Genomic DNA, 60,948 nt, shown 5'->3' on the forward strand with positions numbered 1-60,948 from the left:
CCAAAGGCTACCTTGCCCCTGGAACCAGAATAGGGCTTGAAGCAATCCTGCTGTCTTGTGGCCAGTTCCCAAAAAAGCAAGTTGAAACATGGAGCTCAGGGGCACTGCAATTCACAATCCTGCAGGATTGTAAAAGATTCCTAACGTCGAAAAATGCCTTGAGGTAAGTCATGAAAAAGGACTTGAAAGCAAGGCAGAAGTGCAGGAATGGGATTTCAACAGGTAGATTGGCCTCACCCTTTAAGCACATGAAAAGCGGCTGAGCTTCGCCAAGGATGCAGTTGGCCAAATAGGGCATATGGTTTTTCCTGAATATATTCAGGAAGAACGCATACGCCCTTTTTGGCAAAACAAAAAAGTGGACAATGCAAATCAACACTACAAAGAGGTATCATTTCACAGCCGTGAGAAGGGCCATCCTCACAAAGGGTAAAACCCACAAATGCAGGACAGGGCGTGGAGAAAAGGGAGCCCTGTTACGCTGACGAGGGGGGAATGTAAATTGCCAACAGCCACTCTGGAGAAGTGTATTGTGTTTCCTAAAACATCTAATAAACAGAGCTACAGAGCATATGGCACTTCCACTCACAGGCGTATATCTTGGAAAAACCAAAAATCCACAGGACACAGGCACCCCAACGTTTACTGCTGCTATGTTTACAAAAGCCTCAACTTGGGTACAACTTAAATGTCCTTGGAAGGAAAAAAAATGGATAAAGAAGATTTGGTACTTATGTACAGGGGAATATTACTCAGCCATGAAAACAGGCCAGTTGAAGCAACTCAGGGGACTTAGGTACGGTCCTTGATGGTGAAATAAGTCAGACACAAAAAGAAACTTATCAAGAGATATCACTTCTAGGGGGAATCTAAAAATCGCTACACATGAACTGAATTACAAAACAGAACACCATCACACATCTAAAAATCACTCTTATGGCTGCTTAAGGGGAAAGGTGTGGTATGGTGATGCATAAACCAGGAGGTTGATATTGGCACAGATACCGTGCCATAAACCAATAATGTAATCGCCAAGACCTACTCACTGCTCAAGGAACTGGACTCAGCACACTTTATTCACAGAAAAAAAATATATCTGACTACTAGAAACTAGAAAAGAATTTATTGATGTCTCTCTGTAAGTGAATCAAGTGGATGTACAGCACCAAGAACACAGCATTGAAAATCAGCTACACCCCATTATACAAATAAATTTTAAAAAAATACAGTGAGAGCGAGAGGAATTCTTACGAAATCCAAACAGGGGCTATGATACAACTGGACTAACGACACCAACACCCACAGCTGGACGGGACATACGACTGGACACCCTAACACTAAACCCTAAATCATAAACCTAAACATAATCCAACCTGAACCCTAACACAACACTAACCCTAACCGTAACCCTAAACCTAAAGCTAACCCAACCTGAACCCTAACCCAACACTAACCCAAACCATAACACTAAACCCTAAACCTAACCCTAACCCAGCCCTAACCCTAACCCTAAACCTAACCCTAACCCTAACCCAACACTAACCCTAACACTAACCCTAACCCTAACCCTAAACCATAAACCTAACCCTAACCCAACACTAACCCTAACCCTAACCCCTAACCCTAACCCCTCACCCCTAACCCTAACCAAGTTCACAAGTAAACTTCTCGCCAACCTGGAGAGAGTGATTTAATTTTAAAGAGTAAAGACACAATCAGTTCAGTAATTGGCCACGGGGGCTTGAGGCGCCAAGGCTAACCTGAGCTGGAGGAACATGGATGCCTGCCTGGATGCTCAGAGGCCAAGGGCTGTTCTGAGACCTGCTTGTACACCCATGCAGATGGAACAAAGGATCCATCCAGTCCCAGGAGGGCCCCACCAGCCCTCAAGAACACAGCACCGGACTTCCCTGGTGGTGCAGTGGTTAAGAATCTACCTGCCAATGCAGGGGACACAGGTTTGAGCCCGGGTCCAGGAAGATCCCACGTGCCGCAGAGCAACTAAGCCTCTGCGCCACAACTGCTGAGCCTGAGCTCTAGAGCCCATGAGCTACAACTGCTGAAGCCCACGCGCCTAGAGCCTGTGCTCTGCGACAAGAGAAGCCACTGCAGTGAGAAGCCCCCACTCACCACAACTAGAGAAAGCCTACGCGCAGCAATGAAGACCCAACACAGCCAAAAATAAATTAATTAATTAATTTTTTTTAAAAAAGGCAGCACCTGGGGCTGGCAGATTGATGCACCGAGTCTTATATAAACACACACACATCTACTTAGTATCCTGCATGTCAGGGCCATGCTGGACCTGGGGCTGCCCAGACAGAGTAGGGCCTGCATCACCCTTCCCAGGAGGGAGGGTGGAGGGAAACCCTGTATGACCTCCGAGGCCCTAAGAACCCTTGACTAAGGCTGAGCTCAATTTGAAACAGTGAGTGACCAGAGCAGACCTTTCATTCATCCATCAATCAGAATCCAGGGAAGGAGGAGCAGAAAACAACGGCCGAGCTCAACCTTGACGCTAATCCCGCCATGGATCCTCACCCTAAACTCTGATCCTGACCCTAAGCCCTGACCTAACCTTAGCCCTAACCTGTACCCTAAACCTGTACCTTACCCTAATGCATACTCTACCTGTATCCTAACTGTACCCCAATTCTAACCCATACCCTAACACCCACTCTTACACAGAGTGCTAACACCCTGAGACCAAAACCATAAACCTTAACCAATAAGCAAAACTGTAACCATAACCAAACCATAAACCATAAAATATATTCATTAACCATAGCCATAAATAAGTCATAACCATAAACCATAACCATAAAACGTAAACCCTGGGCTTCCCTGGTGGCGCAGTGGTTGAGAGTCCGCCTGCTGATGCAGGGGACACGGGTTCGTGCCCTGATCCGGGAGGATCCCACATGCCGCGGAGCGGCTGGGCCCGTGAGCCATGGCCGCTGGGCCTGCGCGTCCGGAGCCTGTGCTCCGCAACGGGAGAGGCCACAGCGGTGAGAGGCCCGCGTACCGCAAAAAAAAAAAAAAAAAAAAAAAAAAAAAAAAAAACAAAAAAAAAAAAACGTAAACCCTAACAGCAACCATAAACCATACACAGCCCCAGCCCTCACACCAGTCCCAGCCCTAATGCTAACCCTCCAAACCACTTACACCAAGCCAAATCTAATCAGATTATACAAATACATCTTAAAATAGAAAACTAGGGAATTCTCTGGTGGCCCAGTGGTTAGGACTCTGTGCTTTCACTGCCAAGGGCTCCGGTTCGATCCCTGACTGGGGAACTAAGATCCCACAAGCCATGGGATGTGGCCAAAACAAATAAATAAAATGAAATAAAACCACTATTTTAAAAAAAGGATTTAAAAATAAAGAAAAAAAAAGAAAACTACCCCAATATAACTTATAAATATGAATGTAAAAATCTATCACAAAATAATAGCAACATGAAACCAACAGACCTTTAAATGGATGATGCCATAAGCAAGTATCTCTACACCAGAAATTCCAGGTTGCTCAACATATTAAAAGTAAGCAATGTATTGAACCACAATAACGCTCTGAAGTAAAAACACATGATCATGTCAATTAATGCAAACAAATCTACAATGAAAATCCAGTGCTATTTCGTGATAAACACTCAAGAAAGCAGGACTAAAAGGAAATGTGTTCAATATGGAAAAGAGCAGTACAAAAGGCCACAGCAAACTTCATGCTCAATGTTAAAGACTGAAAGATTTACTCCTGAAGTCAGGAGCAAGGCCAGGAAGCTGGCCTTCATCACCGTTACTCAATAGTGTACTGGAAGTTCTACCCAGAATCTTGAGGAAAAAACTAAAGGCATCCGTGGGTGAGTGGAAAAATTAAAACTGTGTCTCTTCGCAGAACATAGGTCACATCATCTTATATATAAAACTACCTATAATCAGCAAAGAAATCATTTGAGCTAATCAACCAATTAAGCAAAGTTATAGAACAAAATATCAATTCATGAAAATCTATCTTATATGTATACGCTAGCAAAAAATAATCTGGAAAAGAATTTATGAAAACAATTCCATTTTTAATAATGTCAACGTCAATATTTAGGAGTATATTTAATCAAGGTACAAGACTTGTTTTATGTGTGTAAAGTTGTATGTTTGAAATTACTGGAAAGTAAATTACTTTTCAAAATATCATGTATGTCAATAGCACGCCAGAAAAGCAGAGAAAACATCAAACTTCCATATAGAAGCCAAGCTTTACCCAGATCCAGTTCACCCAAAGTCCACATGTAATATAGAGGCACTGTGGGAAGGTTATATTAGGGGCCACTGTCCTCCGTGTTGTGGATGACCTGGATATGGTAGAAACAGTGGGATTTTTGAATTCCAATTTTCTACTTCATTCCACAAAAAAAACTATTAGAACTAATAAATGAATTCAGTAAAGTTGCAAAATCAATACACAGAAATCAGTTGCATTTCTAAACACTAATAATGAACCATCAGAAAGAGAAAGAAAGCAACCCTATTTACAATTGCATTGAAGAGAACAAAATATCTGAGAATAAAGTTAACCAAGGATGTGAAAGACCTGCACACTGAAAACTTTAAAGCATTGATGAGGACATTGAAAAACACACCAATAAATGGGAAGACATCCTGTTCTCAGGGAATGGAACAATTGATATTGTTAAAATACCCATTCTACCCAAAGCAATGGACACAGTGAATGCAATCCCTCCCAAAATTCCACAGTATTTTCCCCCAAAATAGAGCAAATCCTCCTAATGTCTGTGTGGAGCCACAAAGGACCCCAAATAGCCAAAGCAACCCTGAGAAAAGAGAACAGGCTGGAGGCATCTCCCTCCCTGACTTCACACTACATTACGAAGCTACAGTCACCAAAACAGTGTGGAATTGGCACAAAAACAGGCACAGGGACCAGAGGAACAGGACAGAGAGCCCAGAAATAAACCCACAGGTGTGTGGTCAGTTAACTCACAAGAAAGGAGCCAAGAACATACGCCAGGGAAAGGACAGTCCCCTCAATAAACGGTGCTGGGAAAGCTGGACGCCACACACCAAAGAATAACTCTGCACTCTGTCTACACCACATACACAAACTGGCTAAAACCCACAATTTTCCACATCAGCTCCTTCCCCTCCTGGGTCCTCTGAAGATGGAGCCCCCCCGTGGTCAGCCACACACAGGAACCTTCTCCCCACCTTCCCTCACCTCTTCTCCAGCAGCACTGCTTCCTGGCAGGTCCTGAGGAGACCCAACTCCTGTCAGTGTCGATGTGACCCCGCACTATCCCAGAGCTGAAGCCCTGGACGGCCCTGATGAGACCCAGATCCCATCAGCTGTGTACAAACCCAACTCTGAGTGTGGAACACGGGTCAGCAACGTGGGCTAAACGCCCCGCATGGGCCATGAGGGAAGTGCAGACCATGCACGCTCACAATTCAGCGAGGCCCCACTCCCTGTGGGCAGATTGGCTACATACACTAGACTTTGGAAATTCAAACTGGAATGCAGTCAAATATCCTGCCGTTGAAAGGATGGAGTTACAATTTAGAGCCATTGTTCTCCAGATCCCAAGGAGTACTGAGACCATGCAGGGTTGCAATAAAATGCTATTTTCTTTTATTCATGGGAGCATAGCTGAAGATTTCCCAGTTTTGCAAAATATAACTTAGGGGACTACAAGATGGAACAGAGCTCTGATCACCCATACTTAATTATTCACTGTCAGTTCGTGAAATATCAAGCAAACAGCAAACCAATGCAGAACAGTCTCTCAGGGTCGCAGTTCCCTAGGCCCAGAAAAGGAGATTCCCAATCAATGGCCCATCAGTCAGAGACGAAACCAAAGGACCAAGCTTGAGTCCAAAGGGGAGAAACCCAACCAATGCCCCATCAGAGATGGGGCCAAATGACCAAGCCTTAGTCCCAACTAATGCTCTGCAGTAAGCCAAGCCAAAGCAATAAGGAAGAATACCCTGGTGTCATCACATGTGAGCTCCATTACCAGAGATGTCTCAACCACCCAGTGCAAGTACTGATACACACATACATACAAACAACAAATACAATCACACAGACGAGAGATCAGTTGAGGCGTAGTCCAAAAATTCCATTCCCACTCCCAGATGGAGGCCTCCAAACAGATTGGCCCAGCTCCTAAAAGACAAACGGGCCCAGAATTGTTCACAACAAGCTCAGGGTGGCTCAATTCTCGCAATGGAATGAAGCCAGATGGAGCGGGTAGAATTCCCAGGCTGTGCAGACTGGAGTGACTCAGCCCCAAATGACACAGAGTGTGGACTGGAGAGCTCAGGACATTCCTCGGCTCCAGACAGCCTTGGGCCGGGATGCTCAGTGTCTGTCAGGGAGAGTCCCCTTCGAGTTCCCTGGAGCAAAATGAGTTCCGGCAGCTGCTGGGGACTCAGGGAAGGGGCTGCCCCGGCTGGGGTCCACCCACCATGGATACAGACTCCTGGCTAGCTCGACAGAATTGTTGTCAAACCCAAGTTCATGGGCCCAACACACAGTGAGGACAAACAAACTGAAACGTCAGAGTTTGGAGCAGAGAAAGGTTTATTGCAAAAGCCAAGCAAGAGAACAGGTGGCTCGTGCTCAAAAAACTGAACTCCCTTATGGTTTGGGGGGAAGAGTTTTGGTTTTTGGGGGGGTTTTTTTTGGCGGTACGCGGTCCTCTCCCGGTGCGGAGCACAGGCTCCGGACGCGCAGGCTCAGCGGCCATGGCTCACGGGCCCAGCCGCTCCGCGGCATGTGGGATCCTCCCGGACCGGGGCACGAACCCGTGTCCCCTGCATCGGTAGGCGGACTCTCAACCACTAGCGCCACCAGGGAAGCCCCAGGGGGGAAGAGTTTTTAAAAGCAAAATTTGGGGTGAGGGCTGCGGTGTGTGATTTTCTTCTGATTGGCTGGTGGTGAGGTAACAGGGTGGTGCTCCAGGATTCTCGTGCTCAGCCAGAATTTACCATCCTCCGCTGGTTGGGGGCCTCAGTTCCTGCAGAAGAACTCAGAGACATATTGTTATGTACATCTCTGAGGAGGAACCAGGACCCTGCCTTATCGCTGCCCTATTATTAGTTGACTGCTCCTCCTTTATTTCTGTATTCCCTCCCCTCCCTAATTAGTAACTGTTTGAATCTGTCCTTTGGAACTCTGCGAATGTCCAGGAGGCTGAAGGCTTTTTCCTACAAACAAGAAACGGGGGACATGGAAAGGCTTTTCTGCCAGGAGGGCCCCTCCTGCTTGGTTTCAATATTTTTCCTCATCACTTGATGAATACAGTTACTGATGAAGATATATGTAATTTGAATACAATGATGATGATGTAAAAGAAGATTTTTTTTAGCTTTATTACGAACAAAAATGTTAGCGCTAAACCTTATAAGGTCTAGACCCTTTTCTGATATGATAGTGACCCAGGGGAGGAGTCCTGCTAAGAGAATTTGACTACCGAATGAACTCTCCATGTTTCTACAAGAAAAGCAGCCGTTTTCAGTCCTGCCTCGTTAACAAGGTGAATCAGACAGTCTGACATACTGATTTGTCTGATATCTTCAGTGTTTAATAACCTTCGTATTTCTGTCCCAGAACGGAATGTCACATATTTTCATGAGGGCACCTAAGGTCATAGGGCACAAATAAATATTCAAAAACTAGAAGAACAGAGCCCTTGCAGGTTGCGGTGATGAGTTCCATAATTTAACAAATGCGATCTTGGTATCTGCACGTCTCTGAAAATTAGAACCAAACACGTTATGAATTGATAGAACCTGGTGGGGGTTTTTCTTAAGAACATTTTGACTGTAATTTTCCATCAGAACAAGATCCATGCCTAGAACGTTAATGAATGCAGAATCTATTTGTCCCTTCCCGTTAGCCAAATGCAGCCTGAATACAAAGGCTGGGAGCCTCCTGGGGCTCAGGGTGAGATAAAGCCGAGGGGACAGTGGTCTGAGGACCAAGGGGAAGCCTGCAGCACTAGTGCTAAGGGGGTGGCTTTTGTTGTGCTGTATCCTGCTTACAGATGGGTGATGTTATAGCATGAGTAAATGCTGATGATGTTACCAAGTCCAAGCTCGCTCTGCTCGCCGCACGACAGGCCGGTAAATCGGAGACGAGGTGTGGAGGCAAGGAGTATGACGTCATCCGGAAAGCCTACAGACGGAGAAGATGGCGGACTAGGGGGCCCCAAAACCATCTTATTAGGGATCTGGATGCCACCTTCTTTTATAGAATCAGAGAGGGAGAGGCGGCGAGGAAGTAAAGTAAAAAGGACTGGTGAGGGGATGTGTTACTTTCTTCTTTCTTGCAGCCATTCACAGGTGGGCAGGGTCAGATTGTCTCCCTGTGAGCTGAACAGAGGCACTTTAGTTTAATATTCAGGCAGAGGGGCGGGGTTCCCTGAGGCAGGCCATTATGGATGATTATGATAACAAAAGCAATGAAAAGCGAAGGTTAACGTCAAAGAAACAGATCCAACAGGGAGTCAAAACTGGCTCTTCCCTGTCACACTGAGAAAGATGCAGTAGAGATAAAAACATAATACTGCAGAAAGAGATGACAAAGCCTTCATGTGGGGAGAAGTAATGGAGGAGGGTTGCCACTGGTATGCGTGAAGACAGGTCCTCTCTTGATACAGGAAGAAACACAAACCTGGAAATGAAGGCAGGTTGATAGATTTGGTGATAAGACTGTGTGTAGTTTTTTTTCTGACCTATTCAGTTTCTCTCGGTGAAATTAAGAGCTGAGGCCCAGAGGGTAAGACAGGAGGGGCAGTGTGACAATAGCCACCTCAGAGTATGGGAGGACACCCATCCTGGGAATCTAGAAGTCATGGGCAGCACTAAGGCCCCACCCAAGGCGAGGTCTTGCCATGAGGTCAGCACACCCTGCTGAGTGGGCAAGTGGAGAGGAAGAGGGGCAGTTATCCAGTGCCGGGGGAGAGCGTGGGACGGGAAGGGGGTTTGGCCGTGAGCGAGGGAACGTTCTTAACCGTGGTGCGGTAGACCCAGGCCCGGTGGACTGGATGTGCAGGACCGTGACGGTTCCCGAGTAACTGCTGTGCACCAGAGGCAGCGAGCTGACGGAAAGGACACGGCCAGAGGCAGGGACACCTGAAATAGAAATTGAGCGGGGAGTGCAGTTATTGGTATTGCAAAGACCAGGGGATAACCTTGGCAGTGACTGACTGAAGCGGGTGGAGGGCAACACCACAGGAGGGGAGGAGGCCAGGGGAACGAAGGTCAAGGTGTGGGATGGGTTAGGTATGTGCACAGCAAAGTCACCAAGAATGGTACCTGGGGCTTCCCTGGCTCCGCAACGGGAGAGGCCACAACAGTGAGAGGCCCGCGTACCGCAAAAAAAAAAAAAAAAAAAGAATGGTACCTGGAGGAGTGGGCAGAGCAAGATAGAATTGAGAGGCTCAAATCCTCAGCAACTGTGAGAGCTTGCTGGGGGTTCCGTAGCTGACAGCGCCTGTGAAGGGCTGCAGGAGCAACGTTCAATAGCATGTGATTCCAGGTGGCTGGCGTTTGGGGAAAAAGAAAAACCGCAAAATCCAAATGGAGTAAAGGAGGGCACCCAGCTCACCTCCAGTCGGGGCAGCTGTTTTGTTGCGGGAGGGGGCGGCGGATCACTCTCAGGGACTGAGACTGCCTTTGCCAATAGTTTATTCAACACAGGTTCACGGCGGGAGTTACAATAATCGCTCAAGCCAATAGCATACAGGATAATGTCTCTGTATAATAAGCCAATAACAAATAACATAATCCAAACAAACGACAGATTAATTACGCTGTTGTCCCACACAAGGGGAGATGACAGGAATAAAGTCCACATTTAGTCGAGGTGTACCTTTTCTGTGAGATTCTCGAGGGAGTCGGCTTGACCAACCAGGAGCGGGCATCCAGTGGCCTGTTGCTAGGGAGTGACCCTGACACAGCTCACTCCATTCTTAAATCAAAACAACTTTTCTTCCCAAAAAAACTGGTTTTGGTCTTTGTCGTAAACAGCTGTATTAAAACAACTTCACTCAAGTCATAAAAAAGCGCATTTGAAATCATATCAAACCAACACACAGCACTCTGGAGACTGGGAGAAAAGTGCAGAGGAAGGGGAATAAATGCTGGGCGGACAGTCTCCACTGGGGCCGGAGGGATTCAGAAGGGCACATATCCAGGCCCTGCCCCCGGAACCCTGCTTCCATGAGTCTGGACTATCTCACAGCCCAGGGACAGCACCTTTAAACATCTCTCCAGGTGACCCAGCAAGCAGCCAGAGGACCCTTAAGTTAAAGAAGATGATGGGACCATCAAAGCACAATCAGAGCAAGGCCTGTCCCGCTGACCAGAACCCCCTGGGCCTTTGGGGATGGGGAGGGGCTCGAATTTGCGGAAAGCAGTCTCACCCATGAAGCCACATTGTCTCGTTACAGGCGACCTCGTTACACGTTATTTCTCCTATATTCTTGGAATTAGGAGTATAAGTAGGTTATATCATCCATGGATTTCATGTCATGTTAGCAAAGGGGACTACAGACTATTTGTGATAAACAGACACCCAAGTGGATGAGAAGCTCTGAGTACTCAGAGGACACAGGACAAGGGTCTGTGGTCTGTGACAGACTCAGGAATGGCTGGAGGCAAGTGAGGGGCAGGGTGGCAAGCAGAGACAGGGTAACCAATCCGGACAAGGTTGATCTGGAGGTGTCAGTACTGAATGAGGAGCCCCCGGGGGCCAGGAAGGGCCTGAAACCCTGGATCCTCACAGGGACCCTGTGGAGAGTGGGCCTGGCCTGCGGGATGCCATTGGCCACCAGGTGGCAGCATGGGACAGGAGAAGAGGGTCCACGGCATAAGGGCCAGGACTGCAGCACTGCTCTAGGGGCGGTCTAGTTATGGGCCCAGCCCCCTGTCTCCATCATAGCACTGGACTGTCTCCCCCAGATCCTAGACTTCCCCAGGCTGGATGACCACAGAAGGAAGCTGAGTCAGACTGCAGCCCCGCCTCACTTCCTGCAAGTGACTGTAATCCCACCAGGTCCCAGAGATGGCCCAGCTCCTCGTCCCTCAGTCACTCTCAGGCCCACCCTCCATCCCCTGGAGGCCGCTGCCCACTTCGGGCCTCCCGTGGCCCTGGGCCCATCTCCTACCGCCCGGGTCTGCGGACCCCAGGAAGTCCCCCACCCCTGCCCCAGTGGAGACCTCCAGGCTGTCTCAGGGATCAGAACCCAGTGCTGGCCCACAAAGCATGCTGAGTGGAGGGGGGATTCCTCCCCCAGAAGAAAGGCCTGGGCCTAGCCCAGAGCCTGCCACTCTCAGCCACAAGCCAAGCGAGGCCAGAGGCCCTCAGCATCCCCAGCCGCACCCCCCCTTCCTTGCTGACCAGGCTCACGTCGCCCCCTCACCTCCGTCCACTCACCCCAAACATTTGCCAAGCACCCCTCACACAGCACCCCAGGCCCCTTGCTCCTTGGCACCCACTGCAGGGCAGGCGGAGAGGACACACCCTCGGCTGCCCCACCGGTGCTCTCACTGGCTGGGTCCTGCTGGGCAGGTCGGACCCGCCCCCAGGACCGGTGCCTGTGTGAGGCGTAAAGCAGGCCAAGGCAGCTCCTGAGGAGCCTGCGTGGTCCGCCATGAAGGGGAGCAGCGCCCTCCTGCTCGTGGCCGGTGGCGCTCACCTTGCTCTGCACCCGTGCCGAGTCTGTGCGTTGACAGGTGCTTCCAGCACATTCGGAGGCCTGGTGTCGGGGGGGGGGGGGGGGGGGGGGAAATGGGCGGGAACGTGGGAAGCTAGAAATCCAGGCACTGGGCCCCGCAGTGATTGGTGCCCCCCTTCCCAGGCACCCCAACCCACCTCCATCACAGAACACAGATGTGGGCAATGACCCTGGTGCCCTTGGCGACCCCAGTCCCCAGGCAACCCTACCCCAACCCCAGCCCAGCTCAACCTCTCTCCCAGCCCCTGTGTCACCACCAAGCCCAATGTCACCAACCCAGCCCAGCCCAGGCTGACCCTGACCCTGATCCAAGCTCCAGGTCAGCCAACCTCACACGGAGGGGAAATCCCCACTGAGTCAGAGGCTTGGCTTTCCTTCCTCAGTGACGCTAAGGAGCCCAGAGCGGAAAGAGGCAGCTGAGGTTAGGGTGACAGGAGGGGTCTGCGGGCAGGTGGAGCTGGGGGATGTTTTGGAGGAAGACCGGGGGCAGGTGAGGTGGACATTGATGGGGAAGGTCTGGAGACCGCTGAGGTTAGAAGTGGGAGGTCTGGGGGTGGAGCTGGAAGGAGTCCTGGCCTGGTCTCATCTCACCCCAACACAGGGCTGGCCACGGGGGAGGACAACGACGAGTTTTTCATCGACTTCCTGCAAACGCTGCTGCTGGGATCCGCAGAGGAGCTCTATGAGGGGCCCCTGGGCAAGTGCGACGTCAGTGCAGATGCTAAGGCGGCGGTGACCAAGCTCAAGTCCTGTGTAGATGGCCTGCGGCCCAGGCACAAGGCGGAGCTGGTCAAGCTGCTGGTACCGTGGCCGGGGGGCACCGCACTCCCTAAAGGCCTGCAGCCCTAGCAGGACCCACAGTCCTACTCCTCAGGCCCTCCACCAAATGCCATAGCCCCTCATCACCCACCCAGTGCAGCAACCCCATACCCCAGCACCCCACAGACACCCTGACCTGCCTCAGCCAGCAGGGGTGGACATCCCAGACCTCACTGCCTGCAGAGCAGCCCTCAGCCTCCCCCTACATGCACGTACGCACATGCTCACACCTGACACACACACAAATGCAAACACACATGCGCACACCCCGCTTCTCCAGCTGCTGGAAGGGCACTGGCTGCAATGTGCCAGAGCCCACCATCCCCCCAGAGGCTGGCCTGGGCCTGTTTGTCTGATGGAGCTGTGGCCCTCTAGTTACTGATCACCAGCCTCTTGGCCCACACGTGTCTGCCTTCCAGGTGCAAGTGCTGGGCAGTCAGGACGATGCCTAGTGGACCCCAGATGTGGCTCCAAGCAGCCGTAGGACCAGCCGCACAAGCAACCATGACGACGACACCCCTACCACTTCCCTATGCGTGGATTTATCCACAAGCCATCCAATCAGTAAAGCCTCCTGCAGCTCAGGCTCTGGCTCCTGTCTCTCCCCACCCTCAGGCACACAACTACAGGCTCACACATAGGATCATGTGAGCGGAGCACACACATATAAGAAACCCCACAGAGAGGGCAGACCCACCAACAGAAATCCAGGCAGACGCCCTTGTAGGCAGGTGGACAAAGCAAGACAGACAGATAGACAAGACATGTGGATGCAGGGAGGCATCAGGACACAAGAAGGCCTACGGAGGCAGAGGTTGGGGGCAGGGGCTCAGAGCGGGGAGGGGCAAAGAGCCCCAGAGAGAGGAAGTGGCCAGGGCTGGGGGAAGAGGCTGGGTGCGGGCGCTCTGCATCTGAAGGTTATCATTTTGAGACAATAAATGTGCACAATATACACATGACACGGGTCCGGGGGATTGAGAAGTCACCCAAGGAAAGAGACGGAGCCCCAGCCGGAGCCCCAAGAAGAACATGCTAATGAGGACACTCGGGGTCCGACGGGTGGGCACAGCCACCACGATGCAGGAGGGAGAGCAGGGTCAGGGAAAGGTCCCTCAGGAGAGCAGCAGCTTCCAATGCCAACTCCTGCCCCCACCCCAAACCAGGGCAGACCCTACTGCACCCTGGATCCCAGGATCCCCAACAGCCAGAGTCTTCTTTTGCCTCAGTTTCCCCAGCTCAGTCCTTCCCCGGGGGTAGGACTGAGGAGGTTCAGCTCTGCCCCTGAGGACCTTACTCCTCGGCCACTCTGGCTCTGGGCCCCCTGGCCTCACTGTCCTAGTCCAGGACCTAGCTGTCCCCTTCCTGTCCTCTGCGCCTCTGGCCTGCACCCTGCAACAAGGAGCAAAGGCCCGGGTCCCGAGCCAGGCATGGGCGGGGCGGGGTGGGTCCCACTGGCTGAGGCCATTGTCTCCATCACACAGACAGTGATCTAGAACCCACCACCCCACAGAGCCACATTCTAGAGCTCAGGGACCGGGAGCCTTCCCCAGTTCTCGAAGCCCCCAGGGGGAGAGGAGAGAGAGGGAGAGGACTTCCTCTCCATGCTCCTTTTCTGGAAGTCCCTGGCACCGAGGCCAGTGCGACGGGGTCGCCTCTGAGAAGGCTCGGTCCATAGGTTGCTCTGAGCACTGCTCCTGGACTAAGGAGGTAAGGGCCCCTCCAGCGCAGACCCCTGCTCAGCCCATGGCACAGCCTCATCCAAGAAGTTCCCCGCCTTTGCCCACTGCTCCTTGCCCAGTCATGCCCAGGGTCCTCTGAGCAGGAAGAGCCTGCGCAGACCCCCTCAGAGCCATTGTGGGGTGGCCCATGAGTGCTGAAGGAGACGGCTCTCACGAGCTTGTCCACGAGGCTCTGATGCTCCTCCTCTTGGGGGGTTGGTGCGGCAGGATCTCCCACTGCTCTGAAGTCTGGGCCTCAACTCGAGACCCCACTGAGGAGGCTGTGGCCTGCAGTTCTGCCCCTCAGTGGGGGCAAAGGCAGTGATGGGGGTGGAGGGCCCAGGCCTCCTAGCACCTGGTCACCCTCCCATCCATGGACAGAGCCAGTCATGGCGCAGGAGGTATGGGTGGGCACCTGGAGGCCCCATCGGCCCCGGGGACCCATCATGGCCCTCTACAGCAGCCCTGGACCCAAGTACCTGATTCCACCCACCACAGGTAAGCGCTTGGGGGCCTGGGAGCGGGCAGGAGCCAGGTCTGGGGGTGGCCCGGGGACGGCCAGGGCTCATCCCTGACTCCCAGCCCATCAACCCCTCTGGGGTCCATGGCGGGGTCGGGGGGAGAAGGGCAGGGTCTGGCTCCAAGCTGCTCAGAGCCCCTGCCCCACAGGCTTTGTGAAGCACACGCCCAACAAGCTGCGTGCACCGGCCTACAGCTTCCATGGGGCCCCCATGCTCCTGGCAGAGAACTGCTCCCCAGGGCCCCGCTACAGCGTGAACCCCAAGATACTGAGGACTGGCAAGGACCTCGGCCCCGCCTACTCCATCCTGGGGCGCTACTGCACTAAGACCACGCTGACTCCCGGCCCTGGTGAGGGACTCTGGCCCAGCCCCAGCCCCGCCCAACCCCCGCTGGTAGCCACTGCAGGCCTGGTGGGGCCAGGGTGTGAGGGGTACAGCCGTCCTCACCCTCCTGACCCACTTTCTCCTCACGAAGGGATACCATCAGGCCTGGAGGCGGAGCTGTGACCCCAGTGCAACCTCTGGGACCCTAGTGCCCAAGTCAGACTCGCCCTCCTTCTCGAAACAGCCCCTGCCTCCCCCCCACCCCTGCAGCCAGCATTGCCATCATGGACACCCCGGCACAATCCCTGTCGCCACTCACTGGGGCCCAGAGGCCCCACTCCCGCAACGTCGGGGGTCTTCCTAGAACTGCCCGAGCAGGGCCGGGCATCTGTGTGGATCTGTTGGATGGTCCTCCCCATCCCAGCACCCACACCATTCCTCCCCCCACCCCCAGGCCACTACTTTCCAGAGAAATCTACCAAGCATGCGTTCAGCTTGGCGCCCAGCCACTCCATTTCTGCCCGAACCAAGGCCTTCCGAGTGGACAGCACCCCAGGTCCGCCGCAGCCCCGATGGCCCGTGGCTGACCGGGTCGAGGATGCCGGGCAGGGCGGGTGACGGGGGCTGGCCTGATGGGGGTGGAGACTCTGGGCACAGGATTCCGTCCAGCCTGAGACTCGGTGCTTGTGCCCTCAACAGGCCCCGCTGCCTACATGCTGCCCGTGGTGATGGGGCCCCACACTGTCGGCAAGGCCTCCCAGCCCGCCTTCTCCATCAAGGGCCGCAGCAAGCTGGGCAGCTTCAGTGACGACCCGTACAAGGCAAGGGTCGCCCGGCTGCGGCAGAGCACTGCTTACCCCCTCGAGAGATGGCCCATGGGGCCCCTTCCCCCAGAACCTAGGACCCACCAGCCTGACCCCCATCCTCCCGAAGCCCCTCAGCTCCTTCCTCCTCTTGGAGCCTGCCACACGTCTGTCCCCACCCCCACTGGTTTACATCCCAGAGGTGAGGGGGAGCAGACGGTGGACGAGGACGAAGAGGCCGAGACTCGGCATGGAGACATGGTGCTGAGGAGAGACGGACAGGGACGGGTGTGTGGGGAGCTGCCTGCAGGGCGAGGAGCAGTCTGAGGCAGGAAGCAGCTGAGAAGAGGAGAAAAATAAGCTGTGACGCATTTGGGGGAGGAGGGTTCTGGCTGCAGAAACAGCCAGTGCAAAGGCCCTGAGGTGCTTGTGTACCCGGGAGCTTGGGGAGCCTGGGGAGACTGGCAAGGTGGCATCACAGCACCGCTGACCTCACCAGCCTAAGGCCCTTGAGGCCCCAACTGGGAAGAGTCCTCTCTCACACTCATGGAAGGGACAAGTCTGGGGCTGGAACAGACTGGGGTGTCATTGCCACGGCGAGGCTGAAGGGAAGGTGACATCCCACACAGAGAAGGGCCCCACAGCACTGGGGCACTGTCACATGGTGTGGCCATCGTTTGGAGACAGAAGAGTCCCCTGACACACAGACACACAGTGACTTGGGGCCTGAAACCCGGTGTCTGATGCCGGCCCCTGCCCTCTGGCGTCACACGCCCTGGCAGGCCGAGCCTGAGTGAGCCTCTTTCACCTCCCAGACCCCAGGTCCGGCAGCCTACCGCCAGACCAATGTCCAGGTGACTAAGTTCAAGGCTCCACAGTATACCATGGCGGCCCGAGTGGAGCCCCCGGGGGACAAGACCCTCAAGCCAGGACCAGGAGCCCACAGCCCTGAGAAGGTCTGGCAAGAGCACGGCCCAGAGGGGTGGGGTGGGGATGGGCGGGGTGACACGGCCACAGGGGTCAGGTGGGGGCGGGCCTGTAAGCCTGCAAGGGTCACGGGGGCCAGGCACCATCAGAACACTGTGCATGCCACCACCAGCCTTCCACAGTCGGCAGGCTCTGTGTCCCCAGTGTCCCCAGACACTGGTGACGGTGAGTGATGCTGACTGTCACCACATACCAGGCTCTGTGGTCAGGCCTGGCAGTGTGGACTTCCTGCTGGTCACCTTGGCCGGGGGTTTAGGGAGTACAGCAGCCCCGGCCCCAGTGAGGGCAGAGCCTGTGGGGTGGGGGCAGGGGTGCTGGCCCCTCACAGCCTCTCCTCTCCCAGGTGACAGTGACCAAGCCCTGCGCCCCCATCGTCACCTTTGGCATCAAACATTCTGACTACATGACACCCCTGGTCGTGGATGTGGAATAGCCCCGGCCCCGCCCCACCCGTCACGCTAAGCCTCTGCACATCATGTCCCCCCAGCAACAGATTCCCTGAGCTGAGGGCTTTGGGCGGCTCCTCTACCAGCTGGGCGGCAGCCGGCCTGGCCCTGCAGGGCAGAGCATGCTTGCTCGAACAATTGTGACCAGGCTACTTTTTCTATGCTTTCCCATCTGCTAAACGTGTTTCCTGCTGTGCCCAGATATACAATAAATCACGGATCTGTTGGCAATGGCTTGCCTTGAGGGAGGATTAAGGTTTTCCAGAAAGGGGCCCCCTAGGCGATCACGCCAGCCCATGTCGGGTCCCACCCTAGCTTCCAGGGCCTGGGGTCTGAGCAGCGAGGAGGGCTCAGGAACATCCGACGCTGCTGTGCCTGCCCTTCTGCTTCTGCCTCGGGCGCTGCCCTCCGCGCGCCTTGTTGTATCCTCCAAAGATGGTCACACCTGCATTCGTCCCCTCCCATGTGGCCCTCTCCCTGTGTGACTGACTCTCCCCTGCCGAGATGGGGTCTGTGTCCCTCCCCTGGTATCTAGAGTAGAGCCTGTGGCCGTCCTGAATAAAGTGATGCTACGTGACACTTCTGAAGCCAGGCCATGCAACATACAAAGAAAACAGCTTCTGCCTGGATGTCCCTCTTCTCTTTGCTCACCTTCACACCAGCCACCATGTTGTAAGGAAGCTCAACACGTGGCGACACAGTGATCCCAGCTGGGCCCTCAGCTCACACCAGCAATGACCTATAGATGTGTGTGAGCCTTCAGCAAGTGGCAGTGCCAGCCTCTTGTCTCCAAAAGGAGCCCTTACATCATAGAGCAGAGACAACTGTCTCCGCTGTGCCTGTCTCAAACTCCAGCAGTAACCATGAGACATAAACCATTACTGCAACTTTGACTACATTCGAAGGTGATCTGTTAAACGTCAAAGATAATACGGGAAGCATGAGATCTGGGAAGGGAAGGGGGTGTCTGAGCTGGGATGAAGAGGGGCATTTCCAGAGGGTGCCCTGGAGTCCAAGGCCAGCCTTGAGGAATGAAGTCTAACCTTCACCGTAGCCCTGGGCAGGCAGCCGTCACCCCTGTGGGGCTGCCGGCTGCAGCTGCACTAAGCACAGTACAGCTGCTGACCCTCGCTCAGCTGTGACCGTGTCAGGCTACTTGTTCTAAATACCTCACAGGTATTCCTTTAATCCTGAAGAGGTAATGCTATCATCTTCCCCATCTGAGTCACAGAAACTTGCGCAAAGGAAGGTCCAGCAGCAGGAAGCGGCAAGCTCACGTCTGCCCGCCTGAGGGGATGAGTGAGGAGGGGACAAGGGACCCAGGAGAAGGAAAGCGGCAGAGTCGAGACCATTGGTGCCCACGGCCAGTTTATGGACCAGAGTCAGTTCCACACAAAGCTATCTAAAGCCCCCAGAGAAATGAAAACACCAAAGGCTATGTGTTTACTTCATCACGAAGCTGTTTATTCCTAATTTTTATTGCTAGATGTCTTGTCCTTGAATTATGGGATAGAGCCTGGCAGTTCATCCTCACCTGGCACAGAGGGAGGCTCCAAGTCCTGCTTTATGGTCTCCGGGATCAAAATCGGCAAACCCCACTTACCCACAGGATTAGGTGCTCAGTGTACAGGGCTGAGCAGGAGGGTGAAGGCCCCACAGGAAACCCTGCTGACACAGCGGCAGCAGGGTTGCCATGCTCCCTTCAGGAATTCACCTAACACAATGAGAGTAAGAAGCAAGAAAGTAAACCAGAAAGAAACTAAAACCCAGACCCCCAAATAGCTGGAAGGGCTGCAAAGAGCCGTGGAGGTGGAGAAGTGGGGAGGCACAGACGGAGACCTGAGGAGAGAACACAGCAGCCAGTGTGCCACCCTGAAGGCAAACTCTAAATTCCTGGTCTGTCTTGGCAAGACGAGGGGGCACACCACATAAAAGCACCTGCGGGGGGGAGGCTGCCATGGCTGAGCCACGTTCTCAGGAAGCAAGGTGAGCAGGCCCAGAAAAGGTGGGGGCCACGGAGCTCAGATCTGGGTGTATCTGCAGGGCCTGCGGCGACCAGATGGAGCCACGGCACGGGCAGCAGCTATTGAGCTTGGTGGCCAGAGGACCAGGCCCCGCAACAAGGTTCAGTGTGAGATGAGAAGCAGGCAAAGTCAGAGCCACGGCGCACAGGGCGCCGGGGGTCAAGGCAGGACCAGAGGCCTGCAAAGGAACGTCCAGGAGGACGGGGAAACAGCCAAGCCCCAGAGACATGGGGACAAGCAAGGCAGTCTCACCGGGGGAGACACAAGCACACACTGGACGAGACAGCGCACTCAGGTCGCAGGTACAGCGGGAGGGAGGGCACCAAGGCAAGCGTGCGAGGAGAAGCCGGCCTGCTGGGCGGAGAACGAGGGGGAGGCGCAGCAGCAACGCCAGAGGCGCGGTGCCCGGGGCCAGAGACCAGCAACGTGGGGTGGCAGCTGACAGGCCCCAGGCCGTGGCTGACGCGTGTGACCGCACGTGGCATGAGCGTGTGGGGAGGCGGACAGTGAGCCAGGAGTCCTCAGGGAGCAAGGGGGGCTGACGAGGAAACCAGAAGGTCGGAACAAGGGCAGGGAAGGACACAGAGCCCATGATTCGTTTCTTACAAGTGTTTTTTGTGAAGACAAGGATACTGGGGTCTCAGTGGGGTAAGAAGCCACTGGTCTGGCTGGGTCTGTGGTTCAGTTCGAGGCTCGAGTGAGCAGGGGACTGACCAAGTGGGTGCTGAGGGCCCAGGGAGACGGGGGCAGACACTGCAGTGGAAGGGCCGGGCTTGGTGGAAACTGCCCGCTGGCCCTCGGAAACTGACCTACAAGTCCCACGAAGAGCCCTTACTTGGAAGCCTGCTGTCTACACCCCCAAAAGTCCCTCCTCACACCCTGCCTGACTCTGAAACGCCAGATGGGCTTGTTTCTAGAGATCTGGTCTCCTGGAAATAGATCTCTGGTGCTCTGGATAGATCTTGAATCGTGAGAAAATATCACTTTCTGCACCTGGATACATGGCTGGGAGATCACCAGAATGTGAGCCCCATGCCTTCAGCGAAGGTTGCAGTTCCCGACTCCATCCACAACCCCTGCCCTTTCCTGAGGGTCGGGCTTCAGCTGCGGGACTGGAAGGCAGGAAGAGGCCTCTCGGCAGGACCCTTGACTCTCACTGGTCCACGGATGCCCAGCAGCTCTGGGCAGGAGCAACTGCCATCTCTGGGTTGAGAACACTCGGCTGAAGGTGACGGCGACGATTCGAGGTTCACCGCCACAACCCCTTCCTATGTCAGCGCCGAGCATCTCAAATACCAGACGTGGCCTCACCCAGACAAGAACAGCGTAGAAGAACCTCGAGATGTTCAGAAACTCGAGGGCCAGGGGAAGAGCTGCTGTTCACAGGTGACCGTGTCCAGGATTCCCAGCTGCTCTGCTTGGACCTGACTCTGCTGGAGCTTCTAGCACCCAAGGTGGCAGAGGGAGGGGCCTTGGCTACCCCATGAAGATGGGCCCCTTGCACACATGGGACCAGCTAACACAAGCTCACTGGGTCAGAGGCTCCCAGCCACACAGGAACAAGATTCCTAAGCCACAATCATCGTTTCAAAGGAGTATTTTGTCGTTAAGTCCTCTGGCCCAGGACGCCAGGCAGAGGCGGACCGTGCTTGCCCGAGGCACCCGCAGAAGCCAGCTCCCACTGGCTCACGTCCTTGCCCTCGACAGGAGGTAGGAGAGGATGAAGAAGACCACGATCAGGCCCACGGCCATACCACACAGAAGCTTCCGGTTGTCTCGCCCAGACCGTGCCATTGTGGAAAAGCGCTTCACACTCCCCGTGAGGAGGCCCGTCACACTCGTGAAATCCGTGTCCTGAGAAAGGAATCCCATCATCATCACACAGGGGCGGCGACTCCACAACACACACACACGTGGGGGCCTGCACAGCAGGTGGTGGGGAGCAGAGGTGACCGTGACACTCGCAAACCACAGACCCTTACCATGCCATCCAGGTACTGGTTCTGGTCTTCCACGTCCCTATCAATGTCCAGGGCCAGCTGGTCAGAACACAGAAGAGGCAGGGTCAGGCCAGGACAAACACAGTGGACAGCACCTGACCCCCAACAAGACCAGCAGAGGTCAGGAGATCCAAATGCCACCTGGGCCGCACACAGGTGAGTGTGCCACAGACGGGACAAGGATGACGGAACTACCTGAAACCCCTCCAGGCCTTCACCCTCCCTCTGACACCCCCTCCAGGACGCTAGGTGGAGGCAAAAGGAGAGGACCACCACTGACCGATTTGAGCCTGGTGACCTTGGAGGCTAAGCTATCAGCCATCCGCTTGTTCTCCCGGTCTAGAATCTCCTCCACAGCGCCGGGGCTCTGAGCTGCAAGAAAAGACAGAGTTTGAGGGCATGCATCCACCCACGAGCATCCCCTGGACGCCTGCACCTCAGCCCTTTGTGGCCTCAGGGCTCTCACTCCAATCCCATCTGGCTCAGTCAGGTGTCCGGAGGTACTGGGCCTTCCTGAGTCTGTTGAGCAGGTCCCGCCCTAACCCAGGATCCAACACGTGGACTCCACACACAAGACAGGCTGTATAAACAAGTGTGCGTGAGCACATGTCCTGTGTACTCATGCAGGCTGGGATGCGTAGGCACCTCCAAAGGGCTCAGTCGAACCAGCACTTTCTGACATTCTGTGACAGAACCCGTACCATCCCTCCAGGGATATCACCAGTGACGTACACAGAACCCGTTGTCAGAGAAAACCAGTGAACTCTGGTAAAGCCTTAGGAAAGCCTTAGTAACAAAGGTTGAGACTGATCCCAAGAGCAGGGCCTAGGTCTGCTCACTTCTGCAACCCACACAGGGCCTTGTATGACACCCAGAGCACGGTGTTTGCTGAGACCTGGCCCACGACAGGGGCTGGGCCTGGTGATTTAAAATTACCGTCCTATCAGGTCGGTGACAACTGCCTCCCCCAAAGTTCAGAGTGCATATTTGCCTTGGCCCAGATGCCTCAATGAGACTTATCTAATAGGAGCACAGCCCTAAGAACCACGAATGTGTACAGACCCCAAAATTAGAGGCGTTGGCGTCCTACCAACCCCTTGTATCCATTAATTCCTTAAAGGGCACAACAGCCCAGCGAAACAAGCATCAGCATTCCACTTGGCAAATGAGAAGAGGGGCTCCCAGGGGGCAAGTAGGGCACCCCGAGCCCGAGTCCGTACGCGGCCTGCTTGGGCCCTCTCATCACGCGCGGCCCCCACTCCGAGGGGGCTAGCCTCCGGGACCCGTCGGCCAGGCGGCCCGGCCGAGGTCCCGGACAGAACCATCTCGCAGGGGTGGGGACTGCGGGCCTCCGGACCCCGCAGCTTCACGGAGCAGCTGGGCAGGAGCGCCCACAGGGCCCCAGGGACTCCTCCACCGCGCTGCTGGCTGCAGCCCGGCCGCCCTGCCCCGTCGCCGCCCGCCCCCAGGGTCTCCCGGACGAGGCCACCCAGCGGGACGGGGGGCAGGCAAAGGCGGCTCCTGCGGGCACCGGCGTCGGTTCCGGCAGGCCCCGCCGCCATCCGCCTCGGCTCTCCCGCACTCACCCCTAGCCCAGTCCGCCATCCCGTCCAGCTCCGACCCGGGGAATCGTCACCGGCTCGGCCACAGCCTCCTCTGACGTGGCACACTCGCGGGAAGTGGCGTCCGGTCCCGCCCCTTCCGCCTCAGGCCTTCCGACTTCCGGCCGAGGTCCAGGCCGCGGGGGTGCGGCAGTGGGAAGGACAGGACCTGACGTTTCTTCCACAGCTTGGCTTGGGGATGGGGCGAGCCCTTTGCTCTTGGGACCCCTGGGTGGTTAGTGTCTTTAGTGGCAATTAGGGTGCCGACAAACACTCCCGCAGCCATTCCCGCCTAAGGCGGCTTCAGGTCCTAACTGTGAAGAGCTCACGGGCCCTTTCCCAGGCGAGAGAGGCTCCTCGCCGCGACCCCGCCCGGGTCCTGAGACCCGACCCGGCCCGCCCGGCTGCGCTGCGGCTAAGAAGCGGACTCGGTGCGAAGGCCGGCTCCAGTTACTGCCGGCGGGACAAAGTGGAGATCAGTGCCTAGAAAGTGCCTGGAACCAGCGAGCAGTGCAGAAGTCGCAGGGGTGAAGCACTCCGAAGAAAACAAGAAACCAGGAAGAGGAGTGGGAGCGTAAAGGGAGTGGGGACGGTAGGAGCCAGTGCTTCTTGACTTTGCACCCGGGCACTGACAAGGGGCCTGACACAAAGTAGATGCTCAACAAAGCCTTCTTGCCCAGTGGATGGACTATAGGTTACCACCCAACGTAATGGAGCATTTGCTGTGTGTCATTTAGTCCTCCTGACAATCCACTGAAATGGGAACTTTTATCATCTCTGCTTTTCAAGTAGTAAACTGAGTCCAGGCCAGACCAGCAGGTGTGCCTGCTTAAACAGCAAGGAAGTCACCGCACATGACCAGGCTTTGCCTTCATCCTGACCTCCCCTCCCCGCTCTCCCCTTTCTCTCAGCCACAACAATGACGTTTCTATCTCCCACCACGGCCATTCCCACCTTTGCACTGGCCACTCCTTCTGCCTTCCATGACCTTCTTTCAGATCCTTTCCTGGTTCACTTCGTACCAACCGGTCTCAGCAAAAATGGCACTTCTTCAGGCCTCCCTTCAGTCCATCAAGCCCCTTTTCTTATCAGATCACAACACTATGCCTAAAGTCGTCTCGTTGGCCCGTTTTTCTTGGTCTTCACCTCTGGCACATAAGCTGCACGAAGGCAGGGACCTTTGGGTCCTGTTCACCCGCATCCCGGCTCCTCGCATGCAGTAGGCATTCAAACGCCTGTTTAGAAAGCAAGTGGTCCCGGGGTTGCAAAATCCTTTCCACCTCGTCTTTCTCCTGGACATCTCATTCGTTCTGTGCATCAAGAAGAGTGTTGGTGTTCGTGTGATGGAGGGGTGGGGGACTGAGGTCCTCTCCTACAGGGAATTCCGGCCCAAGAAGCGAGGATCACGGCTCGGTTCAGGGGCGATTCGGGCCCAGAGGTCGGACGACCACCGAGTCGGATCTTGAAGCCCAAGCTCACTTGGCGGCAAAGCCTTCCGGTTCTAGGGGGGCTGTTCCAGGGCTCGCCACTTTAAGGCGCGCGCAGCCCAGACTACGCCGCGCACACCCTGTCCCGGCCTCCCCCGCGCGCCTCCCAGGCCCCGCCCCGCGGCGCCGCGCACGCCTCGTCCCGGCCTCCCCCGCGCGCCTCCCAGGCCCCGCCCCGCGGCGCCGCGCACGCCTCGTCCCGGCCTCCCCCACGCTCCACCCAGGCCCCGCCCCGCGGCGCCGCGCACGCCTCGTCCCGGCCTCCCCCGCGCGCCTCCCAGGCCCCGCCCCGCGGTGCCGCGCAAGCCCGGTCGCGGCCACCACCGTGCGCCGAGCCTGGGCGGGGCGGGCAGACGCGGGCCGGGAACCGTGAAGCGAGGTGCTTCCGGCTTTCCCGGCGCCGGGTCCCGGGGCCGCCATGGAGCCCCGGGCGGTTGCGGATGCCGTGGAGACGGGGGAGGAGGACGTAGTTATGGAGGCTCTGCGCGCATACAACCGGGAGGTGAGCGGGAGTTGTGGACGCGGGACGTGCAGGGAGGAGGTGGGGCCGGGTGGGGTCCGCACGCGTGGCCGGCGGCGGGGGCGTGAGTGGTGAGCGTGGCGAGGGGCTGAGGGTGGAAGGGAGCGCGGCGGGGAGGAGCGCCGAGTCTCTGAGGAGTTGCTGTGGGGGCTGGTGTGTGGGGCTGGGGCGCCATCTGTTCCGAACGGTGCCTGCGGCCTCAGCTCCCTATCCACGGAGCCCGGGTTCTGCCTCGGTGGGCCTGCGCCTTCTGAGCCTCTGGGTCTCTTTGCAGAACTGTCAGAGCTTCACGTTTGATGATGCCCAACAGGAGGACAGGAAGGTGAGTGCTCAACGAAGGGTAGAGGGGCAGGGACGGGTGGCCCAGGTAGAGGAGCCTGGTGGAACCGCTCTTCTCCCTGCCCACAGAGACTGGCGGAGCTGCTGGTCTCGGTCCTGGAGCAGGGCCTGCCACCTTCCCGCCGCATCATCTGGCTGCAGAGCATCCGCATCTTGTCTAGGGACCGCAGCTGCCTGGATTCATTCACCAGCCGCCGGAGCCTGCAGGCACTTGCCTGCTATGCTGGCATCTCCGCCTCCCAGGGCTCGGTCCCCGAACCCCTGGACATGGATGTTGTGCTTGAGTCCCTTAAGTGCCTGTGCAACCTTGTGTTAAGCAGCCCCGTGGCACAGGTGCTGGGAGCAGAGGCGGGGCTCGTGGTGAGGCTCGCAGAGCGAGTGGGGCTGTACCGCCAGAGCAGCTTCCCGCACGACGTCCAGTTCTTTGACCTGCGCCTCCTCTTCTTGCTAACGGCACTTCGCGCCGATGTGCGCCAGCAGCTGTTTCAGGAGCTGCAGGGAGTGCACCTGCTGACCGAAGCGCTGGAGCTGACGCTGGGAATGACCCCTGGAGAGCGGTCCCCCGAGCTCCTGCCTCCCCAGGAGACTGAGCGAGCCATGGAGATCCTCAAAGTGCTCTTCAACATCACCTTCGACTCCATCAAGAGGGAAGTGGATGAGGTGAGGGCTGATCTGAGCCTGAGGGTGGGGTATAACAACTTGGACGTTTCTTGGACGTGCTGCTCTGCCAGGTACCTTCAAATTTCTCCACGTCAGACCAGGAGGAACTCTTAGCCTGTCAAGAGAAGGCAGGGAGATGGCCATCCGGGACAGCGCCCTCAAGGAAGTTTTCTCGGGGAGTTGGAGAGCATAACTGGCTCTTGCAGCTTGGCAGGAGGGCTGATTGGTGGGGGGAGGCTGTGAGAGATTCATCACCATGCCTCTGTGAGCGTGGGCCTAAAGCGCAGAGCAGCTCCAAGGGGACCCGTCAACGTTCTTAGTCAGGAGAGTCCTCTTAAGGTCGCGTGGGAGAGGACAAGCACCCAGGCGTACAGTAGAGGAGGTGTGTAATTAGCGCACGTGGTCTTGCAGTGGGCCAGACGGTAGAATCTCAGCTGGCAGCAGTGGGGGCGAGTGAGGCTCTCTCTCACAGGAATCCCTTTCTCTTTGGTCAGGAAGACACTGCCCTTTACCGGCACCTGGGGATCCTGCTGCGGCGCTGTGTGATGGCTGCTGCTGCTGGAGACCGCACAGAGGAGTTCCACGGGTGAGGGTGGTGCCTGTCGTGCGGGGGGCGTTCTGCTCGCAGGTCCCCCTGGTGGTTCCTAGCTCTAGAGAGTCTTCTTTCATCTGGGTGAGACGGATGTCAGTGTTTCCGGGGAGCTCCGGCACTTAACGGTACACGGCTAGGACGAGCCGTGAGTCCGGGGATAGGAACGTGCCGGTGGACTTTGGGTAGTGTCACGGACAGTACAGTATCCATAATGCAGCGCGCTATTCACTTCCATCGTTGCTGACCTCCGCGTAGGCAGGTTCTGATTTTTGACTGCGTTGCTTCGACCCAGAGGTGTGGTAGGTTGGGCGTTTGCAGGGAGTGCTCCCCTCAGCTCTGGTACCTGGTGCTGTTGCTCAGGCCCCTGACGCTGGTTCATATCGTGGCCCCAGCAGGTGGTGGCAAGGGTCGTACCTGTGTTAGGGGGTTGGATTTACCAAGTGCCCCTTTCACCTGTCCCCAGCCACACAGTGAACCTCCTGGGGAACTTGCCCCTCAAATGTCTGGACGTTCTTCTCACCCTGGAACCCCACGAAGGCTCTTTGGAGTTCCTGGGAGTGAACATGGATGTGATTCGTGTTCTCCTCAGCTTCCTGGAGAAGCGTCTGCACCAGGTGGGCAGGGGGAGCCGCTGTGGCTCTGGTCCAGGCTTTCCCGAGCAGCTGTGGTCGCTGCTTTTTTGTAGTGCACGCTGGGAGGTGGAGACCAGCTCCCCAGTGTGATTCAGGTGACGCTCCAGCTCCTCCACGGTCCGGCCACGCAGGAGCCCGGAGCCTCCTCCCTGAGAAGTATACGGAAACAAGTGTTCAGAGTCTAGCAAAGTACTCATTTTTTTAGATCTCTTTGTGGGTCTTCGAGTGGTCCTGAGAAGCCCGCCCACCCATAGTCCCTGCTTGTGATCCTAAACTCAAAATGTCACTGAGCACAAGCAGCCCTTGGTGATGAGCATCAGCTGTGCCTTGGCATCCCTAAGGGGACCCACAGGACCTTCAAGCCAGAGGCTCCCTGATTCCTGCGGCTGCACCACAGGGCATTGACCAGCCAGTGCTCTAACCAGCCTCTCTGGCGTTTGCAGACATATCATGCAAGCTACAGAGTGTGACAGACTAAGATTCAGTAGGGCCCCGGGGAATCCACATTGCCTGCGTGCCCTGGGAGCTGCTTTGTGTGCGGGCGGTACGCTAACAGCTTGGAACACTCTGTTTTCCCCACCATTCTGGTGTAAAGGGAGGAAAGTGAGACTCACAGCAGTTGAGTGATTTGCCTCAAGTTGCAGGGCATGTGAATGGCCCCGAGTTAGGGTCCACGCCTGTCCTTTTCGAAGCTCACACACACCCACTGCCCTCTCTTAGCCCCTCAGCTGGGGCCCCTGTGGCAGGGCCTCGTCCCGAACGCCTCCTGCCAGGACCATCTGGTGCATGTGCCTAGCTCCCCTGGCCTCGAGTCAGATGGGCGCAGTCCAGTGACAGAGGCTCCTCTGCAGACGCACAGGCTGAAGGAGAGTGTGGCCCCCGTGCTGAGCGTGCTGACGGAGTGTGCCCGCATGCACCGCCCCGCCAGGAAGTTCCTGAAGGCCCAGGTACGGGGCAGAGGGGCCGCGGTCAGGCCCTGGTCAGAGACCCTGGTCGTTCCAGGCCCGGACTCAGGGACAACTACATCCCCAGGTGCTGCCCCCGCTGCGGGATGTGAGGACCCGGCCCGAGGTGGGGGAGCTGTTGCGGAACAAGCTGGTTCGCCTCATGACGCACCTGGACACCGACGTGAAGAGGGTGGCAGCCGAGTTCCTGTTTGTCCTGTGCTCTGAGAGCGGTGAGTCGGGGGGCCGGCCCCTTGCCTGCCCCTCTCCAGCCCCTCCCCAGCCCCGTTTGCACACTGACCTCTGCCCTACCCTTCAGTGCCCCGATTCATCAAGTACACAGGCTACGGGAATGCTGCCGGCCTCCTGGCTGCTAGGGGCCTCATGGCAGGGGGCCGGCCTGAGGGCCAGTACTCGGAGGACGAGGACACGGACACAGACGAGTACAAGGAAGCCAAGGCCAGGTGTGTGCCCCCCACATCCTCGGGCTGCCCTCACTCGGCCCCCATTTCTATTCCCACACCCGTTTGGGCCCGTAGGGTGGGCAGGACAGGGTGACCAGCAGGTAAGACCTTACAGAATCAGGCTGCTGTTCCCAAGTGACGTGTATTCTGACATCGGGGTGTTTTGTTGAGAACACAGGCTGAAGGGGGCCGAGCAGTGCGGGGGACCAGGTGGTCCAGATGGCAGGAGCTGGTTACCTGCTGCTCCAGGAGGAAGGGCTCTTCTGCAGTTGCCTTGCCTTCCCCGCACTCAGGAAAATGGGTTTCTTGCCATTACAAGCCCAGGCAGGAAGATAAGGAACTCCACCCACCCCACACAGCCCTCTTTTGTCCTGGAAAGTCACTAATGCGTTCCCCATGCTCCCTCTCTTGTGAAACAGCATAAACCCAGTGACTGGAAGGGTAGAGGAAAAGCCACCCAACCCCATGGAGGGCATGACAGAGGAGCAGAAAGAGCACGAGGCCATGAAGCTGGTGAACATGTTTGACAAGCTCTCCAGGTACGTGGCTTGGCAAGGAGGGGCCCAGGGCTGGGACAGAGGAGAAGGACCCACGTCCTGTCTTGCGAGCCGCAGGAAGTGGGATCAGAGTGGGGTTTAGGTTCTGGCAGGGCTGCATTACTAATGTTTGAAATCACCTGTCTTGGAGGAAATTCTCTAGCCAAGGGTTAGGGCTGAGATCAGTATTAGGTCCATTTTTTACAGTTGATGAAAACTGAGGCCCAGAGAAATTAAGACACTGCCTAAGGTCTCAGAGCTTAGGTACCGGTTAGGATTTAGGCCTGACTGAAACAGTTCCCACCCAGGCTTCCCCAGTAAACAGGAGCAGCTTGGTGGAACAGAAGGTCGCAGCCAGGGGTGAGCAGGACCCCTGCCCATCTCTACCACGCCTTTTCCCCGCAGGCACAGAGTCATCCAGCCCATGGGGATGAGTCCCCGGGGTCAGCTCACATCCCTGCAGGATGCCATGTGCGAGACCATGGAGGGACAGCTCTCCTCGGACGCTGACTCGGACCCTGACTGAGAACGGCTGCTCTTCTGCCGCCCTTCAGAACTGGTGCTGCTTCCAGAGAAGTCCTTGGGGCCAGGACCTGGAGAAGCCACATCCCTCCCTCCAACTTGGAGACCCTTTTCTCTTTACTCCCAGAGTTCTATTCGTGATTTGCCTTTGGTCCATTTTCTTCTCTTTAGGGCTGCGAGGGTCTTGTCCTACGAACTCTGGGAACTCAGCCTTGCTTTCCGCAAATGAAGTGGTTTCTTTTATGTGTGCCTGAGGGCAGGGCTTAACTGAAGGCAAAAATGTACATGGGTTTGGGAGGGCAGGGGCTGAGTGTGGGTGCAGGCCGACACAGCACCCTCCACAGCTGGCATGCAGGCCCAGAGCTGGCGTTGGGCAAGCACCACATTTCACAGGGGAAAGAACCTGCTGGAACTTTATATGCTAATGCCGGAAACACACTTCCAAGGTATGATCTGCTGTTTTTGTCCCCACTGAGTGCAGGGCTGGTAGCCTCTTGCATTCTCGGTCCTGGCTCAGTGCCCAAGTTCTCTGGTTGTGACAGCTGAGTCTCGATCCTTCCCACTTGTTTCAACCATAAATATATGAAGGAAAACGTCTCTCCTGAAACCATAAGTCTAGATGTGTATCATGCACCACAGAGCTTCACGGAAACATTATTTTGGAATAAAGAGTTCCAGGCAAGAATGTGTTGTGTGTGAATGTATGTGCAAGATATCAAGTAAAGGCACGTTAAGTAGAAATAGAATTATGTTTTTCTTAAAATTCAGCACTTTTCCCAGATGAGCATGCGTGTCTTGTTCTTGAAGAGTGAGGCCACCAGGTCTCCTGAGGAGTCTGTCAGATCTGCTCCAGCCCAGGGGCCCCGTGGGGAAGACAAGATGCCAGGAAGGAGGGAGCACTGGGGGCAGGGTTGGGGCAGCCACAGAAGAGGCCTGTACAGAAGCAGGGAGACCACAGTATGTTCTGCCCAAACAGCAGTGTGGCCTGAGCACAGGTCAGGGAGCCAGGCAAGTTTCCAGATAAGTACTGCCTTCTGTCTTAGAGGTTAATTCTAGCAGCATTACTGGAAGAAGGCCTGGTGGGGGAGAGTAGAGACAGGGAGACAGGAAGCTGCTGGAATGGTCTGGAACAGATGAGTTTCTGGGGGTTGATATGAAAGGCATTGGGGTTGCGTGAACAGGATGGGATGACCTTCATGAGGGGTGCTGGGTGCTCTGAAGATCCCGTGGACTTGAGCTGGAAGAGGGCACTATGCCCATCTCCGAGATGAATCAGGGACAAATGTTCTCAGTCCTCGGGTTGTTTCAGTAGAGGAAAGACACCCACACACCCGCAAGCTCCCCTTTCCACGTTCATCTTCCCTTTCAGGAGACAAAAATGAAGGGATGCCCAGTTTCTCTATTACAGTTTACTTCATGCCAGAAATGAAGGACAGTCTCCAAAAATAAACCTAAAGAGGCCAACGCGCTAGAAAACCCTAGTGCATTACCTGGGACCCAGGCCCACACCTGGGGTGTGACTGGGGCTGCTCAACCCAAGTGGACAGATGCTGAACCTGCCCTTCAGATGGAGTCCAGTCTGGGCTTCCAGGTTGTCTGAGTCCAAGAGGTTGTCTGAGTCCAAGAGGTTCAGAAGAGCGCTGTGGCATCAAGAGCTTCAGCAAAAGTCAGGCCAGGCAGCTCCTGCACATCTGTGGCTGCGTGGCCCTGAGTGCACAGACTCTTATGAGCTGGGAAGACACTCCAGGGGCAGCCTCAGGTCGCATGTTCTGGTTCAGCCAAAATTTGTAAGCGTGCCCGAGCTGTTCTTCAGGCAGAGGGCTCGTCAGAAGTGGGCAGTGGCTCCCGTGTAGCCATTTCTGGCGTGAGAAGCAGCCCTCACTCTCCTAATTTGTCCCAACCATCAAGCTGGAGCACAAAGGAGAGAGGAAACTGATTATCTGAAAACATACCTGGGCACATCTCAGGGTCTGGAATTGAATTATTTCCTAAAACGGAAGCTTTTCTGTCTGCAAATGCTGCTGTTCAACCAAGTTAAGACGATGCCAGCAGGGCTGGGCAAAACTGGGTGGGTAAATGGAGGGCTTCACTTAAGTAACCAGTCGAGATGTACCCAAGTGCATTCACTGTTTGGAAAAGTAATCCAACTTAGACTTCAGCTCATCCCTTAGTGTTTATTCTTGGACAGCAACTCTTTTAAAATAAGTCAACCCCTAAAATCGTAACTTTACACAAATTTCTGTGGAACTAGAAAATAGCACAGGTCAAATCCTATAGGACTATAATTCCACAAGGCTATAGAGGCTACCTGACTTTGTCTTGCTGTTATGTGGAAGTAGGAAGTCGGCCACCCAAGGCTCCTATGTAAGCTGCCAGGCGGATCTGACCAAGATCTCTACTCCCCTGTGAGCGAGGCATCTGCTACGGTTCCTCTCGAGGTGTAAAGTGTAAGCATCCGTGTTAGCCAGACTCTGCTTCCATTAAGTGACCCAGCAATGTGACTTTAACATTTGATGGTCTTTATTTCCCCCATATGATGAGATGAGAAATGGCACCGTCCTACATCTTACCCCTAACAGCCAAACTCTGGATTGAAAGGCAATGATGTCTAATATCATGAAAACAATATAACTGCAAAGTCATATCTTTAAAAAGCCTCATATTCTTCTTGCTTTGGTTCAAATTGGTAAGAAATCAGGCTGTAGCCAGAGGCTGGGGGCTTTTGCCAGTGGAGGTGAGAGGAAAGGGCTGACTCATGGCCCTGAGTCCTGAAGCAGTCACGGCCAAAGGGTGAGAGGTTTCCCAAGACAGCAAGAACATAAATTACAGCATTCTGGTGAAGTCCACCTTCAGCAGTGTTATACCTGGCTGTAGTCATAAATAATCCTCTTTGAGACAACTGGACTTCAAATGCTTAATGCTGCCCCCTGTAGAAAATAACCCCTCACATCAAGGCTACACATGCTAGCTGATTCTCATGGGAAACCGCATTTTCTGTAACTTCGCTTGTTTATAGGAGGTTTGACATCTAGAGAGATCAAGGCTCTCTGACTTTCTACGCTCAGCAGATGATACGTCAACTCCTCTCACTCTGATTATCTCCTAAAAGCATCATCCCACACAGGTTCAGAGAACTTCAGAACCACATCTTATCCTGGAGTGCTCCTTTAGTTTAGGGCACAAAGACAGCTGAAGTGTGACGACTGCAGAACGACAGCGCTGTCTGCCTGGACCCTCGTCTCCACTCTGCCACTCGGCAGGCACGAAGCATCAGTTTCTTCATCTCTAAACAGAGGTATTAAGAAGCACAGCACCCAATTCATAAGCACACAGACGGCGCCAAACAGTGTCTGGTACAGGGTTAACAGCAATATTACCTATTACTGTTACTGTTTTGGCCAAAGAGGGCGCCACTCCAGGTTGACCAGACCCCAGAGTAGAAGAGATGGCCCCTCCCATGACTCTCAGCAGTCCCTACCTTTCCAGTTTCCCGCTGGATGAGGTCCCGCATCTCCTCCGTCCAGCCCAGAAGCTCCACCAGCCTTTTCACACCGTGAACCACGTCCCCCAGCTGGACCACATCCCTGCCCCGAGGATGCCTAGCCAAGGACCCCACCAAGTCCCGGTTGATGAGCAGTCGGGGCACCGAGCTCCGCACGGCCTCAGACAAGCTGGCGAAAGGTTCCACCTGAAAAATTGCCCAAACGTGAGGAGCACAGTGCCCGCCCTCCCAAGCCCTCAGGACCCTTCTGCCACAGCCCCTGCAGCCTTGGAGGGACAGCACAGACTGACAGTGAGACCTTGGATATGGAGAAAACCCAGCATCCGTTTCATTTCTTCAGTAGCACTCCCACCGCCGGGTCTCGATGCCCTTGTTCCCCCCCACCCCAGCCTCCCTCTCATCCACTCCCCCTTTCTCTTCCGACATCTCCTGGATCCTGTGGGTCTCCCTGCTAAAGCTCATGCACACCATCTTACCTGCCCTCCTCATCCACACTCACCAGTGACACGACAGCTCGTCTATCTGGTCTCGCTCCCTGAGAGCAAGGGCCCGGCGCCTCACAGAGGGGCCACACTGAGGGGTTCCTGACACACACACTGCAACAGGGCCTGGCACACAGCACGCAGATTCACTGAAAAAGCACACAGCTCTGGGCCTCTGACTGGCTGGGGCCCCGGGCACAGGTCTTTCTGGCCCCTCTGCCCCTTGGTGCCTGCATCCAATCAGGCACAGCCCATTCCAGGGTCTCATCACATCCTTTAGAAGCCTCCTGAGCTTCAAATCCGGATGCATCTCCCAGGCACCACAAACACACGTGTGCAGGACTGAACTCAGCATCCCTGACCCGGATTCCACCCCCCAGCAAAGGCCCTAACCCCAAGGAACGGACAGACGCCTCTCTCTTCGGTCCTCAAAGTGACGCCAGGCTCCGAGTTCAGCCGTTCCCGCTCTGCCGTCTCTCGTAGCCCCGCAGTCTGACTGTGCTCAGCCTCCTGGACATCTGCTCACTTCAGTCCCTGTCCCCAGGTCTCTCTGATCCCGAGGATGACCAGCTGCATCCCTGGTTTCACTGCTTCTACACAAGGTCGGTCTCTGGGATACGACCTGGGAGGCCTGCTCCTGCCTCACGTCTCCCACACCCCTTCCCCTTGCACACTGTGCCCACCTGCACCCCGGATACGTCCAACGCTGAGCGTCCTCCCTGCTCCCCATTCGAGGCCGGGAACACCTCTGCCTCCTCGCATGTTGAATCCACTCGTCTCCCAAAGGTGTGGCCCCAGAGCATCTGTCCCACCAGCCCCACCTCCTCTGCCTCGTCCCGCCAGCCTCCTCCCCACATGTCTGTGCACCACAAGGCCTGCTGACAAACCTCCAGAGAGGTCCCAAGGATGAGCAGCAGGTCCGCCATGGGGAAGTCAGCCAGATGCAGCAGGAACCTGTGGGGCAGCATCTCCCCAAAGAATACGATGTCGGGCTTCACAACTCCAGTGCAGACCGGGCAGCGTGGGACCCTGTCCACCCTCACATCGGCCTGGGGTGACACAGATAGAAAGTGGGCCCAAGGAAGCTGTCACAACACACTTTAAACGGAAAAGGCAAAAACAACTTCTTATTGAGAAACTGTCAAACATTCCACAGCTGAGACAGTAGTACAGTGAAGCCCCCTGTATATAATGAACCCAGCTTCAGCAATTATTGACACTCTGCCAGTTTCATATAGCACCCCAGAATTTGGGGAGGTTGCAGTATTTGAAAGCAGATCCTGGACACCATACGATATACAACACATTGAACACTACGCTCTGCACCTGGGGTGTTTATCAGAGACATGCAGGTGCTGAGGAAACACAGCTGACCTTGGAACAACACAGGGGTCAGGGGCACCAACCCTCCGCACAACTGAAAATCTATACAGAACTTAGAGTTAGTTAACCCTCTGTACAGATGGTTCCTCTGTATCTGTGGTTCCGCATCTGTGATTCAACCAACCATGGATCAAGTAGTCCTGGAGTACACATTTATTGAAAAAAATCCACATATGAGTGGGCCCACACAGTTCAAACCTGTGTTCAAAGGTCAACTGTATTGATTATCTAGTCCTCAGAAGTACTCTGTAGGCATTTGGCCTACTACAGGCATTATTCAATGAAAATGACGGTATAAATTTGTCCCTGATTTTAGCTGAAGTGATCCTGACATCATCTTCTCAGCCCTGAAGACATTCAGGTCGCCTTCAACTCACTGGCTGGAGTTATGAGTCACAACATTTTCCACAGACCTCCTCCTTGCAGGCCAAGGTGAAGCAGATGTAAGCTATTATTATATCCTGCTACACTTGGATTCATGCTTGGGCTAGACATTAGAGGAGGAAACTAAGGAAAAAGACACCTGGCTTCTAAGATAAACCTTTACAGCTAATGGGATTTGTTTTTGCAGGCTGAACCCAGTAAGGAGCAGCAGAAACAACAGACAAAAGAGATGGACTATGTAAATCATAAGCATAGGTATGTGGTATAGGGAGATTCGTGTTAGGAAAACATCTGAACAACATGATATAAAACATCTTTATAAACAAAGCACATTATTTTTTAAAAATTTATTTTATTGAAGTATAGTTGATTTACAATGTGGTATTAATTTCTAATGTATAGCAAAGTGATTCAGTTATATATATATATATATATATATACATCTTTCATATTCTTTTCCATTATGGTTTATTACAGAATATTGAATATAGTTCCCTGTGCTCTAAAAAAAAAAAAAAAAAAAAAAGAGATGGACTATGAGTCAAAGACTTCAGATATTAGAAGATACAGATTAAAAACTACATTATGTGTAAATTTTTAAAAAGACAGGCTTGAAATATCTGTTGGAGATAGAAAGCTATACAAAATAATGTCATGGGTTTGAAAAAGAACCAGATAGAACTTCCAGTAATAAAAAGTAGAGTATCGAAAATTAAAGCTCAGTGGAAGGGTTTTATCCTCTATGACAGAATAGAATATCGATAAACTGGAAAGTAGATCAGGAGAATAACTCAGAATGCAGCCCAAAGAGGAGCAGGATGGGTGTAGAAAAGAGCCTCCAAGGGCTGGGGACACTGTGAACCAGTCTCAGAGGTGTTTAACCCAAGGTCCAGAGAGAGGACAGGACATGGTGGGGCAGTCACTGTCTGAAGGGATCATGACTGAAGATTTTTCAGCGAAAATGAAAGATATCAAACCTCAGATTCAGAAAGCTCTACAATTTTTAAGCAGAATAAACAAAAGGAAATCCATATGGAGACATACCATAGTAAAGTGCAAAACTCCAAAGAGAAAAGTTTTTTAAAATATGCAGAGAATAGATAGCAACAGACTGATTCTAAAGTTGATATGGAAAGCAAAAGACTCAGAATAGCCAACACAATCTGGAAGAAGATGATCGATGAAAGAAAAATATGGTAAGTCAGGCTTCATTAAAATTAAAAACTTCTCCTCTGTGAAAGACAATGTCAAGAGGATGAGATGACAAGTCACAGACTGGGAGAAAATATGCAAAAGACACATCTGATAAAGAACAATAAGAAAATGGGCAACCCAGTTAAAAAATGAGCCCAAGACCTCACCAAAGAAGATATACAGATGGTAAATGAGCATATGAAACAAGTTCAACATCATATGTCACTAGGAAATTGCAAATTAAACAATGATATTCCACTACACACCTATTAAGAATGGCCAAAATCAGAACACTGACAACACCAAGTGCTTATAAGGATGTGGAGCAACAGGAACTCACATTCACTGTTGCTGGGAATGCAAAATGGGGCAGCCACTTTGGAAGAGACACAAACTAAACGTAGTCCTACCATAGGATTCAGCAATCACGCTCCTTGGTATTTACCCAGAGGAACTGAGAACTTATGTCCACATAAAAACCTGCACATGGATGTTTATAGCAACTTTATTCATAAATGCCAAAGCAATCAAGATGTCCTTTAGTAGGTGAATGGATAAACAAACTGTGTTACATCCAGCAAATGGAATATTAGCCTAAAAAAAAAAAAAGTGCTTATCAGGCCATGAAAAGACATGGAGGAACCTTAAATACATAATGCTAAGTGAAAGAAGCCAGTGAGAAAAGGCTGCATATTGTATGATTCCAACTCTATGACATTCTGGAAAGGGCAAAACTATGGAGACAACAAAAAGATCTGCGATTGCCAACCTAAATGTCCATCAACAGAAGAATGGATAAAGAAGATGTGGTACATATACACAATGAAATATTACTCAGCCATAAAAAATAACAAAATAATGCCATTTGCAGCAACATGGATGGACCTAGAGTGAAGGAAGTCAGACAGAGAAAGACATATATATGATATCACTCATATGTGGAATCTAATTTTTTTTTTAATGATACAAACGAACTTATTTACAAAACAGAAACAGACTCACAGATTTCAAAAACAAACTTATGGTTACCAAAGGGTAAACGTGGTAGGGAGGGATAAATCAGGAGCCTGGGATTAACATATACACACTACTATATACCAACAAGGACCTACTGTATAGCACAGGGAACTCTACTCAATATTCTGTAATAACCTATATGGGAAAACAATCTGAAGAAGAATGAATATATGTATATGTATAACTGAATCACTTTGCTGTACACCTGAAACTAACACAACACTGTAAATCAACTACACTCCAATAGAATTTTTTTTTAAATCAGTGGTTGCTAGGGGTCGGAGGCAGGAAGGGAATAGGCTTGACTGATTAGTGGATACAGGGTTTTCCTTTGGGGTGATGAAAATATTTTGGAATTAGATAGAGGTGGGTTGCACAACACAGTCAATGTACCAAATACCAATAAACTGTACACTTTAAAATGGTTAATTTTATGTTATGTGAATTTCACCTCAATAAAAAATAAAAGACAGGATCCTGTGCCACGTCGATATTTCAGAATTTCATCTTTATTTAAGATTTTCCACTCTATCTTACTCTACTTTAAAAAACCCATTCTAGGGACTTCCTCAGTGGTCCAGTGGTTAAGAATCCACCTTCCGCAAGGATATACGATGGAGAAAAGACAGTCTCTTCAATAAGTGGTGCTGGGAAAACTGGACAGCTGCATGTAAAAGAATGAAATTAGAACACTCCCTAACACCCTACACAAAAATAAACTCAAAATGGATTAAAGACCTAAATGTAAGACCGGACACTATAATACTCTTAGAGGAAAACATAGGAAGAACACTCTTTGACATAAATCACAGCAAGATCTTTTTTGACCCACCTCCTAAAGTAATGGAAACAAAAACAAAAATAAACAAATGGGACCTAATGAAACTTAAAAGCTTTTGCACAGCAAAGGAAACCATGAACAAGACGAAAAGACAACCCTCAGAATTGAAGAGAATATTTGCAAACGAATCAACGGATAAAGGATTAATCTCCAAAATATACAAAGAGCTCATGCAACTCAATATCAAAAAAACAAACAACCCAATCCAAAAATGGGCGGAAGACCTGACCTAAATATACATTTCTCCAAAGAAGACATACAGATGGCCAAGAGGCACATGAAAAGATGCTCAACATCACTAATTATGAGAGAAATGCAAATCAAAACTACAAGGAGGTATCACCTCACACTAGTCAGAATAGCCATCATCAAAAAATCTACAAACAGTAAATGGTGGAGAAGGTGTGGAGAAAAGGGAACCCTCTTGCACTGTTGGTAGGGATGTAAATTGATACAGCCACTATGGAGAACAGTATGGAGGTTCCTTAAAAAACTAAAAATAGAACTACCATGACCCAGCAATCCCACTACTGGGCATATACCCAGAGAAAACCGTAATTCAAAAAGACACATGCACCCCAGTGTTCACTGCAGCACTATTTACAATAGCCAGGACATGGAAGCAACCTAAATGTCCATCAACAGACGAATGGATAAAGAAGATGTGGTACATATATACAATGAAATATTACTCAACCGTAAAAAGGAACGAAATTGGGTCATTTGTAGAGACGTGGATGGACCTAGAGATTGTCATACAGAGTGAAGTAAGTCAGAAAGAGAAAAACAAATATTGTATGTTAATGCATATATGTGGTACAGATGAACCAGTTTGCAAGGCAAAAATAGAGACACAGATGTAGAGAATAAACGTATGGACACCAAGGCGGGTGTGGGGGTGGTGGTGGGATGAATTGGGAGACTGTGATTGACATGTATACACTGATGTGGATAAAATAGATAACTAACGAGAACCTGCTGTATAGCACAGGGGACTCCACTTTGCTGTACAGTAGAAACTAACACAACATTGTAAAACAACTATATGCCCCCAACAAAAAAAATCCGCCTTCCAATGCAGGGGATGCGGGTTTGATCCCTGGTTGGGGAACTAAGATCCCACATGCCTGTGTGCCGCAATTACTGAGGCCACGCACTCTAGAGCCCACGCACCACAACTAGAGAGAAGCCCGCATGCCACAATAAAGAACCCACATACCACAACGAAAGATCCCGCATTCCACAGCTAAAACCCGATGCAGCCAAATAAATAAATAGATAAATAAATAATTTTTAAAATAAATTTAAAAAATAAAATAAAAATGTTAAAAAAAAATTCTAGGATAAAGAAGATGTGGTGTATACAGATATATACAATGGAATATTACTCAGCCATTTAAAAGACTGAAATAATGCCATTTGCAGCCACATGGATGGACCTAGAGACTATCATACTAAGCAAAGTAAGTCAGAAAGAGAAAGACAAATATCACAGGATATCACTTATACGTGGAATCTAAAATACCACACAAATGAACATATCTATGAAACAGAAACAGACTCACAGACATAGAGAACAGACTTGTGGTTGCCAAGGGGTAGGGAGGTGTGGGAGGGATGGATTGGGAGTGTGGGATTAGCAAATGCAAACTATTATATATATAGGATGGATAAACTATAAGGGCCTACAGTATAGCACAGGGAACTATATTCAATATCCTGTGTTAAACCATATAAACCATAATGGAAAAGAATATGAAAAAGAATATATATATGTATAACTGGTCACTCTGCAGTACAGCAGAAATTAAACGCAACATTCTAAATCAACTATACTTCAATAAAATTTTTTTAAAAAACCATTCTATTCCCAAATATTCCCAGAAGTACACAGAGGTGTAAACATGGGTATCATTACTGTATTATTTTTAATAGTAAAAATCACAAACATCATAAAATATCCCACAACAGGTGAATTGCTAAATGGAATGCTCTAGTTACTAAAAACAGTAAGTAGAGCTGTAGTTATTGACACAAAATATCCATGAAATTTTGCTCAGTGACAAAGCATGTTGCACAATATTAATCTTAATGATCCCATTAATGAAAAAAATTGTAACTGTGTGTGGGTGTAAGTACCCAGAAATGTGCATGTATGTTTGTATCTTTCTTTTTTTAAGGCCTGGAACATTATACACCAAACTGTTAAAAGTGGGCTACAGGAACTGGATGAAGGCAGATTCATTATCCCCTATATATTTCTCTATTGCCTTATTTTTTTTTAATCTGAAAAGATTCTATGGCCCAATAAGTTTATATTTACAGGTACTGGGAGTTAGGACTTGCACATTTTTAAAAAATTGAAGTACAATTGGTTTACAATATTGTGTTAGTTTCAGGTGTACAGCAAAGTGATTCAGTTATATGTGTATATATATATATATATATATATATATATGTATGTATACATATTCTTTTTTTATGTTTTTCCCTTATAAGTTATTAAAGCTATTGAATGTATAGTTCCCTATGCTATACAGTAAATTCTTGTTGTTTGTATTACCTTAATTTTTTACAAGTACATATTACTTTTCTAATTTAAAAATAAAAACATTTTCATAGTATTACTGTTCTGTTGTCCTTCTGACATGATGCTTATGAAACACCACTTCTCCAGCTTACTCCCAGTGAGAAAGGCAGAAGGGAGAGAACTGGCCGTGTGACAACTCACCCAAAAGTCCTCCCCTGGGAAGGTTCTTCGGCAGACGGTGCAGGTGGCAGAGGCAAAGGATCCATGAGCTTCAACGAGCTTTGAGGCAGGGATGCCAGATGCTGAAATTCAAACCAAAGCTAAGTGTTGCTGCCCCCAGCTTGGGCAGAAGCCCCTTAGTGTAACCTCTGGGCTCACCAGGCCCTCCAGGAGTCACAGCCCTTGGTGGAAGCCCGACGGCCCCGCCTCTGTCACCTACAAACGACACCCCCCTGATCAGAATAAGCTCAGGGGTGAGGCTCCAACATGGAGCCGAATCACAGTTAAAACAAAGCCTGTGAAAACACAGTAGAAAAAACATTTAAGTCCAGATAAAATTACACCCAATACTAAGAAAAACATTTTCTATGCTACAGACACCAAGGAAAAGTGAGAAAATATTATAAATACATTTCCAAAAACCTGTAGAAAAACAGACAAAAGGTAACTTATCATGAAGTTTTTGTTATCACCATCAGCTTTGGAAGGCTGTAGGTACACAGACCTGGTCCTAGCTGCAGTGGTTTGCCACTGTCCTCACTGTACATATGCTGAAGCTCACAGCCACACACTCCCGCCTTCCCACAAGGCCTGCCCTGCTGCAACTCCAGGAGAGAGATTGTCCCCATGGGGTATTCACTGCTGCCTATGTGATTCCAAGCTGTAGAGTCCTTCTAGCAAAGAAACATTTTCCTGGAGTCGAGATAACTCCATTTCTCAAATCACAACACACCCACAGCCTGGCTGAGCTGCTGCTGACTTGCTGAGAGTTGCCTGTCAGCACCTGTCAGCATCACTGCACGGAGGAAGAGGCCCCGGCAACTGCTTCTCTAGGGTGCACGGCCAGAGGTCAGTATGACAGTATGACCCATGAATCACTGGTTGTGGCCACCACCTAGACAGTCAAGAAATCACCACACACTAAGTTTGATGATCTTAAGGAATTATTAGTGATTTCTTTGTGCGATAATGATATCATGGTCGTGTTTTAAAAGTCTTTATCTTCTAAAGATATCCATTGCTGGATTTATGTATTAAATTTATGACAAGAGGGATCTGCTTCAAAATAGTTGGGGGTGAGAGAGAGGTGGGGGTAGGACACAGATTAAACAGGACTAGCCATGATGAGGTGATGAGGACATGAGGATTCATTACATTCTTCTCTTCATTTTTGTGTGCTCAGAAAATCCCATAATGAAAACTTTAAAAAAGAAATCATCAGGGGACTTCACTTGTGGTCCAGTGGTTAAGAATCCGCCTCCTAATGCAGAGGACATGGGTTTGATCCCTGGTTGGGGACCGAATATCCCACATGCCGCGGGGCAACTAAGCCCACGTGCCACGACTAGAGAGCCTGTGTACCGCAACTACTGAGGCCACGTGCTCTGGAGCCCATGCGCCACCACTAGAGAGAAGCCCACGCACCGCAACAAAGATCCTGCATGCCGCAACTAAGACCTGATGCAGCCAAATAAATAAATAAACAAATATTTAAAAATATATACATATAAAAAGAAAAGAAAAGAAATCATCGGATCAGAAGCCCCCAATGTCAACTTTAGTTCTATTCCAAACTCACAGCCTGGAAAATGGGTCCACCAATGAGGTCCGAACAGTGATACTTAAACACAGAGAGGACATTTTTTGGGGGGGACAAAGGCAAAACTTTTTGGCTCAAAATCAGTCACAAGGATGGGGAATAAGCACTAGGCCTCAGCCCTACCTAAAAACAGGCACCTGAGCCTTCCCTGCAGGAGTGAGAAGATGTGAGACAGGACGGAGGTCTCACCTCTCTCAAGCCCGTTGATGTTCTGTGTGTAGAGCCTCAGAAGCAGCCCCTTGTCATGGAGCAGTCGCAGGAAGTAGTGAGTGGCGTTAGGCCTATAGTTCCCAGGGTACAGCTCCTTGGCAAAAGTGAAAAACGGCTTGGGATCGTGAAAGAAAAATGAGAGCTCAAAAATGGCCTCGGGGTAGGGGATCTTGTACTGCTGGAGGTTGCTGTAGTAGCCGGTCCCTGGAGATCTGCAGAGAGAAGCAAGAGGCTCTGAGCCCTTCAGGAGAGAGCCGGGAAGTGGAGTGAGCCCCAGGCAGCCAGGGAGGAGCACAGGGACTGCACGGGCACCTGAAGTCTGGGACGCCGCTGGGTGTGCTGATGCCGGCCCCCACCATGACCACCACCCTCTGGCAGGCTCTGGTTTTAATCAGCTCAGCAATGTCCTGCAGGAGAAACTTCTGACTGTGGCCTCCACTTCCAGAGACACTCGAGGCACCGGCAGAAAACCATATGGGCCTTCCTCCACCTGCAATACTGACAGGAAAAGGAGAGCAGCCAGGTAACCGATGATAATCCAGTTCATGCTAGAAAGAATGAGCAATGTCTCCCCTCCCCCAACCCCACCGCTGAGAATGACCACACACTGCCCTCCTGCCCCCCAAACGACCACCTTTCTTACCATGGATTAAATACAAACTCAGAAATCAAGACGTATTTCAGGTTAATGGCAACTGTGCAAATAAGGAAAGTATCATTTCACAATTCCTGTTATCAAAGGCTAGTGCTGAAGGCTCAAGCTAGAGCCACGGAGCATCCCTTTGCGGGGTCTCTGGGGATACTCTCTGCAGAGCCATACACCTAACATACCTGGGATGTGACAAATACTCAGTGACATTTAAAGAAAGTTAAACATCTCAGACTTTACATCAAATATTACCAGGATGATAAGTGGGTTGAAGAGACCATTCCAAAAACAAACATTCAAATCCTAACAGTGAGGGGCTCAAACCGCTGCAGAGACTTCGACGTTCGCAGCTGCTCAGGAGGCTGCTCATATTACACAGCAGCCAAACAAACCATATAACCCAGGCAAGGCACTGGGTGGACTGGACCTCGGGGGTCTCCCCGCAAAACTCTAGAAGGCTTTTCAGGTCATCTCCAGAAACCAGGAGCTGAGACACTCCCAACAAGTTTAACTGTTAGGGGTATGAGATGGTCTTCCACAAGAAAAAAGAGCAAGACACACAATAAACAAGTCACAGCCTTCGGAGAGGCATCAGGACTCGGTAAGTGACTCCAAACCCAGGAAAGCACCAGGAAGAAGACAAGAGCAACACAGACAGCATAGAGCCTGGAGCGGAACCTGAAAAACGTCCCACTGAAGCAAGTCTGCAGCCACTGGGGGCGTGCAGGCTAGAGCCGACTGTGCGCCTGAAGGCCTTCTGGGTTTACTGATCTGCTCTCGGAGCCCTCATCTGGCAGCTGCCTGAGCTGTACAACTTCATCACCTCCTGGTATCACTCTGGCAGCTCGCCCAGAGTTCAAGACGGCCAGCCCCACCACACAGGGCACCTTCCTCACACCCCAAGGGCTGGCAGCTACCACACCAATCCTCCAGGAGAAGGGCCTGATGACCCGCCTCCAGGACAGCGCCCTTGGTGTAGTCCCCTCCACCCTGACAGGAAAAGAGATTAAACAAACTGAAATGACAACCCTCCCCAAATGATTGATAAATCTAAAGTGAATACAGACATACATGAAGAACATAGGGGTAAGACAGGAATAAAGACACAGACCTACTAGAGAATGGACTTGAGGATATGGGGAGGGGGAAGGGTAAGCTGTGACAAAGCGAAAGAGCGGCATGGACATATATACACTACCAAACGTAAGGTAGATAGCTAGTGGGAAGCAGCCGCAGAGCACAGGGAGATCAGCTCGGTGCTTTGTGACTGCCTGGAGGGGTGGGATAGGGAGGGTGGGAGGGAGACGCAAAAGGGAGGGGATATGGGAACATATGTATATGTATAACTGATTAAATTTGTTATAAAGCAGAAACTAAAAAAAAAATTTAAAAAATAAAAAAATAAATAAAGTGAATACAGACATAAAAACAGGAAACAGAGTATTTCTTTTACTCATTTGTGATACAAGCAAGAAATACGCACCCTAAAAGCACATCTTTAGATACAGGTCAGGACAATCCAGAGCTTATCTTCCAGGAGTGTGACCCTAACTCACTCCCTTGTTTGCTCTGTCTTTGATTTTTCTCTTGTTCCTGCAAAACCTGCACAGACCCACCTGCTTACACACTGCTGGTGAGGTTTTCCTAGACGCCCTCTGCCCCCCAGAGCACCCTAACATCTTAGCACAACACACCCCGACCCACGGACAGCTTCAACCCCGCTACTCCCTCTCAAAGACCCCTCCTTTCCTGGTTCTTGTATACACCCTAAACCCAGCTCCTTTGCCCAAAAAGACCTTTTTCCACCTCAGCATGTCCAAAGTCTCCCAGAGTCAAGGCCACCTCCTTCATGAAGCCACTGCTGAACCCAGTGAGAAGTCACTTCGCCCTCCTCTGAAAGGTGACAGTACTGGCTCCCCCTCCTCCTTTAGGGTGCCTGTCACCCCTTCCCCTCCTGCACTCTCACACTCCACTCTGGGGTAAATGACAGTGCAACTCAGGGGCTTGCTGGCCACTCAGTCCACTTGTGATGCCTCTCCTGACACACAAAGCATCATCTTGGTTTTCCAAAGAACAGACCTCAGAAAGGCGTGTAATGAGAAAGAGCAATGTGGCAAAGGAAGGCAGGGCCGAGGGCACCAAAAGGAGACGCAGAGCCCTAGCTCACTGCCTGTCTCACCAAGTCACTCAAGCACCGTGAGCCTCAGCTGCCAAAGCTAAAAGGGAGCCAGAGACGATTCCTACAGTCTTTTGAAAAAAATCCATAGCTGTAAACCTCCCAGCAGAAAGTGCAGGAAATACATGCAGCAGGGAAAACAATGCTTCCCCACTCCTCCCCAGGCTCTTGCAGAGATGCCCCTAGATTCTGAAGCAAGTTCTGCTGCATCAAAGACTTGAATAAAAGCACCTGTCAAGGCAGCTCTTCTGAGTGCAAGTCAATGAAATCTCCAAAGGGGGTTTTCCAATAAAAACCAGTCAGATGGTTAGGAAGGAAAGAGAAGGTTCTGGTTCCAACTACAGCTATTAAATGCCCCCCTGCACACAGCATCAACAACGTCTATTCACCTAAGGTCCTCACCCAAACATTTACTGAGCTCCTCCTAAATGCAAATTATTATGAGAAATACAAAAGGAATGAGATGGAAGTTGTGATACTGTGATTTATAATAAATATATATTTTGGTCTCTCTCCCAGAACCCTCTGAATTTCCTAAGAGCAACGGGCGCATCTTTCATTACAATATTCGGTCTTTTGGCCTCAGTTCCTAAAATCACTTCAGAGCCGTGAAGGTGAAATGGGTGTCTTGTTATTCATAACAAGCCTCTTACAACTACACTGAGTTTATGTTAATGAGGTGACTATTGGAAATCCCCTAAGGATGAGGATATTGTTGCCAGGGGAACCGACCACAATTAGAGGGTTGGAGCCTCCATGAAAACCCAAAAGGAGGGGGTTCAGAGAGCTGCCAGGTTGGTGAACCAGAAAACTTCCACGTGCCAGGCCCTAAACTCCACAGGGGGGCTTCCCTGGTGGCACAGTGGTTGAGAGTCCGCCTGCCGATGCAGGGGACACGGGTTCGTGCCCCGGTCCGGGAAGATCCCACGTGCCGCGGAGCGGCTGGGCCCGTGAGCCATGGCCGCTGAGCCTGCGCGTCCGGAGCCTGTGCTCCTTAACGGGAGAGGCCAAAACAGTGAGAGGCCCGCGTACCGCAAAAAAAAAAACAAAAAAAAACAAAACTCCACAGGGACAGAAGCTCCTGTATTGAAATCCCTTCCAAACCTCGCCCTATATACATATCTCCTCATCTGGCTGTTCATTCATATCCTTTAATATCCCTTATAATAAACCCGCGATCTAGTAAGTAAACTGGTTTCCTGAATTCTGTGAGCCGCTCTAGCAAGTGAATCCAACCAGAGGAGGGGGTCTTGGGAACCTCCGATTTGCAGTCAGTTCGTCAGAAGCACAGGTGAACCTGGATTGGCAGCTGAAGTGGTGTCAGTCTTGTGGGACTGAGCCCTTAACCTGTGGAAGCTGGTGCTATCTCCAGGCTGACAGAGTCAGAATTCACTTAAATTTGACACCCGGTCGGTGTCTGTGGAAAAGTTGCTTGCTGGTGTTGAAAAAATACCCATGTTGTAGAAGTCATTACCATTGTTGAGTGCCTACTTGCGTGCAAGGTATTACTCAGGGTACTTGATGTGTATTTCTCACCTACATAAGTAAAACGTCTGTCGCTGAAAAACACCTGGCAGAATTTTACCGAATGTCTAGAATATACTGAATGACTTAAAGTATATGCTACATGGAATGAGAGTTACTGGGAGTAGGGGTGCTCTGAGGGGCAAGCATGGGTGGTGCCTGGGAAAGGGCAACAAAGGGCGATTTCTTATACGAGCCCTAAAACACAAACTCGAAAGGCACAAATTCCAACTTGCAGACAGCCTGTGCAAACGGACTGCTCCTCGCGGGCACCCTCCAGACTTCTGCTTGATGGCGGGGGCAGCGGGGTGGGGGGAGTGGGAGCAGGGTTTACTGAATGATGGCGGTCTCCTGATCAGCACCTGGTAGCCCAGGTCACTATTTAGCCATGCCCCACCCACACAACTGCCTGCAGATTCTGAAACTGGAATAAGCTCCACGGAGGCAACAGTTTGTCTGACCCCTGCTCCATCCTCGCATCTAGAACAGTCTGGTAGATAATGAGTCCAATTAAAAGTTTCTTGGATGAAAGAAAGACTCCTCCTTGGTATTTCTTTATGAAACTCTTCGATATTTTTGGTAGTTGTGTAAGAAGGCATTAAATGAACGTACTATTATTTACGTAAACACTTGACCATTAGTGGGCATTTAAGTTAGTTTCCTAACTACCCTGATTAGCAACTATGGGCCTTAAGATTTTTCCACTTGTAGGTTCAGTTCCTAGACAAGGACTCAAAATGTGCAATTATTGTGTATGAACCTGTGTAGGGGTATGAACATACGCTGGTGGGAGTATTAACTGCACGACCTTTATGTGGGGCAGTAAAATGTAGACGCAGGAGTTCCACTACTAGAAACTTATCCAAAAAATGAGGTACAAACAAGGTTATTCAACACAGCATTATCTGTAATAACTAAAGATTAGAACCCACTTCAACAAGAGACTCGTTAAAGTATGAAACATCCATATAATGGAATTCTACAGATTAATATAAAAGGCTCAGAAAACATTTGTTTAGAATGGAAGTAACTCCAAGACATGTTAAGTAAAAAAGGACAGGTACAGAAAAGAATCTAACTAAAAAGGGGGCGGGATGTCAAGAATGAACAAGTAATGTTGCTTATACACGCCCAAAATACCCCGGGAAGAAACGAGAAACCAATGCCATGGGTGTCTCCGGAACACCCTTCAGGGCCGCGTGAGCAGGGACTTGCCATTTTCGGGTCCTCCAATCGTCCCGCCGACCACGCAGGGGGAAGCCTGACTCCCCCGCTCGCTTGAGGGGATCAGTCTCCGCCCTGGGTCCCGCCCGCCACCCCCGCCGCCGCCGTCACCCGGAACAAACCGAGGCCGGCGGGTCCAGGGCCGCGCACCTTCCAGGCCCCAAAGCCTGAGGGCTGGAACAACTGAACAAGCCCACAGCGCCATGTTCCTCCGCAGCCCGCAGCGTCAGGTGTCCAGGGGTCACGTGCGCGCCCCGCCCCCGAGCGCGCCCCACCCCCGAAAGTCCCTCCCCTGCAAGCCCTTATCACACCCTCGCGCTCTCTTTCCCCACCTCCAGCGTGCCCCGCCCCAGCGCGTCCTTACCACACCCTCGCGCTCTCTTTCCCCGCCCCCCAGCGCGCCCCGCCCCTCTCGGTGCACCCTCGCCCCGCCCCCGCAAGCCCTTACCACAGCCTCGCGCTCTTTCCCGGCCCCGGCAGCCCAGGTGGAGGTGGACGCAAGGTGGGGCCGTTTCCTGGTCTGATGATCTCCCTCCTCTGGTGCCCGAGACCAAACCAGGAACCTGCATTTCTCTACCCTCGCTCCCACCTTTTTTCAATTGAGATGGCGATGATAACTAACACTTTGGGAGTGCTTTCTATGGACAGGCATCATATTTATACTTAGTCCTCGCAAGCCACTACTAGGAAGGTAGTATTGTTATCATCCCACTTGAATCGGGAACATTGGGTCACAAAGGCCGAGGCCACACAGCCAGTCGATGGCTGGTTCGACCCAGGCGCCCGTACTCTTCAACGCCAGAGTAGAACGGCGAACTGCCAGGGGATTGCGGTACAAACCCTGAGGAGAACTCTGCCCGAAGGAAATAGGCACGGTTACCATGACAACCAGCGGGCGCCTCACGTCGCGTATGGCGTTCCCGGCCTGCCCCGCGCGACGCGGCGCCGGAAGTGAGTGAGCACTTCTGGCAGCCCTAGCCCGCGGCCTGGTCATCCCCGCAGTACCGCTGTCCCGGCGTCTTCCTCCCGTCATGAAGGACGTACCCGGCTTCTTACAGCAGAGCCAGAGCTCCGGGCCCGGCCAGGCCGCCGTGTGGCACCGTCTGGAGGAGCTCTACACTAAGAAGTGAGCGCCGAGCCAAGGGGACCCGGGCGTCCTGGGATAGGAGAGCGACACGGAGTGGGGACGGGGGAGGCCCGGGACCTTGATGGACTGAGGGCGCTCAGACCCGTGTGGAGAGAGTGGGGACAGGCTAGACCGAGGAGGTGCGCTGAGGAACCCGGAAGGCAGGGCCGACGAGGGAGAGGGGTGACATCCCACAAGGACTGAGGAGGAGAGCCATAGGCTGGGTTTGGGGATCTAGGGTTCACTGCTTTCCGGACCGAGGGGCTGTGACTGAGGCTTCGAAACTCCCCTTCCTTCTGGTCTTACGAAAACGGTTCAGGGCTGTGATTTTACCTCTTGATTCCAGTCAAACAAGCAAAACACCCTTTCGGGGTTAGGCTGCCATACATTTTGTATAACAGGTAGCAGTGTCTTGTACTTGGCTTTGTCATAGTGGCACTGTAGCTACAGTTATCTTTCTCGGCAGTCTGGAACAGATAAACCAGAGGCCAGTGCAGTTTGGGGTTTTCTTCCCCTGTTAATTCTGCCTCAGGTTACACGGTGGGGTGCAACCACTTCTGCTCTCTCCCATGGCCCATACTTTTTATAGCATTTCATGTTGGGATTTGTGCCCCTAGAGAGGTCTCAGAGTTTGGTTTTGCTTAGAAACAGGGTGAATTTCAGAACAATTAAATTATCAGTTGCTAAGCAGTAACCTCTTTTTAAATGAATAGAATGAGTTGCTGGCGTTGGTTTAGTGATGTTCCATAGAAAAATACACTTCTTGTAATACCTCCCTGTTACCAACCCTAGCCTTTAGCATAGTGCCTTTCACATGGATATGCAATATGTGGGGTTTTGGGGTTTTGTTTTTTGTTTTTGTTTTTGTTTTTTCGGTACGCGGGCCTCTCACTGTTGTGGCCTCTCCCGTTGCGGAGCACAGGCTCCGGACGCGCAGGCTCAGCGGCCATGGCTCACGGGCCCAGCCGCTCCGCGGCACGTGGGATCTTCCCGGACCGGGGCACGAACCCGCGTCCCCTGCATCGGCAGGCGGACTCTCAACCACTGCGCCACCAGGGAAGCCCTCAGTATGTGTTTTGATGATGTTCATTAGCCTTCTGCTATTAGCAATTTTTGAGAGAAAATTCTTAGTTTTTGGCAAATAATTACTTGTATAGCACTTTGTATTTTTCAGAGCATTTTATTTGCACTCTTAGAAATTAGCCTTTGGTTTCAAATGTGCTATGTCATTGTTCTAGTGGCTTTCTGTATTAGCTCATTCAGTCCTTCATCCTGTTTAAAGATGAGGAAGCTGAAGCTCAGTTTAAGCTCCTTCCCTGAGATACTCAGCTAATTGGTAGAAGAGCCAGGATTTCAAATTAGGTATGTATGATTGCAGAGTTCTTGCTTCCAGTCAAGCCTCTCAATAACCCTTTGAGGTAGGCTGGAAAGGTGTTCTCCATTTATAGCTGAGGAAACTGAGTCTTAGAGAGGTTAAGTCATCTCAAGGTGACATAACCATTGAGTAGCAGAGCCAGGGAAAGAACTCAGCTTTTAAAAAGCATCTGCTTTAGCATTCTTGTATTACACAGTAGAGACTGGTTAGTATTTGTTATTTGATAGGACCATCAAGGGTGAAGATGTCTGTGACTGATGCTAGATTATAGGTCTTAAGAGCCTTGTGTTTTTCAGGTTGTGGCATCAGCTGACGCTTCAGGTGCTTGATTTTGTGCAGGACCCATGCTTTGCCCAAGGAGATGGTCTCATTAAGGTAAATGATTTGCCATGCTAGGTCAGAGTATATAAATGTGTTCAAGTATTTTTTAAAATAATAGGTGGGCTTTACAATAATAATATATATAACAGTAAGCCTGTTCAGCCACCACTTTTTGTCAGGTGCCATTTGTTCTGAGTGCTTTACACATTTACTCATTCACTCGTAACAGCGTTGGGAGATAAGTACTACTGCTGTCCTATTTCTGTCCTGTTTTTTTTTTTTTTTTTTTTGATGTAAAGGCAGACACCAAGAGATTAAGCGACTTGCCATAGATCACAGCTAATAAGTGACAGAAGAGGATTCAAACACAGACATTCTGGCTTCTTCTAAAATCCCAACCTAAAATGCTCTTTCTTAGCATGCCCCTGTATCTTATTGTTTATAGATTTTTTTTTAAATTTATTTGGCTGCGCTGGGTTTTAATTGGGGCACGAGGGATCTTCGTTGCCACGCGCGAGATCTAGTTGCAGCATGCGGGCTCTTAGTTGCGGCATTCGGGATCTAGTTCCCTGACCAGGGTTCAAACTCTGCATTGGGAACATGGAGTCTCAACCCCTGGACCACCAGGGAAGGTGGACAACTGTTACAACTGCCGTCCCTCCTCTTCCCTCTCCCCCACTGACTCTGCTTGTTTGCCTGAACACTTTGTCCTGGGCAGCGTGGAAGATGTGCTTCACTGAGGGACACGAGGCTTGGAGGGGGAATGCTGCTTAGTATCATGCTGCCTCTGTAATAGAGCACTTCTAGAATTTTGTTAACAGAAAAATACACTCTCTGCCCCAGCCTTTCCCAGATCCCCTGACAAACCCACCCCCGCCCCAGATTTGTTCACTGGTAGCCTACTCTTTGAAGTCTTTCCTGACATCTCTCCTTGTTGTCTTTCTCTTGGATTCTGGATGAATCAGAGGAACTGATTCAAGCATTGGAACTGCAAGCTAGTTCATAATGATAGTTTGGATTATTTGCCCTGAATACATTACTTTATATGTGCGCACAGTGAAGCTTACCACTTTGTTATTCCACCATCTGGGCTTCTAAGATTTTCTTGTGGTTTATATCTACCAGTTTGACATTTTACTACTCAAAGGAACTTGTAATCATCTGTAAGCCTGGAGATTTTGCTAGGCATGCTGTCTTCTGGAATATGTGGGAAAATGATAAATTAGAGCTGTCTTAATATTTGCTCCCTAAGGCTCTGTATCATAGTTATGGATAATTCATAATTGTTCGTCTCTCTTCGTTGGCTTCTTGTCTTTAAATCACTTTCTACTCATAGCAGAATATTTGCAACCTCTCTCATTGGCTAATCCAGCTATGTGCTTTTTAACTCACAGTGTTTTCACTTATTTGTTTGCAAGTCTCTCTTCTCTACTAGGCCAGAAGCTCCTTAAAGGCTCAGTTTTTGTCTTATACATTCTATGCCTGTAGTGCCTAGCAAAGGGTCTGAGCAAGTGCTCAAATGTTTGCTGAATGGCTAAGATATTTGATAATGGGACATAATTAGCCTGCAACCTTCTAACCTCTGTCAGGTTAGTGAACCTTTCAAGCTGATAGTCTGTTTTACTCAGCATACTTTGGAGGACGAATAGGGAAGTTGGTCTTCGGGAGATTCTCACAGGGCAGGGTTCTAATTCCCAAAGCCAGCAAAAAAAAAAAAAAAAAAAAAAAAGTAGCTTTCTTCAGTAATTTATTGGTGATCATTTATGTGAACTTAATAAGCCCCAATATGGGTCTTCTGTCATTCAGCAAACATTTATGCAATGCCTACTGCGTGATGGGCATCATGGTAGTGTCTGAAGTTTTGCTTTTGCCAAGGGAAAGACATCCTGTAATTACTCTCCATGTTTTGGTTCTACAGCTTTATGAAAACTTCATCAGTGAATTTGAACACAGGTAAAACTCTTTTGTCAGTTTTTGTTTTTGAAAATGGATACATTGATATTTGTTGACACTCAAAGATGTGGTTTTTATTTCAGGGTGAATCCTTTGTCCCTGGTAGAAATCATTCTACATGTAGTTAGACAGATGACTGGTGAGTCTCACTTTGTCTCATAAAGGAATAGATCCTAGTGGTAATTTAAATGATCTTGAAGTATAAGTTATTTGAACTTCTGCATTTCGGTAGAAAATGTAAAATTCTAAGTGTTGTATTTTATGGTCTAAACCTGAAGACCATCCCACCTGAAAATGTCCTGGGTGGTCGAAACCAATCTGTAAAGATGCTCTGTTGGTGGTTCTTCTGACTTTGTCCTCTCTTTTCTAGATCCTAATGTGGCTCTTACTTTTCTGGAAAAGACTCGTGAGAAGGTAAATGTGAAGTTTGAGTCAGATCTTTTAAAATATATTTGACTTATAGTTTGTGTCTGTGCTCACTGTTCACAACTCTAGAGACCAGTGTGTCTCTAGTCCTGCAGGTTAAATCAGTGTACAGATACCTTCCTTGTTAGTCTGCTGCCCACAGTTCTGAGGCTCCCTTGTTTCTGATTCTTTAGGTGAAAAGTAGCGATGAGGCAGTGATCCTGTGTAAAACCGCAATTGGAGCTCTAAAATTAAATATCGGGGACCTACAAGTTACAAAGGTGAGATTGCCGCAGTACAGATTTATCGTTGTTTAAAGTTGTAGGGGGCAAAAATCCTATTTTTCTTCTTTATTTATTTTTAAATAATTTTAAATTACAAGAAAGTTGCAAAAATAGCAAAAGAACTCTCCTCTACCCTTACCTCGGACTCCCATTGTTGACATTTCACCACTTTGCCTTGTTGTTCTGTGTGTGTGTGTGTGTGTGGTTTTTTTTCTTTTCAAAACCACTTAAGAATAAGTTGTTGATACGATGCCTGTTGCCCTTAAACAGAGTTCTCCCCTGTGTGATCACAGCACGCCCATCCAGCAGGAGCCCACACAGCCTCCAGTGGTCCACAGCACATGGGTTCTCGCCATTCACCATTGACCCAGCCCTCCCTGCTTCCTAATTATCATTGTTGAAGATTCCTGTCTGTGTTTATGCCTTTCTTACTTTCATTTTAGTGTAATTTTGGGGATAGGTGTGAACACGGATAGCAGACCGACTTCTGTGGTCAGTGCATCATACAGGCTCTCCCGAAGCTCCATACTTTCACACTTGGTATATTCAGGCTGCTCAGTTCTTACTGATCTGTTGAGATGAGATGGTATCTCACTGAAAGTTTACTTTAGATTTCTTGATTACTGGTGGTTTACTGACCACTCTGCTCATGTCTCCACTTCTATAAATTGCCCGTTTTATCTTTTCTTTTACCCATTTTTCTGTGTTGCTTATCTTCTCTTGATTTTTAAGAGTTTTTTACTTAGCCTTGGTCATATTCCCCTATGGGTTGCATGTGCTTTAAATATCTTTTCATAGTCTATAGCTTGTCTTTGTTCTTTTTTCTGTGTTTTGGATGAACTGAAGTTTTCCGTTTTAACGTAGTCAAATTTATCAGTCATTTGTGGCTTTTGCTTTTCATCTTGTTATATGTTACTTGAAAAATGTTTCAAGTTACAAAAAAAGGCAATCTCACTTCCTGTGTGTAGGAAACAATTGAAGATGTTGAAGAAATGCTCAATAACCTCCCTGGGGTGACATCCGTTCACAGTCGTTTCTACGACCTCTCCAGTAAATACTATCAAACAATCGGAAACCACGCATCCTACTACAAAGATGCGCTGCGGTTTCTGGGCTGTGTTGACATCAAGGATCTGCCAGGTAACGTGGCCAGCAAGTCCATGTCACACGAGGAGCTCACTCACACGACATAGCAGCTGTGACATGCCTGAGGCAGCCGATCTCAGGAATTATTCAGATGTGTTCATTCCTTTTAGAAGAAAGTCCGTGTGGTGGGAAGAGTTGTTTAAGCTTCGTTTCTGCATTGTATTTGTCTTCAGCGTTTAATTCAGGTGAAAATGAGGCTCGCGCCCTCGTAGCCCCATTCCTGCCCCTTCTCCAGGTCTCTCTGTTCTCTGAGTCAGAGGCCTCTGTGAGAAGGACAGTGATGCGGGTGCCTTGACCCCTCGCAGGAGGGAGGGCACGGTGAGATCCCTGAACCTGGGACTCTTGTCGTAAAAACTGAAATGCTGGACCCAGGGGAATAAACCATGGAATTTTCAAGGGTTTGAGGGTGGAAAGAAAAGTGACCAGTGAATTTTGGGAAAAGTGCAAGGAATATGTTTTTAGAAAAGAAATTTAGCCTATTTCAGCATATTTTAGATGTCTTTCACAGTATACTGTTGAAGCTAAGGGGACCAGCAACTCCTAAAATTGTTAGTACAGTTTTAATTGCTGCATCTCAAGAAAAATATATTGGAAAAAGCAACAAATGTGGTCAAGAGAATAAGGGAACAAAATACATTGGAAAAAACAACTAATGGGTCAAGAGAATAAGGGAACAGAGTTCTAGTCAAAAGAAGCTAAATGTGGTGGCTCGAAGATAAGCAAGAAGTGGTGCTGCTTCCCACGCAGGCGAGGGGACGAGGGGCTCACCTGCCGGCAGCAGACAGGCCGAAAATGGAAGGAGATTCATATATAGTTCGGTGAGGATAAGCAATGAGTGCCTTTCCCACAAAAGCCATTTATATGGTTCCAGGTATAACCTAAGTCAATCCAATACTTTAAAAGAGATGACTAATCGTAGGGCTTTGTAGTGTAACCATTACACAGAACAGTTTCTTTACATTTTACGTGAGACTTCTAAAGGCAAACGGGACTGATTCTCGTGCCTGGCGTGTAACTGGGGCTGTGTTGTTGCCGTAGTGTCCGAGCAGCAAGAGAGAGCTTTCACGCTGGGACTAGCAGGACTTCTTGGCGAGGGAGTTTTCAACTTTGGGGAGCTGGTAAGTGGGCCTGGGGTGCAGATTCCTTAACACAGGGGACACTGTGACTTTTTGTCAGCTGACCGTGTCCGTCCTCACAGCTCATGCACCCCGTGCTGGAGTCACTGAGGAACACTGACCGGCAGTGGCTGATTGACACCCTCTATGCCTTTAACAGCGGCAACGTAGAGCGATTCCAGACTCTGAAAACCGCCTGGGGCCAGCAGGTCAGTCACAGGCGGGGCTGGCGGAGCACCCGTGGAGCTCGTTCATCCGTGTGTCTGCTGTCTGCTGAGCGCCTTCCCTCTACACGCCACTTTGCTCTCATTGAGCAGGTGGTTCGGTCGCTGATTAGTTGCTGTGGTAGCTCGGTTACTGTGGCAGTGCTCAGGGCCACAAGCAGAGAGAGCTTCCCCTGTGTGGGGTGGAGGGGGTGTCACCGGAAGCTTCCCCAAAGAAGGACTGCTCTGTGCGTGACCTTAGGAATGAGTAGGAATTAGCTAGTGACGAGTATGGAAGAGCGTGCTCAGCAGAGGGGGAGGAAGCTTTCAGCATGTTGGCAAAGTGAAATAGGGCGCGTGGGGCTAGAGTGAGCGAGTGACGAGAATGGGGAGATCACGGGGTGGGGAGTGGGGGAGGGGTCCGCATGGGGGAGAGGGAAGGAGCCTGTGTTGAGTGGGAGTCAGTGAGGAGAGCACTTAACAAGGATTTGAAGTTTAAGGTTATTCTCTTTAAATGAAATTATTAGAAGCAAATAATTACTAAAATGTTAGCGGTGATAGGAATTATGGTTGTGTTATAGTCTTTGTACTTTTCTGGAAATTTCCATCTTCTCAAAGTTCAAGGTGAACTTGTAGGACTCACACATAAGGGCACAGAGTAGACGACAATGGGCTGTGAAGAAAGCAGATGCAGCCAGCCTAACGAGGCCTGTGTGTTGGCGTCTCAGGAAGGTGTGCCACTCAAAAAGAAAGACGGCTGGCACGGAGATGTCAGGAAGAGTCGGAACTTGAGAGGTGCTTGCCGGCAGTATCTGTCCAGGCAGCAAGAGCTCGTTCAGGGGGAGGGGCCCTTTCTGAAGAGCTTGACTTGTTCCCGGCTGTAGCAGAAGTGTCGCTGTCACGGCTGCCCATGTCGGGGTCTGAGCTACTAAACGTCTGAATCAAGGAAGCCGCTCTCCACGGTTTGGCTCTGTGCTCAGCAAATAACCTTTAGACCCAACTGCAAGGAGATTGTACAGGTTGTGCAGAAGGTGCATTCTGGTTCTCATGACAATGCTACTTTTCGTGACAAATTAGTAACTTGCTCTTTCAGTTCAGAACAAGTCTCCGGAACTTCAGCAGTGTGTTCCTCGGAGGCCCCATTGACACCGAGCTGACTGAGCAGGCAGTGCACCCAGACCCGCTCAGGCATCGGCTGTGCCCTCCCTGCCTTTCCTTGCGCAGGAGTCCTCTTGCAACACCTACATACACCATGTGGTCCCGCTCCCTGGTGTTTGTGACAGCAGCACAAGTCTTACCTTGTAAACTCCTTGTCTTGGAAAATCCTTAGGCCTTCAACTAAGCACTCTTCTAATGATTTCCTGAGAAAAGTGAAGTTCAGATCACTTGAAGCGAATAATGAGCCTCAGTGATCTAAAGTGTTTGGACCTGCCCAGTTTCTTTTTGTTCAGTTGACGGCTGTGGAAAGAATTTCAAAGCCAGGTCAGGTAACTGGTACCGTTTCGCTTTGCAGCCTGATTTAGCAGCCAGCGAGGCCCAACTTCTGAGGAAAATCCAGTTGCTGTGTCTCATGGAGGTAAGCGAGGCCCCGCCCACTTCCAGGCCCTCGGGCGCAGCCTGAGCTGGGCTGCTAGCTCTCCTGTCCCGCACCCTCTCCAGCACCTTTCCTCTTCCTCTGCCACCACTTGCCTTTTTAGTTTGTGTTTGGCTCTCAGCTTAGATGACGCCGTCTCAGAGAGGTGTTCCCCGACCACCTGCGCTACGGGAGCTGCCACCTCATTGCCCTTGCCGTTCTTTGTCTGCATGCTCATCCGGTTTCCCACACTAGAATTTAAGCTCCTTGAGAAAAGGAACCTTGTGTTTCTAGTTCCCCACGGAATCCCCAGCTCCAGGTACAGCCCTGGCACATGGCAGCCTCAAGTACTTGTTCAGGAAACGAATAGTGACTCTTGTAGAAAACTACCATAAAGCGTATTTCACCTTCTTATCTAGGAATTGAAAGCTTAGTGAGGTAAGATATATGACTAATATTAAGAAAGTTTTAGTATGTGTGGTACTGATAAGATCTGTATTTTCAGAGCAAGTATTGACAGACATATTCCTTATCAATCAGTTCTCTGACAATCTTTTTTTGGAAAAATAGTTAATAAACGGAAATTTTTTTCAGATGACTTTCACACGACCTGCCAATCATAGACAACTCACTTTTGAAGAAATTGCCAAAAGTGCTAAAATCACCGTGAATGAGGTATAAAGTTCTTAGACTCGGGATGTTGCAGCTGCAGAGCTGCTCTTGGGGGGCAGTCAGCCTGCTGCCCCTAGACTCAGGTCACAGAAAGAAACTGCTCCTTGTTCCCCTTGTGTTTCACAGCTGGCGGGGTCCACAGGTACGTGCGTGTTGACACCAGGGTGTCTTACACGACCCCCTCTTTGCACAGGTGGAGTTGCTGGTGATGAAGGCCCTCTCGGTGGGGCTGGTGAAAGGCAGTATTGACGAGGTGGATAAGCGGGTTCACATGACCTGGGTGCAGCCCCGCGTGTTGGATTTGCAACAGGTGATGTGCTTGAAATACATAGTTCAGCTTTGCGGGTGTTTTGGGTTGTATCTGTGCTGCCTAGTTTCATTTGGATGGAAGCCATTTAGGAAGAAAGCATTATTAGACAAGAGATTTCAGAGAATGAATTACTGCTCTGGGGACTAAGGGCTTTTCAAAGAACCTAATTTAATGCAAGCTTGAGATTTGAACCCTGCATTTAAAGCGTATTGTGACAACAGTGCTGGTTGTGCTGATCATGTCTTTTATCTTTAAATTGGTGCTCCGATCAAATACTTTCCTGGTTCCGTGATTTGAGCTCATATCCATCTTATTTATATTTGCTGGAGATTTAATCCTGTAGATTTCCTCTATTCTTGCCTGTTTTCTTTCAAGCAAGTTTTTCCTCATGCCCTTCTGATAAGAACTGGCTGGGATAATCCCATCTCACACACCCCGCTTTCCCAGCTCTGATGTGTCCTTTTTATTAATGCTGCCCTAAAGGATTAGCTGGAAATTTAGGACTGCCCTGTCAGGTGCTGTGATTCCCAAGGGCCTTAACACACGTGTGTCCTGGTTTGCCCTCAGATCAAGGGGATGAAGGACCGCCTGGAGTTCTGGTGCACCGACGTGAAGAGCATGGAGATGCTGGTGGAGCACCAGGCCCACGACATCCTCACCTAGTCTCCCCTGCCCTGCCCTGTCTGTGGAGAGGTGTTTCACGGCTGGTAAAACTGGCAGCTGAGAAGACCTGCGTTTAATTGGGGGTGGGGGTGGGGTTCAGTTTGGAGTAGGGACTGTCGTTCTTGCTGTGAAGACTGTCACAGAGGACTGTCGTCAATGGGGGTGCCCTGCCACAGGCGGACGCCTCCTTTGTGGTTGTCACCATAGCCTGCGGTGGGGAGGAGCCGCCAGGCTCAGTGATGAGGTAGCAGGAGTGTGGGCCCCCCGCCCCCGGAGTCAGAAGGGGCAGCCTTGGTGTGCAGGGCGCCCACTCCAGGGTTGGCCTCCATTACATCACCTGTGTGAACATGTTTTCCAACGTGGTTTGAGAATGTTTCTATAACTAATGCCTTGCTCTGTCCTTTTCATGGTTCTGTTTCCCTAGGCTTAGCGTCCCGGTCAAGCCTATGCCTAAAGTGATTAAAAAGCAGGAGATGGAACCTAGGGAGGGCTTGGTGGGGATTTGGCCTTGGTTTTCCTCACCCTCTACTCTGAGGAAAGGGCATCGCTGCCCACACAGGGCACAGGGCAGAGCCAGAGCACAGGGCAGTGGGCACGGCGTCCAAGGAAGCGAGTTCTGCCTTTATTGTTGCTCAGAGAGACGCGGTGTCTATTCCTTCTGACAGGTGTCTACCCCATTGCCACCTAGTTGGCAGCGTCTGTGGCCTGAGTGCCCGGGTGCTGACAGGAACCAGCCCTCAGACAGCCGGGTGCTGGGCGTCGGGGCGGGCAGTGCAGGGCGGAGATGCACATACACAAAGAATCACCAAGGAAACGTTAGGGGGAAGGATGACTTTAATCCGATCTTCCAGTCTGTGCCTGGAGCGGTGACTGTGGAGCCTTCATGCTATGGAGCTCTTCTTGTAGCTCTCCAGGTGGTACAGGACCCAGCCTGCAGGAATCAGGAAGCCCAGGAACATCACAGAGAGCCCGATGGCCTGCTCCTGGGTTGAGAAAACGCACATGAGCCCACTAGGCCCAGGCTGACTGCCTCTGAACCTGGGGCCTAGCCAGAGCAGGGTGGAGAGCTAGACAGGCTGCCCTGCCCCCTTGGCACCCGTTGGACCCTCGGCCCAGCCGTGTTCACGCCGTCTGCCCCAGACAGACTTAACCGGGTGTCAGGTGGAG

The 60,948-nt window shown here is 51.2% G+C and overlaps 6 protein-coding genes across 9 annotated transcripts; 4 read left to right on the plus strand and 2 right to left on the minus strand.

Moving 5' to 3' along the window:
• Window positions 1-11,925: 11,925 nt before the first annotated feature.
• On the plus strand, window positions 11,926-13,032 carry SCGB1C1 (secretoglobin family 1C member 1; the record flags this gene model as incomplete). The annotated part of the gene is made up of 4 exons (XM_079709444.1): window positions 11,926-11,960; window positions 12,004-12,080; window positions 12,363-12,562; window positions 13,000-13,032. 4 exons carry the CDS (start codon window positions 11,926-11,928, stop codon window positions 13,030-13,032), a joined length of 345 nt encoding a protein of 114 aa, XP_079565570.1.
• Window positions 13,033-14,687: 1,655 nt separating this feature from the next.
• On the plus strand, window positions 14,688-17,366 carry CIMAP1A (ciliary microtubule associated protein 1A; the record flags this gene model as incomplete). 2 transcript variants are annotated; one of them, XM_079708252.1, is made up of 6 exons in its annotated part: window positions 14,688-14,796; window positions 14,968-15,168; window positions 15,598-15,699; window positions 15,843-15,964; window positions 16,762-16,902; window positions 17,277-17,366. In XM_079708252.1, the coding sequence occupies 6 exons, from the start codon at window positions 14,688-14,690 to the stop codon at window positions 17,364-17,366; spliced, it is 765 nt and encodes a 254-aa protein (XP_079564378.1). The 2 variants fall into 2 exon arrangements, with proteins under 2 accessions (XP_079564378.1, XP_079564379.1); XM_079708253.1 differs by lacking the exon at window positions 16,762-16,902.
• Window positions 17,367-21,089: 3,723 nt separating this feature from the next.
• Window positions 21,090-23,989, minus strand: BET1L (Bet1 golgi vesicular membrane trafficking protein like; the record flags this gene model as incomplete). Of its 2 annotated transcripts, none has more annotated exons than XM_079708400.1 (4): window positions 21,090-21,257; window positions 21,386-21,442; window positions 21,684-21,775; window positions 23,959-23,989. In XM_079708400.1, 4 exons carry the CDS (start codon window positions 23,987-23,989, stop codon window positions 21,090-21,092), a joined length of 348 nt encoding a protein of 115 aa, XP_079564526.1. The 2 variants fall into 2 exon arrangements, with proteins under 2 accessions (XP_079564526.1, XP_079564525.1); XM_079708399.1 differs by lacking the exon at window positions 23,959-23,989 and adding an exon at window positions 22,990-23,034.
• A 920-nt stretch (window positions 23,990-24,909) lies between these two features.
• RIC8A (RIC8 guanine nucleotide exchange factor A) lies at window positions 24,910-30,422 on the plus strand (the record flags this gene model as incomplete). 2 transcript variants are annotated; one of them, XM_079707900.1, is made up of 10 exons in its annotated part: window positions 24,910-24,993; window positions 25,286-25,333; window positions 25,420-26,010; window positions 26,505-26,596; window positions 27,066-27,216; window positions 28,086-28,181; window positions 28,249-28,411; window positions 28,498-28,642; window positions 29,062-29,181; window positions 29,584-30,422. In XM_079707900.1, the coding sequence occupies 10 exons, from the start codon at window positions 24,910-24,912 to the stop codon at window positions 29,702-29,704; spliced, it is 1,611 nt and encodes a 536-aa protein (XP_079564026.1). In that variant the 3' UTR covers window positions 29,705-30,422. The 2 variants fall into 2 exon arrangements, with proteins under 2 accessions (XP_079564026.1, XP_079564025.1); XM_079707899.1 differs by having other exon boundaries at window positions 28,267-28,411.
• Window positions 30,423-31,100: 678 nt separating this feature from the next.
• On the minus strand, window positions 31,101-43,421 carry SIRT3 (sirtuin 3; the record flags this gene model as incomplete). The annotated part of the gene is made up of 6 exons (XM_079708133.1): window positions 31,101-31,608; window positions 33,179-33,388; window positions 34,572-34,733; window positions 41,235-41,335; window positions 43,042-43,274; window positions 43,375-43,421. The coding sequence occupies 6 exons, from the start codon at window positions 43,419-43,421 to the stop codon at window positions 31,579-31,581; spliced, it is 783 nt and encodes a 260-aa protein (XP_079564259.1). The 3' UTR covers window positions 31,101-31,578.
• Window positions 43,422-49,666: 6,245 nt separating this feature from the next.
• On the plus strand, window positions 49,667-60,143 carry PSMD13 (proteasome 26S subunit, non-ATPase 13; the record flags this gene model as incomplete). The annotated part of the gene is made up of 13 exons (XM_079708727.1): window positions 49,667-49,761; window positions 51,433-51,511; window positions 53,376-53,410; window positions 53,494-53,549; window positions 53,781-53,824; window positions 54,010-54,096; window positions 55,068-55,239; window positions 56,284-56,363; window positions 56,444-56,569; window positions 58,077-58,139; window positions 58,731-58,811; window positions 59,002-59,118; window positions 59,686-60,143. 13 exons carry the CDS (start codon window positions 49,667-49,669, stop codon window positions 59,779-59,781), a joined length of 1,131 nt encoding a protein of 376 aa, XP_079564853.1. The 3' UTR covers window positions 59,782-60,143.
• Between the last annotated feature and the right edge of the window lie 805 nt (window positions 60,144-60,948).

Source organism: Hyperoodon ampullatus (genome assembly GCF_949752795.1).
Source record: "Hyperoodon ampullatus genome assembly, chromosome: 7".
Classification (NCBI taxonomy): Eukaryota; Metazoa; Chordata; class Mammalia; order Artiodactyla; family Ziphiidae; genus Hyperoodon; species Hyperoodon ampullatus.